Raw genomic sequence first — 72,089 nt, forward strand, 5'->3', positions numbered from 1 at the left:
AGATCCTCTTTGGACAACCCACCATGCATGTAGACCAACTCCTCTTTAGATTAAAAGAACATCCTTAGACTTGTTTCATCAAACACCTTGGCTTGCTTGCGCCAATTCTTTCCCTCCAAGGATGACTCTCCAACCCTAATGATAAGCTCCTCCATTATTTCAAACACCATTCCATTAATTTTTACCTTCTCATTAATCCAAGAGTTGATGAATTGCATGGAGATGTGAACATCATGCTTTTCCATGCCTTCCATGGATGATAACAATCCTCTTTCCCATAGGTAAACCCATGCAACCTTTCTACTCCTGATGTAATCCTCAATCTTCATTGGTTCAATGCAGTCACTAAAACCCATTTCTTCACCAAGCTCAACCACAAACTTCTCAGAGTCTTTTGAAATCCCCTTGATGCTAACTAAATTGTGGTATCCATGACAGATTAAGTAATTCACACTTAAGCTGAACTTGTGAAGGCAACCAAAACCCATTATAAGATCACAAGGTTTCATAGTTTCCCAAATCCCTCTCTGAGTGGCATGTGTGATTGGTACCTTTCCTTCCGAAATCAACCATCACCAGTTATAGTTGGAGTGAGGTTCTCTGAAAGTGCCCTTGCAATCCTTCCCTATAAGTTTTTTTAACTCTATTCAAATCTACACCACTCATCCTTTTCTAGAAACAATTACTGCTCCCAGTGAGAGGATCCCAAAGGAAAATCTTCATGAAATCTTGCCAAAGATTTTTATGATAATAAATTTGATGGTTTTCTTGCCCACGTGGATTCACATTGCCATGCCACCTATTGTAATGATTCATAAGGGATTGTGAGAAGTACTTGATTCCCATCATCACATGGGTTGATGATGGGGTTTGGCTGACACCTTACATTCTATTATTTTGTCATGAGCCTCAAATCGATTGTAATCAAAACATGGCTATTTTATAAATTATCTATCTAATGATAAATACGCCATAACATAATGTAATCTTACTTATGATTAATGTGAAATAATAATGAAATCAATATAAATAAGTAATATTAACATAGTATTTTAAATCAATCTACAAATAAATTATTTTTAAGAAATACATATATTAGTTAATTGAATATTAATATATAAAAATGTAGAAAATGAATAATTAAATAATCCCCACATGGGACCCCTACACGATACATCACGACTCAATGAAGAGGCATGAGACATTCAAAACACGACACATATAAATGTACAGAAGAATATCAAAGAAAGTGGGGAGAAAAAAGGACACATGGGAACATGAAACAATTAGTCTTGGACATAATATGAGACGAGGAGGAAAGGTGTTGAGGAATACCGCTCAATGTGGAAAGAGGACACATCATCGCGGAATCACAACCACGCAAAGAAAGACCAAAGGAGTACACTACATCCAAGTATGAAGATTGGCAAAGCAAGAAGAACGGGTTGTATCACAATCACTGCGGAGTACTAGTAGAAAATACAGATTATAACGCAGGGTTGATGTAGGTAAATAATCTCCATGCACTAAGGACGTGATAGGTAGTTAGAAAGCTCAACAACCAATACAAGACACATACAACATGGCATTAATTAGTTTAGAGCCAATGCATCAAGGCATCAGGGCTCACCGGTAAGTATGTATAATGGAATATTTATTTAGTTGTAGGCAGTAATGTTTTATTTAGGAAATAAATAATATTGTATTAATATATTATATTGTGTACTTTTACTATTACTTAATAATTACTAGTATATTTGGTAGTTAGCTATATTCAAATTATTTTATTAGAACTATTACTAAGATACAGTAATAGTGTAATTATTAATAATTTGTTCTACAATTTTAATAGGAGTCAGAATTAGGATTCATAATATGAGTAAATAGATAAAAATTTAAATCATTTTAAATGTAGGAAGAGTACTAATTTACACTAAATATTTAATATGAATCCATTAAAGAGAAATGTAGTACTAGTGTTAAGATAGTCTCGTGGGTCTTTGAAGGGTGATGGCTAACTAATTGGGGATCATTTTGAGAAACCCAGAAGGTCTTCCCAGAGGATTACAAAGCCTGACTTGAAAGGTAGTTTCAAGGAAGAAGGCCCAATAATTGAAGGTCATTCCTAATGAGCACAGAGGATCCTCCTAGAGGGTTAGGAAGCCAAATTAAGGATCCTCAAAGATGCGTAGAAATGTGGGAATCCCTAGATATCAATCACTAGAATTGAATTGAATAATCTATATTTTTTACATAATTTCTATAGGTAAATTTGTCTTAAGAAGTGGGGACATTACAGTGGTATCAGAGCCTAATCTTGTCATCCTGTGGAACTGGTTAGTCGATGCATCATCACACCTTAAAGAACGATGACAAGGGAACTAGCCCAAGAAGTAAGGAACTTTATAGAAAACACTAATAAGATATTTGAAAGGACTAAAAATTGCAATAAGGTACTACTAGAAGCTATACAAAAGCTAAGTAGAAATAATAACAAAAATGAAAGACTTAACACACATAGGGACCATCATTCCTATCATGAGGAAAATGAACCCTCGTCACAAAGATCACTCCCATGAGAAACATACCCCTAATTCATTTTGAGAGGAGATGTTGTTGTAGATAATGGAAAGACCACTAATAATGTGGAATAAATTGCACAAATGTATGTCATCTTGGATCCAAATCTTTGACAACTTATTCCCTTTTTAAAATACTATGAATCTAAACTCATGGAAAATAGAGAGAAACACAATGTAGATGAAGACCTTCAGAAGAATGTAAATAAGGTAAAATTAAAATGTTTTGATGGGTCAGGAGAAAAAACTTCTCAATCATGGGTCCAAAAGTTAGATACATATCTATCTTATAGTCCTATGATAGTGGAAGGTGCTATCAAGTTTTCCGTACTTCATTTAAGAGGATTAACCCACAAATGGTAGCACTATGGCCAAATTTCCTTGGGGCTCAAAAAAATTACCTCCCGTAGTGAATTTGCTCAAAGATTGATGAGTAGGTTTGATCTAAGGGATCCTGAATGGTACTTCCAATAGCTAACTCGCCTAAAATAATTAGGGTTAGTAGAAGAATATGAAAATTAATTCCAAGATCTTTTCGTAATGGTTCCAAATCTATCTCTGGGTCAACTCATTCATTTATTCATAGAATGACTCAAAAAAGCCATTAAATCACAAGTGAAACCCTTTGAGCCACAAAATCTATAGAAGTCATCAAAAGAGAACAAAAAGTAGAGTCAAATGTGATAAAGGAAAGACCCAATGGTTTCCTAACAACAATATCCCAACAAGATGTAACATCAAGTAATCAAGGAAGACCATGTTACATATGTCATAAACCATGGAGTAGGGGACATCAATGCCAATAGAGGGAGGAAATATTAAAGAAAAAGCTACATTTTAAATGTAAGGGACCTTGGAGTCATGATCATCAATGCAAGAGAAGGGAAATAAATCAAATAGAAGGAATTCATGATGACGAAGTTCCTAATAAGAGGACAAAGATCCATGAATATGGATTTAATATTTGATAAAAGTAATATTTTCCAAGGGATACAACACAATTAAATATGTTAAGACAACTATAAAAATTGCTTGAGGACAAGCAAATTTAGGAAGGGTGGACTATCATGAGCCTCAAATTGATTGTAATCAAAACATGACTATTGTATAAATTATTTATCTAATGATAAATATGCCATAACATAATGTAATCTTACTTATGATTAATGTGAAATAATAATGGAATCAATACTAAATAAGTAATGTTAACATAATAGTTCAAATCAATCTACAAAAAAATTATTTTTAAGAAATAAATATATTAGTTAATTGAATATTAATACATAAGAACTTCCAGTTTTTTGGTGTACGACTCTTCGTCTAAGCTTTCCTCCTATAGGCACCACTTGTCAAACCACAATTACTACAGGAGCTTTTAGGTTAGGATATAATGCCTCCAACCAGCAGTGAACTAATTGTTTCTAGTTCTCTCGCTGCTACTTCGAAATGCCATGGTGCCGCCTCTGAACAAATGCCTACGCAAGTTTCTCCTAAAGGTCTTTCACGAGGTAATCCATTTATTATCCTTCCTTTGCAAGAATTTGATGTTTCTTGTGACTGGTTAGAACACCATACCTTGATAGGTTATTTTGTTGGTAGGACACCTCCTGAAGCTATGCTCTGAGACTAGGTTAAAAAATGCTAGACTCCTAATGGAGTTCACCTTGATGCTATGCAAAACATTACCAAAGGTTTTTTTATTTCACTTTGCTAACCCGTCGCAAGAAGATGCGGTCTTTAATAATGGACCTTGGTCTGTAAGTTCCTCTCTACATGTTTTCCAAAAATGGTCCCAAGACTTCACAGCCTTAGACGATAAAAAGATTAGGTTTCCTATGTCGATCAAGTTTCCAGGTCTTCCCTTGCCATGTTGGCCTTTCATTGAGTCCATTGCTAAAACCCTTGGCAAAGTTTTCACCAAGGAGCCTAAGAAATTTTTTAATGCCCACCCACAATGATGCATTTGCGTCGAAGTTGATCTTTCCAAGGATCTCAAGGATCCTATGGAAATCTAGATTAGAGATCAAACCTTCTCCCAGAAGGTGCTTTACTTGAATTTACCCAACACCTATTATAGGTGCCAGTCCATGGAACACAAGATTAAGGATTGCTCTCTGGCTACGCCTAGGGTTAAGACAACACCTAAAGAAGCACCTACCAAATAGCCCAAAGGAAAGAAGGAAGAATGGGTGACTGTTGGGCACAAGGCCAAGGGTCCCTTGAATCCCTTGTCCCCCAAGTTGTCTTATGCGATGATCATCGCGGTGCCTCCTATTCCCACAGGAGCGTCTGCACCGGCTAGCATGAGGCCACATGTGACTCCCACAATGCCTATTCTAGGGGTTTCACAGGTTCCAAACCTTGCTAGTACATAGGGGATTAAGGCGATCTCCAGGGTTTTTGCCTTGCCTAGGGTATGTGCTCCTATTGTAGTTTCTTCCATTGTGCCATCAGTGACAAGGCATTCTCATAGTCCTCCCGGGCATGTGAAGAAACTAGAGGTGAAACAACAGGTTGTTAGGTCAGACGATTTCCCATCTGACTTCCACCAAGTTTCTACCTTCTTGTAGAATAGCTACTCCTCTCTTGAGGAAGAGAATGATATGGAAGAGTTATCATGAACTTCCTCTCCTAGAATGTTCAAGGTCTTTTTGACCTCTCCATAAAATTCTATGTCCAGGACACCCATCATAGACTTGGTAATTTAGATTTTCTCTGCTTGCAAGAAGTTAAGATTTTTGGTTTCATGCTTTTTGCTGTGTGTTGCATCATTTGGTAGGATGGTGTTCCATTTTCCTCTCAGCATGAACCTACATGAGGTGGTGTAGTTACTCTCCTATCACTTTGCCTTCATTCTACTATTATTTTGCACGATTCTGACCCCACACATAGAATTATCTGATTTTTGTTTTCCATTCACAATCATTCTTTTGGAGTCATTAATGTTTATGCCTCCAATGATGCTATGGAAACGTCCTAGATGTGTGTTTGGCTAGCTGACAACTTGCCTCCTGCTACTTGGGTCATGTGTGGGGACTTCAATATGGTTGAAGTTGCATTTGACAAAGATGGCATTTTGCCCCTTCAATGGACAGCTGGGAAAAGAGAAGCCTAGTACTACATGCAAAATAAATTGGGCCTTTTTTATCACAATACAAACCACCACTAGGGTAGTGGGGTCTGGCACACTTGGTTCAACTTTTGAGCTGGCTCTGACTGCATTTTAAAGCACCTTGATAGTGCTATGATCTCTACGCAATCTTTTCTCTCTTTTTCTAAAGATCAAGATTTGTCTGTCATTCCCCTAAAAAGATGTGACGTTATCCGACCACTATCCCATCTATTTTGTCATTTCATGGAAAACAGTTGTCCCTTATATGCTTAAAATGTGGGCACACTACTATGAGTCATTATATTCAAGATTTTTCAAAAATGAGGTCTTGAATGGCGACTCATAGCTCCCTATTCATGGAGTGCAGGGGTTTGTAATGGAGGCCCACAGGCTGACCTAGTTTGTGCCCATGCAAGTACACCATGAAACAAGAGACTCAATGATCTAATATGCATGCGAATGGAAATGAAAAACTAATCTAAATGATAACAATGCAAAACAATGCAAGAAATGAAATCTAATCTATGAGAAAAAATAACAATGTAGATCTAATCTATGAAAGCAAGATCTAATCTATTAATGCAAGATCTAAGCTAACATGAAAATTAAAGTATGGATCATGATGATGGAAGCCATGCATGCAAGAAAGAATGAGACCAGAAGATAGAAGTTCTCCACAAAAGCTTTAGTATTCAAAACTCTTTCAAAAATCACTCTCCAAACGTGCAACATAACAATAGCATAATAATGGGAGTTTTTAATAATGAGTAGAGGGGTCTCCCTTATAAAGAAGATTGGACGATCTAGATTGAGAGGAAAAATATTTAATCAAGGGTGGAGAAATAATGATCCATGTGAAATAAAGATCCACCAATGAGAAAAGTGGAGTGGTTGAGAAGAAAGTAAAGAGAGGATGAAGATAAGTCCCATATTAAGTGTAGATAAAAGATTTATTTAATTTTTTAGTTTCTTTAACTCCTTCTTCATCAAAAAGTGATTTAATTGGGATATTTTGTTTAATTAAAAGGGGGCAAGTTCTTTTAATTAAATAGGAAATATTTAATTAAATTAAAATAGCGGTTTTTCTCTTAATTAATTAAATGTAGATGAATTATTTAATTAAAAGAGAGGTTTTTTTAAAATTAAATGGAGACTTATTTTATTTAATTAAAAGAGAGAAAGTTCTTTTAATTAAATAAGACTTAGGATAAAATGATCAACCTTAGAAAAATACACAATTGAATTTGATCAAGGAAATTGATTTAAATTGATTTAATAAAATATTGCAAACATCCTATTCAAGAAATTTGATAAATTGATAAATTGAATAATGGGGCCTCATAGTCTAGGTGACCATTTTAGGGTGCATACATTTACCCCTCTTTGAGTAATGTGTGATCGATTTGGGAACACATGTAGTCAAAAAAAGAAATTGAAGTGTGAGGTCGATTTGGGATCACAAAACAACCTAAAATGTGGGCACACTTCTCTGAGTCATTATATTCAAGATTTCTCAAAAATGAGGTCTCAAATGGCGACTCATAGTTCCCTATTCATGGAGTGCAGGTGTTTGTAATGGAGGCCCTCAGTTTGACCTAGTTTGTGCCCATGCAAGTACACCATGAAACAAGAGATTCAATGATCTAATATGCATGCAAATGGAAATGAAAAACTAATCTAAATGATAACAATGCAAAACAATGCAAGAAATAAAATCTAATCTATGAAAAGAAATAGAAATGCAGATCTAATCTATGAAAGCAAGATCTAATCTATCAATGCAAGATCTAAGCTAACATGAAAATCAAAGTATGGATCATGATGATGGAAGCCATGCATGTAAGAGAGAATGAGACAGGAAGATAGAAAGTCTCCACAAAAGCTTTAGTATTGAAAACTCTTTCAAAAATTGCTCTCCAAACCTGCAACATAACAATAGCATAATAATGAGAGTCTTCAATAATGGGTGTTCAAAATGAGGAGAGGGCTCTCCCTTATAAAAGAAATTATGGAGGTGAGAGACTTTTCACAACCAATATGGCATAATAGAGTTTGATCCATGTGAGACAAAAACCCACCAATAAGAAAAGAGGAGTGGTTGAGAAGAAAGTGGAGAGAGGATGAAGATAAGTCCCATATTAAGTGTAGATAAAAAATTTATTTAATTTTTTACTTTGTTTTAACTCTTTTTTCATCAAAAAGAGATTTAAGTGGGATATTTTATTTAATTAAAAGGGAGCAAGTTATTTTAATTAAATAAGAAATATTTAATTAAATTAAAAGAGGGTTTTTTCTCTTAATTAATTAAATGTAGATAAATTATTTAATTAAAAGAGAGGTTTTCTTTTAATTAAATGGAGACTTATTTTATTTAATTAAAAGAGAGGAATTTCTTTTAATTAAATAAGACTTAGGATAAAATGATCAACCTTAGAAAAATACATAATTGAATTTGATCAAAGAAATTGATTTAAATTGATTTAATAAAATATTGCAAACAATCGATTCAGAAAATTTGATAAATTGATAAATTGAATAATGGGGGCCCATAGTCTAGGCGACCATTTTAGGGTGCATAAATTTTCCCCTCTTTGACTAATGTGTGATCAATTTGGGAACACATGTAGTCAAAGAAAGAAATTGAAGTGTGAGGTTGATTTGGGATCACAAAACAATTCAGATGTGTGGTCGAATCGAGAACACATTGGGACAAAGAATACAAATAAATTTTGACTTGAAAAAGTCAAGGATACAATTGAATCAAAGATTGAATTTGATAAGTATTTATCCCTCGTGATTGAAATCGAATTGAGATAGAGGAGAAAAAAAAAATTGGTAAATTTGATCAAATCAAACAAAAGATAAAGTTCTTGATGTAAGATGAAAGATATAAAAATCATAGAACCAAGGTAGATCATCAAGCATGAAATATATTTCCCCAAAGGTGATTTAGACGAAAAGAAGTGGGGGAAAAAATGCAAGATAGAAGTTTGAAAGATATAGAAAGAAATAGAAAGAAGAAGACAAAAAAAATGCCCCAAAATCAATCAACTATTTAAGATAGAAATTTTTATTGAGATCATGAAAGAAGATAAGGAAATGAAGATCAAAACGTGACCACGATTGATTAAAATTCCACAAGAAAGATTAAGGGAGAACCCTCTCAAACTCATAATACAGCCTAAAAATGCAAGCTAACATGAAGTTTAATAGTGCAAGCTACATGAAAATGCAATGGTGTACTTGCAAAAGAGAAATTGTAACATAGGATTTTTGTGTTCATCATTCATTAGAGAATGATAAAGAACTTATTTTCATCATCATGCCATTATTAACGGACATCAAAAAAATTACACAATCATCACTAGTCACAAGAGCAACTATGAAGATATGAATGTAATTTATATCAGATTGTAATGTGGAAAGATTCTTACATAAGCATCAAAGACATGAAGGTCAAGATGACATCATTGTTAGCTGACCCAATTTAATGTAGCAAAACCATGCTCGCATCAAGGCATAGATGTCAAGATGACCATAAGAATGGTTGTGCAAAAACAATCAAGGATGATGCCTCAAATCTCCTAAGTGCTTCAAGGGAACAACAAGAGACACTCTAGAGTTCAGGACCACACCCACAAGCAGAAAAAAATAAAAACATGCCCCATGCCCCAAGTCCTCTAGCTATGCATCACAAAGAGACTTATTAGACAAGGACACTCAACAAAAATCAATAACAGTTAGTACACAAAGAAAAGATCATGACATAAGTCAAGCAGGAAGTGTTGCGTTTAAAATTTAAGTGTGTTAATTGATACTAAGTTCTAAGGATAAGGATCAAATGCTTGCAAGTAGGTAAGATCACATGACAAAATTGGGTAAGACCAAACCAATAAGTGTTGAAAAACACTTGAAGTTAATGGTTGTATTGAAAAACACCATTTGCAAGGTGTCTTAAAGACTAACACATCCAAGAGACCCAAGCTAACATAGTTATGCCCCCTAGACAAAGACCAATTCCAAACCAAGGTAACAAGGACAAGGCATGATGGAGAAAGGCTAAGTGTCGAGGACATGCGCTAAGAAATAGGGGTGCAAAGGCCTCAAGTAGCGCCCATTTCTAGGTTTTCACCACTTGGATTTTTTTCTTTTTTTTCTTTTTTTTCTTTTTTTTTTAAGGACTTTTTATAATTTTTTTGTATTTTTGCTACCAAGGTGCCTATTTCCAGGTTTTCACCAAGGCACTTTTTCTATTTTTTTTTATTTTTTGAATTTTGAATTTTTTTTGTAGTTTTGGAATATATATATATTTTTTGGAGATACATCAAAGTGCCTATTGCTAGGTTGTCATTAAGAAGATCATTTTTTCAGCACATTTTTCAATTTTTATACTTTTTTACAATATATCATTTTTTGGATTTTTGAAATATATCATTTTTTTTTGTATTTTTTAAAATATATCATGTTTTTGTATTTTTTCAAGATCAATAAATATGTGCAAATAATACACAATGCCCCCAAACAAAAACAAGGACCAAACTCTCAAGCATAATCACATCGTGTAGTCCCAATGTTGAGTAAGGTAGAGGACATGATGGAGCAACAAGCTAATAAATATGATGGATAAGAAAGGAATGTATGAAGCAAGTGAAAGTGATCTTCAAGGACTGAATCCTCAAGAGTACCCAAGCTAAGGAAAAATTGTCATGTAAAGCATATTTGGACCAAGAAATGAAAGGCCAGTATAGGATAATTCAAGAAATCATAATGTAAAAGTGGGAAAGGTGCAATCCAAAGGAATAGAAATGTCAAGAGGCTTCATAGCATCATATTTTACTTACTTTAAAAAAAAAAATTAGATCAAGACTAAAGGGGTAAATGGGAAAAGGATAATGAAAGACTAGAATGGATGGAGGAAAATAGATATCAAGGCTAAACATGAAAGGAATGAAAACAAGATCATCATATGATAGCTCACAAGATAGCCAAACATTTGTGTATAGGTCAACATTGTCAAGATCAAAGAGAGAAGATAGAATGGATAAAGATGTAGAAGAACTACACATGATGCCTGATTGCCAGGTTTTCATCATGGTACTTATCCAAGGCGCCACAAGGGAGTGGTTTTCACCATAGGACAAATTTATTTCTCTTTACTTTTGGTACCAAGGCACCCGATTACTAGGTTTTCACCAAGGCACATTTTCAAAAAATTTCAATTTTTTTTAAATTTTTTTTTGAATATTTTGGAAGAAGTCAAGCTTTTGAGATAATGCTCCTTGAATGTTTAAACCATTGTATACAAAGGAATTGAAATGATACGCTCAAAGATGCTAATAGGGAAAGGAAGATGGAAGACAAAAATAGAGGATATGGCTTTATGCAAAGCAAGTGAGAGTGAAAGATGGAAATGAAGGCAAGATCAATGTCAACACAGACCTTGAAGGGTGGCAAGAGGATGGAGAAAGTGTGAATGAAGGAATAAGTGAAGGAATATGGTGAGTGGATGGAAGAGGTATTAGTTTAGGCACATGGAATGGAAGAATGCTTTTGGAAGAAGATGAAGTGGAAGTCTTTGGAAGCTTGAATGTCAACTTCAATTTTTGTTCAACATTAGACTCTCTCAAGAGAGACTTTGGAATCCATATAACCATAAGCCTTTTTTCATTTCTTTTTGATGATGTAGAGATAATATCTTCAATTATGGATTTTGGAACCCATACTTGTCTTATAATTTTTTTCTTAGATATCTCTTTTGACTTTATGCCCCCATGTCGATTAGAGGAGACATGGTGGTTTTCTTTTTTTATATGGATTGTTGAATTTCTTCTTTTTCTTGTATTAAAAATTCAAGTTACTTCCAAAAGACTTGGGACTTGTGAAAGAAGAAAAATGATATTACTGGTTTAGGTAAGTGGGTGGATGAAAAGGATTCAAGGATAAGCATCCACATTGATCTTTAGGAGAGATAGGAGATGGAGGGACATAAGGACACAAGATGGATGAAGAATTATGAGAATTGTGAGGGGAATGTAAAGGGACATAAGGACCCAAGATGGAAGGAAGACGTGAAGCATTTAGTATTGGTGGGGGAGGTCCAAGGATGGATGTGGAAGATGCAAAAGGGTAATCAATAAGTTCATCAACATCTGTATGAAAATCAAGGACATTAGCATCTTTAGAGTGAGCATTAGGATTTTCAATAGGATCATGAACATCTTGAATAAGAGAAACTTATTTCATAGGAGTACTTGAAGCTTGAGAAGATTTAGGAAGAGTAGAAAGTGGAAGGGAACATGGAGTGGTAGAACAAGAAGATGAAAGACTTTGATCTTGACAAGGATCTTTGGATAACATAAGCATAGAATTGTTCTCTTGATTTTCAATAGGCTCAACATTGGAAGTAACAACACTATTTTTAATAACTTTAATGGAAGTATCATCTTTGGAAGGAGCAAGTGTACTAAGGTCATTTTTATTGTCAATAAGCTCAGTGGTGTAAGCAGTATCTTGATCTTGCTTAGGAGAAGACTTAAGACATGGTGGAATGAATGAGAAAGGATATAAGGGATCAAAAGAACCATGAAACGTATCAGAGACATCCTCAAAATAAATGGATGACATTGAGGGTTCTTGATATTGATCTTTCTTTATATTCTTTTCTTTATCATTTTTAGAGTCCTCTTGACATGAAGCCACTCCTAAGGAGAAGGAAGCATTGTTGAATTGTATGGAAGACTTTGGAGGAGATGATGAAGGGCTAGCTAAAGTAGGAATTATAGTGCATGAAGGCTTAGGCTCTTTAGGTTTAGCATTATCAAAAGTATTTGCAGCCAAGTAAAGGTTAGCTTGAGTTTCTTTAAGAGGTAGCCCTTGAGGATAACTATAAGGAACCGCATGAAAATCATAAGAATCTTTGTTGGATGAAGGATTGATAGAAGATTTGAGAGACTCAGAATCTTTAAGGGATGTATGGATAGTGGAGGAAGTAGAAGATGGAAGGGGAGCATCAAAAGACAAAGGTTCAACATTAACATAATCTTGCTCAAGAGTGTAATCTTTATTTTCAGAATGAGGGTTCTTAGAAGAGGAACTCTTATCCCATTGATGTTGTATTTCAACCAAAAAAAATGCTTTCTCTTCATCAAAAAATGCAGATTTATCATTTAGGTATTGTTCACAAAATTTATCAATATTGTTTTCAAGATTTGAGTCATATGGATTCCCATTAGTATCTATATGTGACTCATCCCCTTTAAGCACAAGCATAGGACTAGGAGGACTTTTAGGATGCATAACAATATGATAGTCATCATCATCATAATCATTGTCACTATAGGCATTATAGATAGGCATATCACAAGACTTTTCATGTTGTTCATTATGGTCTATCTCAATAAGAGGAATAAGACTCTTGGTAGAAGTAGAAGAAGAATGATATTGTGAAGAAGAGGTAGGTGAAGACCTACATGAATGATATTTAGAAGAATCATGATAAGACTTGGAATATGAAGAATGAGAATGATATTTAGAAGAATCATGATAAGAATTAGAAGATGAAGAATGTGAATGATATTTAGAAGAATCATGATAAGACTTAGAAGATGAAGAATGTGAAGGATATTTAGAAGAATCATGATAAGAATTAGAAAATGAAGAATGTGAAAGATATTTATAAGAATCATGATAAGACTTAGAAGATGAAGAATTTGAATGATATTTAGAAGAATCATGATAAGTCTTAGAAGATGAAGAATGCGAAGGATATTTAGAAGAATCATGATAAGACTTAGAAGATGAAGAATTTGAATGATATTTAGAAGAATCATAGTGAGACTTGGAAGATAAGGAATATTTGGAAGAAGGATATTGTGATTTGATCTTGCACATGATCCTAGCAAATGTGTCTGATTTATCCATTTTTTTTAACATTATTGTCGCAATGTTAGCGTCCATGTACCTATTGGAGCGACAACAATTTTCAAATTCAGCAAGAAGGTCAAGATCATCTTCTCTCAAGTGAGGGTCCCTAACAAGATAATCAACATCCATGGGTCTAGAAGAAGAAGAAGAATAAAGAGTAAAATAAGAGAAAGGATGAATAGAAGGAGGTAGAATATATGATAATAGGAAGAAAAGAATCAAGGAGAATTGAAGAAGAGGAATAATGGAAATGATAGATTAGAAATATATGGAAGATGAAGAAGAAAGAAGACCAAGAGTCATTTTGAGAAATTTGATACTATTTGAGTTCATTTGAATGTTGAGCAACATGTAATAGCACTTGTAACGAATATGAAAGAAAAGATACTAGTTGATAGGATAACCCTAAGAAACATTGGTAACAAACTAGGATAGAAAAAGCACTAACTTGTCCAAAAGAGATGTGATAAGATAGAATTTTGCAATAGGCGTAAACCAACACTGCCACAAAGGTGCTCTCAAATTTGGGTGAATACCTTAGCACATATGGACAGGAGGATGATTTACCCAAATTATAAATAATTAAAATTAAATTTTTATGAAAGTAGATGCACAAGAGATTACTAAGACTCTCCAAACGTAATATCAAAGGATCCAAAGGTATATCTTTCTCAACAAGGACGGTCTCTAACTCACCAACTCCAAACAAAGTCTCTTGTGAAATCAATGACTACTAATTCAAGAGGTAAAAGAACAATAAACTAAGGTGCAAAAAGGCTTCTAACAATGGGGTAAGTAACCTAATCCAAATACGACCAACCTCAAGAGACTAGAAATAATGGGACAACAAAGTTATTTGATCATAAAGTCTCAACTCAAGAACTCAGATTTTATTCATTTTAAATATCCAACTAGATGTAACAATAGATTCTTTATCACGAACCAAGCACACAAGATTGCAAATAGGGATTTCAAGCAAACAGTCTTCTAACAATGAGCAAGGGGCAAATCAACCTTGCACATGAACAAGTATAGTGACTTAGTATTTCTACTCCTTAAAGGTTCTACTTACGTATGTTCTTGACAATGTTTTAGCAGGCACGTAGAACACAACAACACCTTATCAAGTTGTCTACAAGGATATATGTGGCTTTCTAAACGGAGTCCTCAATATACGCAAGGTACGTGAGGCCCAAATCCATAGATGAGAAGAATCCAAAATCACATAGCCGGGGGGAGACGGTAACTCAAATCTCCTCCTTCACTTCTCAAAGGTATAAAGTTCTTTGAGGCTTAGCCAAAAGTGATATCAAACTCAATTCCCAAGAGAGGTGTCTTTGGATTCACCTCTCGATATTTATACTCTGTCAAAACACAGGAGTTGAGGTCATCCCAAGGGGTGATGAAATCCCCAAGAAGGCCTCCTAGAAATAAAAACTAAGTAATTCACTATCAAAAGTATTTAAAGCACTAAAGGTGGAACACTTAACTCTTCAAGTAAATGTGAAGTGAGTCCAAAAGTGGAACATTTAACCCTTCAAGAGAATGTGAAGCGAGTCCAAAAGTGGAACATTTAACCCTTCACAAAAACTCAAAGTGTGTCCAAAAGTGGAACATTTAATTCTTCACACCAACTCAAAGTGAGTCCACACCTTAGAAAACAAGTGAGTTCCAAAAAGCACAAAAGAGTTGCCTAGTGGAGCAATTAATGCTTCTTTCCTATAGACCCCTCCCCCTTAATGTGGCACTGATCTTGCAACCACGGGGTGGAAATGAGGGGCCAACGGATTAGCAAGTCCAATGATCCAAGATAGCAATCTAGATCAATCACAAGTGATCTAAGAATTCTAATCAATACTACTCACAAATGAAAAAGGGTTGAACAATGGAATATTTAACTTTTCAAGTAAACATAGAGCGAGTCCACAAAGTGGTGCATTCAACTCCCTATGTAAACAAGGAATGAATCCATGCCCTAAATCACTAAATGAGATATTTGATATTAGAACCAAGAATTACTTAAGGTTTAAACACAAGCATTCACTTACACAAAATTGTATGAAAGCAAATCTATGTTCATTCATTTTCCATTAAGAGCATCAATTTAAATGTGTTTTATGAAAGCATGTAAAACACTCAAGCCAAACACATGAGAGGTTTAATTTTAGTCCCAAATCTAAATGTTTTAGAGATCAAAAAAAATACTTGGTAATCCTTGCAATGCATCTTTTCTTTGTTGTACCTTTCGTTTACGCTTGAATGCTCGCTCGCAACAAACAAAGCCACAAACAAAATAAGCAAACACAAGATATGCAATATATGTCCAACTCATGAAAAACTAGGATTAGCTCTAAAAATATGAATTTTAAGACTGATAATAATCAGTAAGTAACCCAAATTAAAGTCCACATTATGCATTGATTCATTGTAAAAATGAAATGCAAACTATTCATTAAAAGCCTTTTTTTCTTCAATTGATTTTTGACTTAATCATAAAGATTGGATCTACATGATATGAATTCAGATCCAAAACTCAAAATCCAGAAAAGTAACCCCTATCAAAAATTAGAGAGCTTTCCAAAAATGATTTTTTTTTGAAAAGATCTTTTAATTTGTGCCCTAGGGAGTCATTTTGTCAAAATAGATCAGTTTTTACAAATCAAATTATTGACCCCTAATATGACCTCTAAAATCAAAACACAAAGAACCAACTCTATTTAAAATTTATAGAGCTTTTTGAAACTGTACATATTTCTAAAAAAGTGTTGATTTATGCTTGAAAATGATTTTTTTATGAAAAATTAGGAAAATATCATAAAAGATTGAAAATGTTTTAGAAAAATTTGAAAATTGGACGAAAGATTTTTGGATATATCACCAGCTTGAAAAAAAATTAAATCAAAATACCTATCTGTTTGAAAGATATGATCAAATCTTTTAAATCTAGGGTTTCTTTGAGCCTACAAACAGATCTGCACAAAAACCAACAAGCAAAGGTGGGTTGCCCCACGGTCAGTGCCAAAAATGTGGGCACACTTCTATGAGTCATTATATTCAAGATTTCTCAAAAATGAGGTCTCGAATGGCGACTCATAGCTCCTTATTCATGGAGTGCAGGGGTTTGTAATGGAGGCCCTTAGTCTGACCTAGTTTGTGCCCATGCAAATAAACCATGAAACAAGAGATTCAATGATCTAAAATGCATGCAAATGGAAATGAAAAACTAATCTAAATGATAAAAATGCAAAACAATGCAAGAAATAAAATCTAATCTATGAAAAGAAATAATAATGCAGATCTAATCTGTGAAAGCAAGATCTAATCTATTAATGCAAGATCTAAGCTAACATGAAAATCAAAGTATGGATCATGATGATGGAAGCCATGCATGCAAGAAAGAATGAGACAAGAAGATAGAAGTTCTCCACAAAAGCTTTAGTATTCAAAACTCCTTCAAAAATTGCTCTCCAAACCTGCAACATAACAATAGCATAATAATGGGAGTCTTCAATAATGGGTAGAGGGGTCTCCCTTATAAAGAAGATTAGATGATCTAGATTGAGAGAAAAAAGATTTAATCAAGGATGGAGAAATAATGATCCATGTGAAATAAAGATCCACCAATGAGAAAAGTGGAGTGGTTGAGAAGAAAGTGGAGAGAGGATGAAGATAAGTCCCATATTAAGTGTAGATAAAAGATTTATTTAATTTTTTATTTGTTTTAACTCCTTTTTCATCAAAAAGAGATTTAAGTGGGATATTTTATTTAATTAAAAGGGAGAAAGTTCTTTTAATTAAATAGGAAATATGTAATTAAATTAAAAGAGGGGTTTTTCTCTTAATTAAATAAATGTAGATGAATTATTTAATTAAGAGAGAGGTTTTCTTTTAATTAAATGGAGACTTATTTTATTTAATTAAAAAAGAGCAAGTTCTTTTAATTAAATAAGAGTTAGGATAAAATGATCAACCTTAGAAAAATACATAATTGAATTTGATCAAGGAAATTGATTTAAATTGATTTAATAAAATATTGCAAACCATCGATTCAGAAAATTTGATAAATTGATAAATCGAATAATGGGGGCCCATAGTCTAGGTGACCATTTTAGGGTACATACATCCCTAAGGTGGCCAAGTCTCAGTTCTACCTCAACACATCTGTACTACTGCATGCTTCCACCATCACGCAAATCCAACATGTCTGGAATTTGGAGCCATGTCCGCCATCCCAGCGAGGATGGATTCAATGGTGGAATGATGCCATTACCAAACTATGTAGTTTTTGCTCATCTATGGGTGCCTGCTGGCAATTTTTAGGAAACACTCTTATGAAGAAAAAACACCCTTGCCCTCAAAAAAGCCTTTGAGGCTCTTATCTTCAACCCCTTTGGTGTGGATTTGCAAATTAATCTTGCCAAGCTTCACCATGACATTCAAATTGGTGACAACTCTGCTACCCATGGAGCTCAAATCAAGGCCTGTCTCCACTAGTTGGAGGTTGGCGATAAAGCCTCAAAGGAGTTCTTTCAAGCTCTCTAGGCCCGTCATACCAATGTTGGGATTAAAAAGATGAAATAGGGAACGGTTGTTCAGTCCAGTCTCTTCGACATCCTGCAAGCCTTCGCTCATCATTATGAGAACATTTTTGATTCACAAGGAAATTTGGTTGCTCAGGAGGAGGCTCTCAAAAAGTGTATCTTTGTTACTCCAAACCGCCTTACGATTGAGCAACATGCTTTTTGTGAGCAACTTCTTTCCCTAAGAGAGCTTAAAGAGGCAGTTGACTCCATGGCAGATGACAATTCTCCTAGATGTGATGGCTTTCCTTGTGAATTTTACAAACACCTCTGGGAACAAATAGGTCTTGACCTACACAAAGTCTATCTCAGAGCATACCATACTAAAAGCTTAGGAATGATAATAAATAAAGGGAATATCAAGTTTATACCTAAAGTTGGTGATCCTGAGGTATTGCAATTGGAGGCCCATTACCCTTCTAAATGTGTCTTATAAGATCATTGCCAAGGTGCTCTCCCTCAAAATCAGACACATGTTGCCTTTAATTGTGCAGCCTGAGAAAACTAGTTTCATCAAGTCCAGATATATTCTTGACAACATCATTGTTGTCTAGGAGGGTATGCAATGGGCTCACAAGTCCAAATAGCAGGCTATCTTTTTAAAGATTGATTTTGCTAAAGCTTATGATCACATTGAATGGCCCTTCATCTTGGCTATGCTTCAGGCTCTGGGTTTTGGCCACAATTTTCTTTAGTCCATGAAGATGCTCTTTGGTGATGCTAACGCTTGCATTACCATCAATAATTCACAATGTAAGGCTTTTGGACTTTTTTGTTCAATTAGGTAAGGTTGCCTTCTAGCTCTAGCACTTTATGTCCTAGCTGCTGAAGGTTTTGGCTATTTTTTAGCTCATTCTATGTCTTCAAGATTGGTTCATGGTATTTCCTTGCCTAATTCTTCCTCCTAGTTAGTCAATGGTCATTTTGCTGATGATTCTTTTCTTACACTTCTTGAGGATGAAGAAAATATCAAAATTGCTTTAAATTGTCTAGACACCTTTTGTCAAGCCTCTGGCTCTACCATCCAATGGCATAAAATGCTCTCTTACCGCCAGTCTTTTTTGTTAGCTCCACCTTGGCTTAGCCAGTTCTAGTGGAAATGGGTTACTCATGGGGAAATCTTCCACTTTCTTGGCATTCCCTTTGGCTTCCAGGCCTCTTCTGTGGAGCTTTGGAATGTTGTGCTTGCCAAGATTAGCAAAAACCTTGACCATTGGATCACCGTGCTACTTTCTCTTGCTGGTAAATTCTAGATTTGTTCTAAGATTCTGGCTGCCACCCATCTCTACTATTCTTCTTGTTGGGTGCCATCGAAAGCTTCCTATCTCAAACTGGAATGTTTTCTCAGAGATTTTCTTTTGGCTTTTGGTTCGGACCATCATGGTTTTCACAGAGTTGCTTGGGATTTTTGTTGTCTCCCAAGGGATTTTGGTGGTCTTGGCCTACTTTCCACTTGGAAACAAGGCCTTGCTCTCTATGCCAAATGGATTATCTGAGCTATCTCTAGGGATGAAGCCTGGAAGATTCTAGTAAGGCACTGCATTTCTTTCAGCTTCCCTGTTAATAGGCCTACATGGAAGGGGATTGGTTTTCAAAATCTTCTCATCATGTGTGAAATAGTGGCCATTCAGGGCTCATTTATTATTAAGAGTATCTGGAAAGTCTAGGAAGCTCTTAAACCATGGCTTCATTGGGATAAAGATGAGTTTTGCAATGGGCTTTCCTTGAATCAACAGAACATTTGGTGGTCTCCCCTGTTTGCTATACAAGGTACTCCTCTCACAAAGATTCAAGGTGATAGTGCTCTGTATATTTTCAAACATGGCATCTGCACTCCTAAGGATCTCTTTTCAAAAGTCACCATGAGTTTCAGGTCATGGGAAGATATGCAAGTTCAGTACCACCTTGTTAGTAGGGATCAACAAACTTTTCACCTTCTACTATCTTCCATCCCTGTTCACCTAGTTCATAAGGTGGGGATTCAGTCTGGTCGGCCTTGATGGCATGATTGGAAGTGGTATCCTGCCACTCCATTTGCCAATTATAAGCCCTGTATGGGGTTCTGATGGATCTCGCCTCATCTTTCGATGGTTGACATGCTTAACTAGCGGTGGCATTTGCAATCTTCGCTCTCTCAATGTAGAAAACATTTTGACACCATTTAGAGTGCTATTACAAAACCCAAATTGCCCACTTTGCTTGGTGCATTGCCTTCCAAGGTCTTCCCCTAGGGCCTCGACTCAAACACATTGGGGTTCCTGATCCTAGATGCCCCTTTTATGGTCAACCTGAGTCCTTTTTGCATATTTTTTGGTTTATTAAGCACGCTCAAAATTATTGGCACTGAATTCATGATTTTTTGAAGCCTTTCAAGCTTGAACCATTTTCATGGCACATGATCGTATTGGGTGATTCCCCCAGAATTTCTCAAAAATTCACTCAGATTTCACATACCTTCAGGAAGGAAATTTTGGTTTCTCTATGGAAAGATAGGAATGTTGTTCTATTCACTCATAGCTTTTTGGATGTTAACATTGCTATGTACACTAAAGCATGCATTTGTAACAATGTGATAATGCAGATCTAGGTGCAAGCTAATAAAGTTGCCCTAGAAGTTTTTCACTTATAGGAATTGTTAAATCATTGGGGCAATGCTCCTTGTACCATTGCTAGAGTTCCTCTAGATGCCTCAGCTAATGCCTCTGCCTTGTGGCCACCATTCTTGCAGCCACTCCTTAGGCTACCACTCACACATACCGTGCTCCCAAGCTTCTCGCCACCACTCTCCTAGTGGTGGTGATGGCAGATAGAGGCACCGCTCTACCTCTCCACCCCACAGTGGTTCTGGTTGGTCCTCGGCTCTGCCTCCTGGGCCTCGACGAGTGCATTTTGGGAAATTTCCTTGCCTATCTTTGGCAAATTCTCCTCCGTGGTTTGAGGTTAAGGAAGCGGAGGCTACCCATGATCTTGCTATTGCTGATGACCACTGGACTATTCCTAGTCAACCCCACAATCCCACTAATATGTGGGGATTTCTTGATAGAGATGATCCTCCTCCTTCAGTTGGCATTACCTTGCCAGCCTAATGTTGTTTTTTTTATTTTTTATTTTATGAATAGTTGTTGTTTTCAGTAGAGGCCATGTTGTTAAGTCTGGCTTCGGCCATGTTAACTCTTTTGCGGGGTGATCTTGTATCTCCAAGCCCCTTTTTTGTGAATTTTATTCTTAGTATATTTTATTAATAGAAAAGGACTATTCATCAAAAAAATATTAATATATAAAAATGTACGAAATGAATAATTAAATAATCCCCAAGCAGGACCCCTACACCATACATCATGACTCAATGAAGAAGCATGAGATGTTCAAACACGACACATAAATGTACAAAAGAATATTGAAGAAAGGGGGGAGAAAAAAGGACACATCGAACCATGAAACCATAAGTCTTGCACATCATACGAGACAAGGAGGAAAGGTGTTGAGGAATGCTACTCAACATGGAAAGAGGACACATCATCATAGAATCACAACTATGTAAACAAAGACCAAAGGAGTACACTGCATCCAAGTACAAAGATTGGCAAAGCAACAAGGATGGGTTTTATCACAATCACCATAGAGTATGAGTAGTAGGAAAGACCAATTATAATGCAAGGTTGACATAGGTAATTAATCTCCATCCACCAAGGACAAGATAGGTAGTTAGAAAGGTAAATGACCTATACAAGACAAATACAACATAGTATTAATTAGTTCAGAGCCAACACATCAAGGCATCAGGGCTCACCAACAAGTAGGTATAATGGAATATATATTTAGTTGCAGGTAGTAATGTTTTATTTAGGAAATAAAGAATATTGTATGTATATATTATATTGTGTCATGGTACTTTTACTATTACTTAATAATTACTAGTATATTTGGTAGTTAGTTATATTCAAATTATTTTGTTAGAACTATTACTAATATATAGTAATAGTGTAATTATTAATAAATTGTTATAAAATTTCAATAGAAGTCAGAATTAGGATTCATAATATGAATAAATAGATAAAAATTTAAATCATTTTAAATGTAGGAAGAGTACTAATTTACATTAACATTTAACATGAATCTATTGAAGAGAAATGTAGTACCATTGTTAAGATAGTCTCATAGGTCTTTGAAGGATGATGGCTAACAAAGTGAGGATCATTCTGAGAAACCTAGAGGGTCTTCCCAGAGGATTACGAAGCTCAACTTGAAAGGTATTTTTAGGGAAGAAGGCCCAATAATTGAAGGTCCTTCCTCACGAACACATGGATCCTCCCAAAGTGTTAGGAAGCCAAATGAAGGATCCTCAAATATGCGTAGAAATATGGGAATCCCTAGATATCAATCACTAGAATTGAATTGCATAATCTATATTTTTTACATAATTTCTATAGGTAAATTTGTCCTAAGAAGTGGGGACATGAATATTTTTATGATGTTCTATCCAAATTTGTCCAAATCATATGCCAATCCATTTCCTTTATAGTAGATGTGGTCCACATGGACCTCTTGAAACTCCTACATCAACATGCAGATTTCTTCTATTATTGATTTGAACTTCTAGCTACATTGACCCTGTCTTCTACACTAGCCCTCACCTTTCACTACTTTAGTAATCAACATTGAATCCCCCTTGATTACCAATCTATTAATTCATCTAACTCTTGCAATTCTAATTCCTGATAGTAGGGCTAGAACTTCAAATTTGTTGTTTGATCCCCCTCCATAGTTCCTAGTATAGGCAACCACTAGCTTCCCAATGCTATTCTAGAAGATACCACTGACCATTGTGCTCCCAATCATAGTCAACCTATAAAAATTAAGTTTTATCCATGCTTTAGGAGGGGGGTGCCAAGTTGTTCTTCACCTGGCTGTAGCTTTGGAGTTATCAAACTTTGGCACCATTAGGCTTAAGTCCCAAGAGGATGCCCACTTCATATCCTGTCTACTTGGGTGATTGGCGTGATTGTTTCCATGAAGATTTTTTTGGCATGAATGCTAATGATACTACTTTGGGGGAATATCCTAAGCATTGGAGAGTACTAACATTTTGCATTCATGACTGTATTTTTCATTGATGTCAACATAGTAATAATTCTACGAAGATTGCAAGAATAGTGGAAAGAGATCCTATCTATATGGACAATGGTTTGATTATCTGGTGATGCATAGTCAAGGAAACATTCTTCACTATGTCCTGATGACATGGTTAAGCACACATGATGTAAGTTAATAATGTACATAAGTTGTACCTAGTTTACTAAAAGCAATACAAAGACAAGAGTGGTTGGAAACTAGCTTGTGATTTTTATTTGATATATTTGATCTGTGATGTAATGAAAAGATGCATAGTCAGTCAGTGACTCATTATCATTGGATGATGACATTAGTAGATTCGTAAGTCCTACTATCACACATGTGAGAAATTGTGTAGACTGTGAGATGATAGTGCTATTGTAATTGTAATTAAGTAATTATCTTATTATAATTAATTGGGAAAGCCCTGAAGCTAACTCAAGGAATTATTTTCAAGATATGGTATAAAGTCCAAAGATATTTTCCTTGTTTTTAATATGACTATATGATTCAAGAAGAATTTTTACTAAATGCGTGTAAGTGATCAAAGGCATTATTTGATGTAAATTATGTGATCTAGTTACAAGATTTGAAGGAGTGCAGAAGTTTGGTTGATAGGACAAAGGAAGAGGAAGGAAGGGAATTTCATTTCTATTATTCTGTAAGGAATAATATGGAGATCATTTGGATAGTGGGTTCATTGATCTTAACCTTCAAGCTATTTGGGTGTTGGGTGCAACTGTCTTCCACAACTCCTAATAGGGTTGGCACAACTCCTAACATGGTTGGAATCTCCTAACAAGAACTAACATGTACTAAATGTTGTTATAGACTCCTAACAAGGTCTATCCTCTAGCAAGGAGTATTTATATTAGTACATCATCTTGTAGATATCATCCCCATTGAGGTTTTCCCTTTGATTAAGGGTTTCCCTCGTTAACATATCTAGTGTTAATTGTGTATGAGTATCATGTTGTGGTTTCTAATTATATTTCTCATATGGTTAAAGGATAATAAGGTTGATAATTGTGATATTAGTTGGATAATTGATCCCCCCCACCCTCTTTTATATTGGTGGAGTATATATTCTAACAATTGGTATCACAGCCTCAAGTCCATGAAGGATAAGCTTAATAGATTTGGAAGATCAATGATAAAACTTTACAAAAAGGATAGTCTTGGATTTGATGGAGCCAACTATGATAGTTTGAAAGAAAAAAATGAAGAATTGTTTGTTATGCATGGGTCTGGGTTATTGACTCTTGACGAAGTGTAAGAAGGAGATTATGAAAGAGGAAAAGCTTGAAGAATGCAGTGAGGCAAAAAGAGAACTATTCATGTGTAACATGAGAGCTAGAGAAGCTTTACTATAAGCTCTTCCTAAGATTTAGTATAGTTTTGTAAAGTGACTTCAAACATCTCATGAAATTTGGAAAGCATTATAATCTATTTTTGAAGGTGATACACATACAAAGAGAGTAATTTGCAGAATTGGATATGAACAATTAAAGATTCTAAAATGATAGAAGTTGAATCTAAAAGAAACTATATATTGGTATGATATTAGAGATTTTTGCAGGAATCAAGTCATGTAGTGGAACTAAGGAAGCAGATGAGGTTGTATGGAAGATCTTGAAGAATCTAACACCACCATTCAAGCAAGTAGCTCAGATGATTTAGTTACTAATACACTACATTAAGGAATTTACTGGAAAAACATTTCTTGGAATATTGGAAGCAATAGAAGTGGTTCTAAGATAAACTGGAGAATTAACAAGAGTGGAGACAACCTTTAGTGCCCTTAATATTTTGCCAAACTTTTTAGAAGTGCAAGTACACATGGAGATTTTCCTAGTAGCAAGAGAACTAGATTTGATGAAGACAAGAAGATTGAACAAGGTATAACACTTCTTGTGAGAAGAGAAAAAGATGGTAAGAATATCTTTAAATGTTGGAAATGTAATGAGTTTAGTTATTATGTATCTAAATGTCCTAAAAGAGAGATAAATTACAAGGGAAATGTTAGGCCTAGGAGAGATTTAAATTTTTTGTATGCTAATGAATGCGAGGAATCTAATGAAACAACTCCAAGTGAAAGTGATGATGAATTAGGATTTGTGGCTATTAAGGAAGATGATCTTGATAGAGAAATTAGAGAAGAAAAGGCTCTAGTTTCCCAAGTTGAAATGAAATCAGATTGGATAGTTGATAGTGGTCATTCACATTACATGATTGGTGATATAAATAAGTTTGTTAAATTCAAGAACTATGATGGAGGTATTGTTAGAGTTGGTAACAATGCAGCCTATAATATTCCAAGGATTGGATCCATTACTTTAGATGGAAGAACTAACACTGATGATGTTTATTTTTTTGATGGATTGAATCATAATTTGTAGAGTGTTGGATAGTTGGTGGACATAGGTTATCAATTTCAATTCACATAGAAGAGTTGCACTATCAAGGATAAGGATGGTAAGATGATTAGAATTGGAATTAGGTCTAGAGATAATATGTTTTAGTTGAATCCTCCTAAAATAACATGTTTGATTTCTAAAGTGGACAACAAGTGGTTATGGCATAGGAGATTTTGTCATATAATCTTTGATAATATTGTAAAAGTTAGTAGCACATTTGTAGTTAGAGACTTGTCTAAGAAAATAAAGCCTATTAATATTTTTGCAAAGAGTGCATTTTAGCTTAGCAAAAGAAAGTATATTATCCTACCAAGAAGTTCACTATGATAGAGAATTTGGAAATTGTTGACACATATTTGAGTGGTCCTACTAGAACAAGAGGATTCTATGGTGAAAGGTATTACATGATTTTTGCTAATGATTTTAGTAGAATAATGTGGGTAGCATTTCTTAAAGAGAAATATGAAGCTTTTGAGAAGTTTAAGATATTTAAGAATAGAGTTGAGAATGAATATGGTGTTAAGATTAAGTGTTTAAGATTAGATAGAGGAGTTGAATTCACCTCTAAAGAGTTTAACGTGTTTTGTGAAGAAAATGGAATTAAAAGACAGTTATCTTCACCCAAGACTCTTGAGAAAAATGAGATTTCAAAATGAAAAACATACTAGTTTTAGTGGCAACAAGAGCAATATTGTTTGAGAATGATGTATCCAAGACATTTTGGAGAGAAGCATCCAATTCAATAGTGTACACTATGAATATAGTCCAGAACAGAAAAAGTATGAGCAAGACCCCTTCTGAATTATGTTTTGGACATTAACCATCTATTAAATATTTTAGAATATTTAGAAGCAAGTGTTACATTAAAAGAGATGAAGACATTGGTAAGTTTTATCCAAGAAGTGGTGAAGGTATGTTTCTTGGCTATTCATTGAATAGTAAGGCATATAGATGTTTTCATCACATAATCAAGATGATAGTTGAATGTGTAAATGTAAAGATTGATGAAAAGTTTGGAACTAAGGAAAGGATGGTAGATTATAATTCTCATGAAGAAGAAGAGAATTCTAGAATTGTTAGGAAAAATGTTGAATTTTTCTTTGAGACTAACAATGATCTATGGAATGATGTGCTAACTAAGAAAAGAGGAAAACATAGGTCTAAATCAAGAGATGAGATAAGAGTTGAGATAGAAACTCCTACCTATAATAGGACAATGAAAAAGAATCACCCTCCAAAATAGATAATTAGAAGTAAAGACAAAGGTGTGATGACTAGAAACATAGTTAATAAGAAATTATGTTTGATTCCTAGTTGAACCTAAGAGTGCAAATGAAGCATGTAAAGATGATCATTGGATTCAAGCAATGAAGAAATAACTAGATCATATTGTGAAGAAAGAGACATGGCATATAAGAAATTCAAAGTACACTTGATGGATGTTAAATTAGCTTTCCTAAATGGAGAAATTGAAGAAGGGGTATATATAGAGTAGCCTGAAATTTTCCCTCTAACAAAAGACAAAGAGATGGTATGTAGACTAAAGAAAACTCTATATGGTCTAAAGCACCTAGAACCTAGTATGCAAGGTTGGATAAGTATTTGAAAAATCTTGGATTTGTCAAAGGTATGACAAATGGCAGGTTTTATTTGAGAGAAATATATAATAGTTTGTTTATGTCTGAAATATTTTTTGATGACATAATATTTGGAGGTAATGATGGAGAAAGTGATAAATTTCCTGAGAAAATGAAGAATGAATTTGAAATGAGTATGATAGGAGAATTGAAGTTTGTCCTAGGATTGTAGATTGTGCAGAACGGTGATGGTATTTTCATTTCATAAGCTAAGTACTTAAAATATTTATTAAAGAGATTTGGATAGGAAAGTTGTAAGCTTGTTGGTACATTTATGATAACTGGTCACAAGTATCTAGCAAGCATGAGACACTTACAGTTGAGTAGAATAAATAGAGATCCATGATTGGAGGTTTGCAATATCTGTCTCACACCAAAATATGTATAGAAAATGCAGTTGAGATTGTAGCTCGATTTCAAGATAATCCTAAAGAGTATCATTATGTAGCAATAAAAAGGATATTTAGATATTTAAAAGGAACATCTAACTATGGGATTTGGTATGATAGATCAAATGATTTCACTTTATGTGTGTATACTAATACAAATTAGGCAAGTAGTGTGGATGATACAAAGAGCACTAGTGGTGGAGCATTTTTCCTTGGAGAAAGATTGGTTTCTTTGTTGAGCAAGAAAAAAGATTGTATTTCACAAAGTAAAGATGAGGCAAAGTATGTAGTAGCAACAAATAATTGTAATCAATGGATGTGGATGAAGAAGATGCTAAAAGATATTGGGATTGGGTTTACAAAACATGTTATCATATATTATGATAACACAAGTACAGTGAGTATGTCTAAGAATCCTATATTATATTCTAAAATGAAGTATATATCTATTAAGTATCTTATCTTGAGAGAGAAGGCAACACAAAAAGAAATTAGGCTAGACTATGTGAGCACTAAAGATTAGATTGCAAATATCTTTACAAAGCCATTACCTAAAGATACATTTGAGTACTTGAGAGGTATGTTTCGGATTATGCCCTTGCCTACTGCATAGTAGATGATAGAATAACTGCATTACTCCACTGATACAAAGAATTATTGTTAGACTAGAGTGAATGTTGATGCTTCCAGTATGGGGAAGTATCTGTTGAGAGTTGAGTCATTAAGGACTCTTGTTATTTTATCTTGAGAAGTGTCCTTAATCACTTGAGTTCATTGAAAATATCGAGTAGTTAATTAACATAATGAGGCCTTCATCATTGATATTAATGGTGGAGAATATGCATGAAAAACATCTCCGAGGTGTGTATGGGGAGAGTGCATAATTTAGAAAGATTCATGTAAACAAGGAGGAATATCGAGCTATGGAGGAGATATGCAGCATGAGGAATTTTGACGTATGGTGAGTTGTTTAGTGTAAACAATTGTTGCCAATCCCAAGAAGATGATGAACAGAGCAGTTATATTGTTGGACTATATATTCTAATGTATTTTGTTATTTCTCTCCTTCCAAATTTTCCATGAAATATACGGGGAATAGTTTTGTATAATTTTTTCGCATATGGGTGATTAGAGGACCCATCCTAGGGGAAAAATTGATGTAGTTTCTCATTAACACACCAGTGGACCCCCCTCTAGACTTTTGACACAAAATGGTAGTGAATGAGGAGGTGCAAGATAGATTCCACTTCTCTGTAGCATAACACACAACAGTTAGCTAACTAACACCCTCTCTTTTGAAGATTATCAATGCTAACAACTTTCTCTTGTAGGGCCATCCACTAGAAGAAATTTATCTTTGGTAGGATCCGTGGGTGCCAAACCTTCCTTCAATCCTCTAAGGCCACATCCACCCTGAGACAACAAAGATAAGAAAATTTCAATATGAAGTATCCTAATGGGGAAACTCTCCAGACCAAAAAGTCACTAATAGGAGTGGAATGGATTTGATAACTCTAGAGTAGTATCTAGATCTCCAGAGTGAGCCCCATCCTAACATTCTCCTAATTAAAAACTCTTTTCCATTGTCTATCAGAGGTGATATAGGTTTGAATTAGAGTACCATTATGTCTAGTATAAGCCTCTCTCAAGGGTTAGAACCTAGTGTGCATGAGGGGGTCATCTTTTATCCATTGGTCTTCCTAGAAGTTGATGTTGTTTTGATCCCCAACCACTAGTGAGTACCCATCTTCAAAATTTTATTAATGTGTACCACATTGTTCCAAATTTTATAACTCTAGCGAGATCGTGGGTCCAAATGTAATATGAGAATGAGCCCCTCCAAGATACTTAGCTTTCACAATATTGCACCAATTACCCAAGGAGTTCATCAATCTCCAACTGACCTTATTCAAGAGGATATTATTTAGATGCCATATTCTTATGATATTCAGTCCCCTAAGGGCCTTGGGTCAACAAACCTTTTCCTAGCTCACCAAACTCATTATGGTCTTCTCTTCTAATCCAGACCATAAGAAATTCATTTGGATTTTTTTAAGACTATCCTTATATCTTCTTGGGAGTTTAAACATAGAGAGGAAATAGACAAGAATTCCCTACAAAAGAGGCTAAGAGAAGCTAGAGTTTTCCTGAACTGCTCAAGATCTTTTCATTCCATCCCACAAAGTTTTCTCTAAAAGTGTTCAACTAGCTCATTCCAGTACGGTGTGGATACTTCCTTAATAGTGAGTGGGAGGCCAAGATAGGTATCCAAAAGACTTGCCTCTTGGCATTTCAGGATTCTTGTCACTTTTTTTCTCAAGCTAGTGACATGTTGAAAAAATCATATTATTTGTTATGTTTGCATACTATAATGTATATATTAGTTACTTCTATATTTGCACTTAGGAATCCCAGTTCAAATGTCCAACAAAAGAGTATCTTCAACAAATTTTTTTGTTAAATAATATTGTACCTACATAATATTGCCTATCTTTTTCAATCGCTAATGTCCTTGTGTCATTATATTTCAAAGTGAATATCTAAGGTAGAAAATCCTCACTACCATAATGAAATTTATTCAATAGATACTAAACTACTTCTATATAAGCCAAAAGAATCCAGCAGAGAGTAAAAATTCTAGCTCATTTTATATGTCAAAGGGTTCATAGAAGATCTATTAAACACAAGTCCAATCAATTTTACTATATGTGCCAATTTGAGTAGTTCCAAAAGACAATATGAGAGGTTTGAGATTTGTTTCAATTGTCAATTTAGGGATTATGTATTGTTGACTATCCTTTTTTAATAAGTTATAAATGTCAATTTAGGCATTATGCATCGTTGACTACTTTTTTTAATAATTTCTAAGTGAGAAAGTAATTATTTCTATTTGAATTTATATCATTATAATTTACTTAATAATTTCATGGATTACTATTCAAAGAATAAGCTATGTTTATTCAAAAGAAGGTCGTAGAAGAAGTCATTTTAAAGGTCAGTAAAGGATTGAATTTAAAATAAAAATAATAAGTAGTTATTATTTGGTAAGGGCTAATATATAAGGAGGAAATGATAGTATTTTTCATTTATGAATGAGGTCTATAATGTTTTTGAGAGGGTACCAAAGATCATTGTCATCATTTTCTTTTTTATTATCTTCATTAGGGGGCAAAATATCGCGAGCATGTATAATATATGAACCACAATGTGGGAAAATTTCTCAATCTTGGGAGAACCACCAAAACCATAGTAAGGATCCTATAAAATAGAAAATAAGTGGCAAATAGGAAGGGATAATCTTCTCCAAGAGTTTTGTTTTAATCTTTGCACTAAAGACTACGAAGCATGAGAGAAGGCGTCTTATTCACGAGGTTAAGAATGATCTTGAAAAGAGGAAAGTAATAGAGGCACTTTGGTCATAATTCATGGATCATTTCACCAATGGTTTAGGAAGTACCTAAAATATATATTAGTGCTTCAAGTTCAACCTTATTTATTTTCATGTAGATTTTCTTAAAAATATTAGAACAAATCATTATCTTTGTATAAAGTGAGAAATTATATCAACTAGATATCTATAAATTACAATAGAATTTATATTCATCCATATGAGAGATAAAATGAATTTTTACGTTTTAAATATAACAAATACCATGTAGAAGGAGTTCTCGGTTATTTTCTTAACAAAATCATAATGCATTAGAAAGTTCTATCTCTCAAAAAAATCATTGAACTAATCCCATGTAGTCTAAGCTCTAAAGAAAAAATAAAATAGAATGCAAAGTTTTTTAATGACCACAAAATAAGCATTAAGGGCCATTTTTCGTAATAAATTTAATCTAGCAACAACTAGAAGGCAATGAAACAAATTCATCAAGAAAGTTAAAAATTTTGTAGAAAATTTTACCAAATAGTTTAAAATGAGTGCTACCAAATTTTTAAAGAAGATTGCAACATTCATATCTAGTTTAAAATACTTGAACCATAGAAAAATGGAAAGAGACCTAATTGTAACTCTTGCACAACTTATAATGATGAAATGGCGAGTCAACACTATTTCCAAATTTCCATTAGAACTTGAAACAATAGAGATGAATTTTGCAAATTTTACACTAAGCCATATAGTAAATAAAATCATGAAAGTTAAGTTCTTGAATATTGGACAACCAAATATTTTATTCTTAGTGTCATGCTAACTAAGAAAATCCTTGAAATCCTTGTAGAAAATATATAATGCAAATTAATATTTAACTAGAAAATAAGCTAGTATTTGTTATGTAATTTATCAATATGCATGTGAATATCTACTCACATGATGCCAATATGATATCTTGTGTTGCATTTATTACAAGCACATTATCCAAAAGGTCATGATGAGTGTCAAAAATCCCAATTTCCTTATTTATGATGAAGGTAATTCCATTTGGAATACACATATATGGCATGAGTAAAATAAACTATTAAGGGAAGTTACTTTGAGTGTTATTTATTGTATGTCTCATCATGTGAACTTATGGTCATTAAGTATACGTGACATGACCTATGCATAATATATTAATTCTAAAAGAATCCATTTAATGCACAATTCTTCCTAATCAAAATTAGTTATATTCCTAAAAAAATGTTTTTTTAATGGAAAAAGTTAATTACATCCTTGTCAATTTCTATTAATATAAATACACAAGCCTATGAGCATCTCATCCTCTGAATAATCATTATATCAAGGATTAATACTAACATTAAGGATGCAATTTGAGATTTTCTTATAGACATACCTATCAAAATAAGAAGATATACTATTAAATTAAGGATGCAATTTGAGATTCTCTAATAGACTACCTCACACTTCTTGTGAGAGGAAATTTATTATGATACAATCAGATTGCACATACACTACCCCCTGGTTGGATTTGTGACCTCTCTTTTAAGAGTACAAATTCCTCAACCTTAGGAAAAATTAGGCTATATAGATCAAATCATAGTATTAATGAGAATATATTTTAGTTCATGCCTTTTGGAGATTCAAGTAAAAACTTCGAGCTATGATATCTCATTATAAATTGCTTATCCCCCAATTCCACATGAGTGGATTTTTTGATCTTTAAATGATGCATTTTATTAAATTTGTGAGATTAGTTTGTAAGAGGCCTTGTCATTTCTCTTCTTTCTCCATTTGAATTTTGAAATTTTATATATGTACATTGATTTAATTTGGCTATTTGTAGATGTCCTTCACACCTTGAGAGAGTCTATCCACCATTGTTTCTATCTCCCACTTTCTTTAAATACTTGTCATATTTTTTGTTTATAATATATCATGCGATAAATTTCAATGATAGTATTTTGACATAAAGTTCTTTCATCAAGACTATCCTTATATCAAGAGATTTATCAAGGTTGAAATTCAGTAAGTCTCATCTTATTAGTCCAATCAATTTGCTCATTTTCCAAAAAAAATATTTAATTGGCTTGACTTCTAGTATCCCATAGTTTTCTATTTCTACTAACTATTTCTTTGATGTATATAAGTATTTGAATTGCTTCTCTTGAGATTTTATGTAGTTTCTTTTTAGATCTTCTTTTGTAAACTCTTTTTCTCCTTTACCTTTAAGAAGAGTTAATTAAGTGCCCTAGTTTACATATACTTTTCATTCTTTTAAAAATAAATAGAGATAAGTCATGCAACATGAAAAGGTAAGTTTAAACTAGATTCATCTTATAATAAAGATGTTGTATGTATCTTCAATTATTTGTCATACTTACATTGTAGGAATATAACATAAAACAAAGAGCTATTTGATATGGTGATCTAATCATGTTTCAAAGTTACAGAATGTTTGAGATGGTTAGTAATAGATAAATCATTAATTTCATTAGTGATTAATGTCGTTTTACCGAAACTAATACATTTCTTAACCATTACACTATCATGCTTAATATCACTTCTATTTTGGAAACAATTCTCTCTAGCTACCTCAAAAGGGAAAATTTTAAATGAAAAATTATATTGAAACCAACACTTGTTATAATTCTGAAGAGTCTATATAATAAATTCAAGCCTCTTGTAAAAGGAATACATAGTTGTCTTGCGATAAGAACTCCCTTTAACTCATCGATTCTTTGTAAGGTCAATAAATCTAAATCTATACCACATAAATTAGATCATGATAAAATATTTGTTTTAGAGTAATAAAATTAAATAGGATAATTTTCTTGGTAAGTGGTTAGATATCTTCCAACCTATAATTCGACAAAGTAAGTCTATCTATCATTAATCATAGAATAATAATGTACTTAATATATTGTATAAAGAGTAAGCTCTACATATTAAACTGGTCTATTAAAGGTACCATATATTGAAGCTACTTCCACTAAATTAAGAAATAATCTATTCACTATGAATAAAATTAAAGGTTGTAGATAATTGATGCCTCCTTTTTCTCTCACTTATACTATCTATTCCATTAAAATACCCTCCTAATATAATGTTAGAGAAGATATTAGAGATTGCATAAATCTGGGATGCGCCCAAAGTGAAACCTTACCTATTACATTTTAAGGTGTATACATATTTGTGACTACAATAGCTTCACTTGAATAAAAGTAGGATATTAGATCAATGAAATTGAGAATATGTTGAGCAATAAGAACTAGGATGTAGAAATGTTTTTAAGATTGTAAAATAAAGTCACTTCACCAAGAGTCTAAGACATATACAATGACCATATTTCCAAATTATAAATGATATAATAATCATATCTTGAATAGAAAAATTTGTTTCTTGAATGTAACCTACATCTAATCTACATTTTTATAGAGGGTCTTGAGAAACCCTTCACCAAAACAAGCTACTAAAACCCCTACATTCCAAGATAAAATTTGCAATTCATAGGATATATACATTAGTGTTAGTCATTAAATGACACCTAATTGCTTCAATGAATCATTAATAAAGATTAGTTTTTATTCATTCCTTTTTTATTGATTAGTTCTTAACCAATGATCAAGATTAAATTCTTAAGTAGGTGTAATGTTTCTACCACTATAAGATTGATTTTACCTGTTAACTAATGTTTAAGCTTAACCTCTTAACCAGCAACATTGTAGTAAGCTTAATTTCTTAACAGCTAGCAAAACTGTGATCACTATAGCTGTTTGTATGGCTTTGGTTTGTTGACCTATCCATATGTGCTGAGCTCAGAATCTGCGGTGTTTGAGGCTCCATCTTCCCTTCCAGAATTTGCACCACTTGCCTCATACTTGGCCTCACTTCCTCGTCCTCCTGAATACATGACAATGCCGCGATGCATGCTCTTCTTGCTTCCTCCCTGTTTGCTTCCACTAGTACAACACCCTCCTCCACAATATTCATAATATTTCCCTGCTGTACTTTAGTTGCAGCCCATGTAGGAAAATAGAGCTTACTTGAATCTGACAAGGATAAGTCCAGATTTCTCCGCCCAGAAATGATTTCCAAAAGAGTCATACCAAAACTGTAGACGTCTACCTTGGGAGTGATGGGAGTACCAGCGATCCACTGTGGGGCCAAGTATCCTCTCGTTCCTCTCGTAGTCGTCAGCACGCGGCTTAGATCTCTACCCATCAACTTCGCCAACCCAAAATCGGCTAATTTGGGTGACATATTACTGTCCAGCAGGATGTTCTCGGGCTTCACATCACTGTGAATGATGCAACCTCTGCATTCTTCGTGGAGATAGAGCAACCCTCTTGCAGTGCCTAGCGCGATCTCAAATCGGGTCTTCCAGTCGAGCACCTTCCTTTCACCGATCTTGGAATTACTTGTGAACAGCAGGGAATTCAGAGAGCGGTTAGGCATGTAATCATAGATCAGTAACCGTTTCGATCCTTGCGCACAAAACCCCCGAAGCCTGACCAAATTGACATGTTGTATGTTTCCGAGGGAACTGATTTCTGCTCGGAATTGCTTCTCATCTTGTCTCGAATCCGTCATTTTTTTCACGGCTACAAGCGTACCGTCTAGCAGAGATCCTTGGAACACGGATCCAGATCCTCCGCTCCCCAGCTCAAACCTGAAATTCCTTGTCGCAATTTTCAGCTCCTTGTAAGTAAACATTCTTAGAAAAGAGTCCGAGGAATCCGCACGCCTGTCCATTGATTTTTGTATGTACCTCCGCCAAATGAAAACTGAAAAGATACCCAGGACAACGGCGAGTGCACCGACGATCCAAAGCACTGGGCCCGTAATACTTCTGCTTTTGCTTTTCTTGGAAAGTTGAGAGGGACCTATTCTAATGAAGACATTTGTATTCCTTCTCGATGAAGTAGAGTTGCGCAGGTTGAGCAAATCTCCAGACCAGATTTGGCAGGGGCCTGAAGGCGTACTGAAAGAAAATGCGGTGCACGAGCAGTTGCTTAGGCAGGCTTTCTGGCAATCTTTTTTTGTTGATATTGCAGGGTATGAGAAGGCATAATCATCGGACAATGTTACGCCAAGATGGATGAATTGGTCGGTGCTGCAGTTTAATGGGCTCTTCCGAACACAGCCAGTGGACGCCCAATCTTGGGAAACCCAGGCGTGATTGTCTGTGGGTTTGAAGCCTTCCGCGCAGCTGCAGGACCAAACATTTCTGGAGTCGCAGGTTGCGTAGGCACCGCAGATACCATAAACATCGCATCGATCTCTGGGGACAGACCAGAATATGTACCAATCATCCCATACTGGAAATGTAGAGTGTTGCCCTTGTCCGAGCATGGTCACGACGAAACGTGCCAGGAGTTTGAAATTAGGGACCAACATGTAAGTGAGATACACACCAGAGCCATTGCTCTCAACGCTGATATTGAACATATGTTTGTCTGCAATTTCTGGGATTCCGCTGAAAATTGTGCCGTCCCAAATTCCGGTCGTCCAATACTGTTCGGAATTGTTCCACTTGAGCACAAATTGTTTGGCCCCTGACGGATCCCTCTGTAGGGAAAACAATCCGGGAGCAGGATCCGTTGAGCTCTTCCAGGAGATTAGCTTTTGATGTCCACCGAACCTCATTCCGGGCAACAAGGTATCCGTGGGATTGTCGAAACTCTGTCAAACAATATTAGACTCATTGTCATAACTCAGGATTAAGAAATTACCAGAATTGAATAACACAGCCCGAGATGCCTTGTTTGTTGTGTTGGCTGACCAAATAGATGCGTCCTCTGCATCGAACAGCACCAGATTACCATATTTTGACAGCTTCAAAACGCCTGGCTGTTTCCTGGCGGGAGTGTCCCTGTTGGCCACCCAAACATATGTCTTCTTTGGAATTTGGGTGTACCAGATGCCAATATACCAGTTGGCTCCGTTTGGGCTGAAGAATCCTAACTCAAATATTCCATTCTTTGAAATAATTGTCTGGTTTCCAGTGAGAGAGGCACCCACCGAAATAGTATCTCCCACACCACTAGTACTCTTGAGCTGAATAAGCAGGACAACTGCAAAACGCAAGCATAAGCATATATTTTCCATCGATGAAGCCCCTCCACCATTAGGATTTTTCAAAGAAAGTTCCCAGGATGGACATTCACCGGAAAGAGAAGAGGCCGATATAGTATATCTAATGGTTCCCTAACAGTATTTAAGCCCCAAAAATATTACATCGCGGTTGAAATTTTCGTCGTGTTGCGTGTCAAAGGGTTCACAGAGACGATTAAATTATGTTGCCGGTGCTATTTTCTTCTCGTGCTGCGTGTCAAGGGGTTCACAGACTCGGTGCGCAGTGGACTCTTCTAGTTAATTCTTAAAGTACTTTCAATGTTGAAAAAAGGTTAATGTCGACTTCATTATATCGATATTTCTATCTATCCCAAGACATTATTACAACAGTAAGTTGTTTTTTCCCCCATCAATTTGAAAATTGTTTAACAAAGAGCTGGCCAAATCTTACAAAGCAGCACAGCAAATGCCGCCAACACTAAATCGATCACCATCCTCACTACCCATTGTGGAAAAACTAGTCAATAAGAACTTTTAATTCATATAAACTTTAACGATTCTCCCATTTGACAAAAACCCCAATACTTCACAGAACTTTAAAACAAGAACCACATATAACCAACCAAAGCTAATCAAGCAAAGCCTTGAAATTAACAAAAGCCAAGCAACGCTCTTCGTTAAGGTGTGATGTCCCCTTCTAGCTATAGACATCACTTTAGCTGGTGATTAGCCTATCAGAGACCCTCGTAGGCTAATAAGATTGGATAGAAGGTCACCTTGGTGTGGAGATCCTCCAAGGACCAGAGCAGAGTACTCTTCTGGGTTGCCAGAGTTTGTTTATGGTGAGTTTTCCTTTGAGTTTGGCTTGGTTAGGCTATTTTTAGCAGTTTTGGAGTTATAAAGATAGACCCCTGCTATTTTTAGAAAAGGGGTATGGTCATATGCAGTTCTATCATGTTAGCTCCCGGTCCAAACAACATTCAAAAATGTTGAGTAATAATGGAGATATTAATGTTTATTTAGTTAAAATAAACATTATTGGTTTTGAGCCTATATTGTTAAGTTATAATATATAACTTAAGTGAGGGTCATGATATCATAAAAGGGGCCATCGTTTCAATTAATTGTGGGTCCAAGCTTATGGAAAAATTAAAAGGGGTTTTCTAAGTTTTAATGTAATAACATTTTTTATGTTATTATTATATTTTTTATCCCACATTGAACGTGGAGACTCATTCTAGAGTTGAGGAGTCCTTATAAACAAACCTTGTCTTCCTTCAAGAGCAAGTTATGAGAATTGCTTAAAAACTTTGCCTTGTGAAATTTCTTGAAGTTGTGGCAACAAGGGTTTCTACAAGTTTAAGAAGAATTCAGACTGTGGAGAACGTAGTATCTTCAGAGTTGATGCAATTTGAGGGTGTGAAATATCACTTGAATTTTGCCTGTGAGTTGACTTCATTCTGGAGTCAATATTGTGTTTCAGTAGGAAAAAAGTGGATGAATCTGTTTATAGGTTGGAAGGGGTTATAACAGCAGCTATAGTACTGTGAACAATACAGCGCTACAGTGAATTAAAAATCAGAGATTTAATATTGCGGTTTTTGATAGGCGCTGCCCAAGGAGGAAGCAACCAGCAGCGTGGTTGCATATTGGAGACAAAAATCAAGTTTTTTTTCAACTATTAATGATGATGTTTTTAATGTATTCTTCCAGCAATAAGTATTGTACATACATTAGGAGCCATCCGAATAAATGAATTTGAGTAGCATTATAACCAGATTTGAGTTATAATTTTAGGTAAGATTAGTTTTCAATATTTGTATTTTCTTTTCATCAACTCCAAAACCCAAAAACAGCTTAAAACATTCAAAAACAAACCAAAAACAATCATTACATCGAGGGAAACAAATAGTAATCAGTGTAGAGCCTATTTGGGGTTCCTACATTGGTATCAGAGCCTCATTCCTGCCATCTTGAGGGTTTGGGGAGTCATATGCAGCCATTGGAAATTGGACCGCACAGGTACCATACTCGTAGGAGAGCTCTGATTGAAAGAGAACAGTTACAGGAAATAGGAAATATGGAAGAGAGGCATGATGGTAGTCCACCTAGAAACAGGAGGAATAATGATGATCAGGATACCAGAGAATTCTACCGTGCTATGGTTATAGGGCAGCAGCAGATGGCACAGGCATTACAGGCACTCACTACTATGGTAGAAAGGATGAACCCACCTGTTAGACAAAATGGGGAGCCAGGAGAACAGGGAGACAACAGGAGTGCTACAGGTAATCAGAGACCACAACGGACCCATTCTAGAACAGCTAATAGGCCTACACGCCCTACATTTGTTCCGGAGGAGCCCGGAGAAGCTCCGGTAGAGGAGGCGACAGGAGACCCCATATTCGCAGATGCACTTATGGCTGCAAATGATGAATGGGAATTATTAGCTCCGCAGTATCGGGAGAGGATGACCTTTGAATGCTTTGTAAATCAGAGGAGAGAGCATTACAGGTCACTCAGACAAGATAGGAGGCCTAGAGGTCAAAATAGTGAGCTGAAGAGGGCTACAGGCAAGCTTACTATGCCTACATTTGATGGGAGTGGTAAGATGACAGCTCAACCTTGGATTCATAAGCTTGACACATTTTTGGCACTGAGGCCAATGACAGAGATTGAAGCTATCAAATATGCCACCTTGCATTTTGAGGGAATAGCACATGATTGGTGGTACCATGGTATGGTAACACTTCAGCATAACCAAGTGACAGAATACCAGGACTTCGTGGATAGGTTGGTTGAAATATTTGACAAGAAAGATCCAGAGATTTACTTCCGGGACTTAGCACAGCTGAAACAAATAGGCAACTTGGAGTATTTCATTGGTGAATTTCAGCGGTTGGCAGTAATGGTGCCAAACATTTCAGAGCATAGATTGATAGTTCTTTTCATTGAGGGCCTATCTGAACCACTAAGAGGTTGGATAAAGGCATTTGATCCTATTTCTTTATAGGAAGCGATGAGAAAGGCAAGAAGTATGGAACATGCAGTCCCAACAAACAAATTTCAGTCCAAAGGAGCATCTTCTAGTAATGATAATAAACCATTTTATAAAAAACCATAGAGGACTGATTTTAAAATTGATTCTAAAGATAAAACTCCAGCACCTTTTGACAGGGAAACATTAAACGATTTGAGGAAGAAAAAATTATGTTTCTACTGTAAGGGACCCTATGATGCAAACCATGATTGTCCTCTTAGGCCAAAGGGAAAAGTTAACAGAGTTATGTGGGCATACTATGAGGAATCAGAATCAGATAATTCAGATCAGCAGTCTGATATAGAGGAAATAGATGGTGAAAAAGAGGAAGACAAGGCTGAAAACTTGTCTAAAATGGAGTCCAAGGATGGGGAAGGAGATGGGCAACTTAGGGAAGCTCGTCTCACTAGTATTAAGCAAGAAGGGTCATTCCGGATGAGAGGAGTACTTGCTGGACAGCGAGTCATAACCTTGGTTTATACAGGTGCCACTCATAATTTCATTGATGCTAGGATGGTGGAGAAGCGTGGCATACAAATAGAGGAGTTTGGGGGAATTAGAGTGAGGGTAGCGGATGGCTATGTCCTCAAATGTGATCGTAGGATCACTGGACTCCCATTGAAAGTTAATAATTATGACTTTAAGGCATATTTTTATGTTGTACCTATGGGAGATACAGATATAGTTCTTGGGATGAGTTGGTTGCACGATATTGGTGAGTTCACTCTTAACCTCAAGGAGATGGAGATGAGGTTTAAAGTGAATGGGAAGACACATATTCTTAAGGTAATCAGGGACAGTGATCTTAGGATGGTCTCTTTTTGTAGAATGGCTAGATTGATTCGACATGATTAGGTAGAGTGGGCAGCAGAGTGCATGTTGATGCCATCACAGGAGGGACAGCATAAGGTTGAATATCCTCCTGATATTTAGGAGCTTAGAGTTAAACACTCTAAGGTGTTCAGTGACATTCCACTAGGTAGACCACTAGACAGAGGTATTGAGCACATCATTGAGTTAGAGGAGGGGGCTAAGCCCATCATGATTACACCTTATAGGCATCCAAAGAGGTTGAAGGATGAAATTGAGAAAACCATAAAGGAGTTACTTGCTATGGGCCACATTAGACCAAGTAAGTCTCCTTTTGCTTCTTCAGTGGTGTTAGTAGAGAAGAAGGATGGGACATTGAGGATGTGCATTGATTACAGAGTGCTTAATAGGAAGATGATTAAAAACAGATACCCCATTCCCAGGATCGATGAGTTGATAGATGAGCTTCATGGAGCTTGCTTCTTCTCAAAGATAGATTTGAGATCAGGTTATCACCAGATCAGAGTTAGAGAGAAGGATATTGAGAAGACAACCTTTAGATGTCATTTTGGCCATTTTGATCTTGTAGTTATGCCATTTCGGCTAACTAATGCACCTGCTACTTTTCAGGCAACAATGAATAGGGTTTTCCATCCTTAGTTGAGGAGATTTGTACTTGTCTTCTTCGATGATATCTTGGTATATAGTAGATCTTGGGAGGAGCACTTGGTTCACCTGGACATGGTGTTGGGTATATTGGACAGAGAATCCTTGTATGCAAAGGAGTCGAAGTGTGATTTGGGCATGACAGAGTTGTTGTACTTGGGTCACATCATCAGTGCAGAGGGCATGTGCATGGATCCTGAAAAGATTCGTGCCATTGTGGAGTGGCTTTCACCGGTGAACCTTACATAGTTGAGGGGCTTTCTAGGACTATGTGGTTTCTATAGAAGGTTTGTGGATGGATATTCCAGGCATGCGACACCCTTGACAGATTTGATGAGAAAGGGAGCTTTCTTGTGGACTCTTGAAGCACAAGAGTGTTTTGAGAAATTTAAGGGGTTGATGACTTCTTGTCCAGTGTTAGCATTACCAGATTTCAGCAAACCTTTTGAGCTACATTGTGATGCTTCCGGAGAGGGCATTGGAGCGGTGCTTATGCAGGAGAAGCACCCTATTGCTTATGAGAGCAGGAAATTGTGAGGGCCAGAGTGGAGCTTCAGCATATATGATAAGGATATGTTAGCCATTATGCATGCTTTGGCCAAATATAGGCAATATTTGGTAGGTAGCAAATTTTGTATCAAAACCGACCATAATAGCCTAAGACACTTTTTGGGGCACCGAGATCTCAATGATAGGTAGCAAAGGTGGGTGAGCAAGTTACAGTCCTATGACTTTGACATTACATATTTTAAGGGGACACAGAATGTAGTTACTGATGCCTTATCACGTAGGCCCCATTTGAGCTCACTGATAGACATATCGGAAGATTGGAGACACTTGATCCTTGCAGAGTATGCAAAGGACACTTGGGCAGCTGGATTCATAGATAGGACTATTCAGGACAGCAGATACACCCTTGTGAATGAGCTCATCATTTACAAAGGATGAATATTTTTGGTCCCAGGATCAGTAGTGAGGAGGGTGGTTTTGAAATCTTTTCATGATTCACCTATGGCAGGACATCCTAGTTTCTACAAGACATACCAACAGATTAGAGAGCGATTCACATGGAAAGGGCTCAAAGCAGAGGTACTTCAATATGTTAGGGAGTGTCCCACTTGCCAGCAGAATAAGCAAGAACACTCCTATCCAGCCGGTTTACTTCAGACACTTCCAATTCCTAATAGAAAGTGGGAGTGTTTGTCTATGGACTTCATCACAGGACTGCCTAGAGCCCAAGGTAGAGACTGCATATATGTGGTTGTGGATCGCCTTATGAAGTTTGCACACTTCTTTTCGATCACTGCTACATACACTGCTACACAGGTGGCAGAGTTGTTCTTCAAAGAGATATTCAGATTACATGGCTTACCTCGGAGCATTGTAAGTGACAGAGACAGTAGGTTTATGAGTCACTTTTGGTAGGAGCTATTCAAGTTGTGTGCGACGGAGCTCACTCCGAGTACTAGCTACCACCCTCAGACAGATGGTCAAACAGAGATAGTAAACAAATGGGTGGAGGGATATCTCATAAATTATATAGCAGGGAAACAGAGGGCATGGGTAAAGTGGATTTATCTTTGTGAGTATTGCTACAATACCACTTATCACATGTCTATTCAGATGTCACCCTTTATGGCCCTGTATGGGTATGAGGCACCCAATTTTATGGATCTGCTTTTGAGTGACAGTAGAGTGCCCAGTGCAGGTGATTTGTTATAGGAGAGTCAAGACCTTGTTAAGACTCTCAAGGATAATCTAACTAAGGCACAAAATCACCAAAAGCAGTATGCAGATTAGAAGAGGACTGAGCGGACTTTTGAGGTTGGAGACATGGTGTATCTTATGTTGCAGCCTTACCGTCAATCCACTCTCAAGAAGAGTGGTGTTGAGAAACTCAAGCCACAATACTATGGTCCATTTAGGATTATCAGGAAAGTGGGAGAGGTGGCTTATGAGTTAGACTTGCCGACGGAGAGCAAGGTGCACAATGTTTTTCATGTGTCACGCCTCAAAAAGGTGCTAGGGCATCATATTGTGCCTTCTATAGTACTACCACCCCTGGATGATGAGGGAAAACTTGTTTTGATACCGAAGGCTATCATTGAGCGTGGAGACTCATTTTGGAGTTGAGGAGTCCTTATAAACAAACCTTGTCTTCTTTCAAGAGCAGGTTATGAGAATTGCTTAAAAACTTTGCCTTGTGAAATTTCTTGAAGTTGGGGCAACAAGAGTTTCTACAAGTTTAAGAAGAATTCAGACTGTGGAGAATGTAGTATCTTCAGAGTTGATGCAATTTGAGGGTGTGAAATATCACTTGAATTTTTCCTGTGAGTTGACTTCATTCTGGAGTCAATATTGTGTTTCAGTAGGAAAAAAGTGGATGAATCTATTTATAGGTTGGAAGGGGTTATAACAGTAGCTACAGTGCTATGAACAGTACAGCGCTACACTGAATTAAAAATTAGAGATTTAATATTGTGGTTTTTGATAGGTGCTGCCCAAGGAGGAAGCAACCAGCAGCGTGGTTGCATATTGGAGACAAAAATCAAGTTTTTTTTCAACTATTAATGATGATGTTTTTAATGTATTCTTCCAGCAATAAGTATTGTACATACATTAGGAGCCATCCGAGTAAATGAATTTGATTAGCATTATAACCAGATTTGAGTTATAATTTTAGGTAAGATTAGTTTTCAATATTTTTATTTTCTTTTCATCAACTCAAAAACCCAAAAACAGCTTAAAACATTAAAAAACAAACAAAAAACAATCATTACACTGAGGGAAACAAATAGTAATCAGCGTAGAGCCTATTTGGGGTCCTTACATAAGGGTCCGTTTGGTTCCTGGAAGATGACAGGAAATAGCTTTTTCAAAATCTATATTTAAATTTTTTTAGGTTTTTTTCAAAATTGGCAAAATGGAATTAGAATACCAGACTTCTAATTTTTCCTCAAACTAAGGTTTTCCAACCTCCTACTAGCAAGTAGGAATTGAAAATCAAAACTTATTTATGTTTTATAGGGAGTGTAAAAAAAATAGTTTAGACTACTTTTTGAAATTTGCCTTCAACTCCAAGCTTACGCATAAAAATGTGTCTTCACATGCATATTCCGAGTGAAACAAATGGTTCAAGTAAAATCCCAAAAATCAAAATGAAGATTTGCAAAACCTTGATTTGGCTAAACCAAGGTTTGTATAAATCCTAGCTTTTTAAATTCCATGAACCAAATGGACCCTAACTGCAAAGAAAAAACCTTGAATTGACATAAATATTCAAACCCATTCCCAGATCTGACTATCTTCCACCACCGCCTCTAGGGCAGTTGTGAGCAAAATGGCTAGAATCATCGCAATTGTAATAGCTTATGTTGCTGCCACTCTTCCACCACCATAGTCATTGCCACCATGTCCATCACCACTGCCACTATATCATTCACCAACATATCCACCACTACTACTGTCATAACCCCCACCACCATAACCCTCGCCACTACCGCGACCTCCTCTTCCACTGCTACCACCGCTAAAGCCGCCCCCCCCACCCCGCCTCCTCCACTACTTCACCCTTGAACAAAAGCTACATTCAACCCAGTCACCTTAAGAGCCTTAGTTCTTTGCCTTGCTCATGCTCAACAAAAAACTCCACCGATTCCCCTTCTGCGAGAGATTTGAATGCATTAGAATGAATTGATGTCTAATGAATGAACAGATCTTCAGTGCCATCATCTAGGGTAATGAATCCATAACCCTTATGTGAATTGAACCACTTGACCTATCTAGTCCTTTTCCCACTCTACACCATGATTTCAAAACCCTAAAATAAAGAAATTTACAGACAGAGCGCCCCTCAGTGTAGTGCCCAAAACTGCCCAAAGCAAAACCTAAACCTCATTATTACAATAGTTAATATCGACTTGATATTTTTATCTTAGGCATTTGTGTAATGTATACCTTATCTGCTGAATTGGTCAGAGAGAAGATATTGTGAATTAGATAATATTATAAAATTTTATGGTAGCATCTTAATGTCAATTGATTTCTTTATAGGAGATGCACAATACGTAGTGGCTAAATCCTAAACTAAAATATAATAAAAGGGAAGCTTAAAAAACTAAAAATACTATGTTTTTCTTGATAAGAAACATGTTCTTTATAATTTTAATTTCCTTCATTAAGTAATGAGAAATTTTAAGTTTTTTCACTTTTTTTAAAATCATTTTGTCTAAGTGACATATACTAGTGAAAGGTGCAAATTTTAGAAAGATTATCATAAGGGTTCATCATTTCTTAAAGTTGGTAGTTATAGAATTCTTTAATTTAATTCTTTTACATATAGTGTTTTAATAATATATTAAAAATTATATGTTTATCAAGTATGAATACATTAGGTTGGAATTTTGGACTTATGGTAAAAATACTAAGGATCAATTTGGTTACAAGATTTCACATCTTTTACATTTGAATCTTTCCCAAGATATAATACATATCATAGAGTTTGATGTATAATTACATCTTAGACAAACAAATACATAGTATGGAAAATCATTAAGAGAAAAAGGAAATCCCCTAAGTACTATGACATCTTGAATCAAGAAGCCCATGGCATGGGGCCAAATGCTTATATGAGTATCAATCCGTCACGAATGATCTAGTTTTATGGGTTGGACATCCAAATCTCTTATGGTAGAGTTGATGGGGGATGGAGCAATGCTTATATAACAATATTGGAGGTGATGCCAGAAGAAAAATTTGCAATATGAGTTACTTGAGGTGAGATCATGTTGGGAGAAGCAACATCAAGAGTTAAATCTTAAATTTCTTTATTTGTTCAATAAAACTATTCGAGGTGTAGTCAAAACCAAACTTGGTCATGTCTTTGACTAAAAACATATTATACTCCTTTCTTGAAAGTGGAGGCACATTCATTGAGACTTTTAGGAGCTTGTACTCCATCACCAATAAAATCACATGGTAACTTGCAGGTTATGTGTAGGATCATGGTGTGCTAAAAAGTGGCAATTTGAAAAAAGTCAAGTTTGAAAATGTCTAAAAGTGTTTCAAAATCTGCTCAAATTTTTTTTCACCCATCCTGATACCAATGCTAAAATAGTAGGACCAAGCCTTTTCAAGTATCAGATTAGTAATTGGGTATCCAATATGAAATCAGATACCCAAAAACCTATAACATATATTTTTTCTTTTTAAAAAGAAGAAAAAACATGAGAGCTCTTTTTACATTGCATTTTTTTGGTTTGTGTTGACATCCAGTCAAGTATCAGATTTCAGAATGGGTATTAGATAAGGATAATTTATTTATTTTTGAATGAATATTATTATAAATTAGTTATTCTAAATTGAATTTGTTAAAATATAGGTCTTTTTAATAGAAATTGTTGAAATTTAGGTTATTTTTAATAGAAATTATGTTTTGTAAATTAATAAGTATGGGTGACCCAAATGATGATACTGAGGTAGCAAACAATGTTCCTTGTAACCCTCCACCAAATAATCTAGTACCCCCTCAAAACTGTCCACCAAACGATCCCCTACCCCCTCAAAACCCTCTTCGAATTGAAGATTTGATATTTGAAAATCTCACTGAACTAAGGGTTTTGCGAACCACATATAACACTATACCCACATTGGCTCCCATGTTATCCACATTAAACACCATAGTGGATAATATTGAAACCCTTACCAATGAACAAAATGCTACTCCTCACTGGCGTGACCAAATGCATGTCTTGTTTGGTGATGGGTTGGACTATGATGAGGTTGTGGCCCTAAATATAACTAAAGATGGTATAGTTAGCATTTTTGTGGACCCAAAAATGGGTAAACAAGTAGAATGCACAAAGCCCAAACTATCAACTAAATGGTGCACAAATGAGGCTATGCATGCAAACTTTTGGGATCGTTGGTGGATATTATTTGACATCCTTCCACACAAGTAATTTAGAGGTGCTATTTTATTTCATTAGAAAAATGTATGCTGCATTTGTGTTGAACATCAAGGTGAACTATTGGAGCATGAGGCCCAACATGGGTGTAGGAGGAGGAGCTCCTTAGGATAGACCCTTTGCCCAGTGGAAAAAAGCTGGCACTTTTGTCCCCCCTACTAACATTTCCCCCCCTCCTCTAGTGAAGCATCCTAATATCATTGTAGAGGCTAGCTCTCAAACTATTAGAGCCATCCATAGATTCAGTATCATATTGTTATCCTAGACTAGCTCAATGTTGCCTCGCCATGTTGATGATGCTGGTGCAAGTTCATCATCGATGAGCTCATCACATGTTTGTGTGCCCCATACTTGCATACTATACAAGAATATTTTTCTAGGTCCCACAGGTGATCTTTCTGAGTATTAGTTTGTATTTGAGGAGGATACACTAGATGCTCGTATAGAGGCTACACACACTGACACGAGAGAGGAGGAGCATGTAGAGGCATGTAATCCTTCTATGACAGTATGTGTATACAATTTTTTATGATGACATATGAAATTTAAAGTTAATCTATATGATAGAGGTATTATAATTTTTAACTCATACTGACTTATACATGTATGTGATCTTTATTCATGTTTAGTTAATGACTGAGGAGGAGTTTAGATATGTTGATAATGTCATGCTGTCAGCTATTTCATTTGGCCTTGAGACATCTATAGTATATTATGTTGTGTTCTAATTGTTTTATCTATTTCATATTGGAGCATATATGGTTTCTATTCTTTCTTTTCTCTTGCAGGTATCACCTATTAGGTGGGGGCAGAGTGTTGGGGATGAGACACAACCCATTGGCAAGGGAAAAGTAATTAGGTGTTTTTAATGTCGTTAAATATTGATGCATTCTTGTAAAATATTTGTGGTAATGAAATTTAATTACATTCTTTATGTATAAAGATTCAATTTATTGTGGATTATATGTATTGTTCATTATTATGGAATATCATTCATTTTGATCATGTTTGCTATATTTGATTCAAATGCAATAATTTTTGACTAACAGTTTAACAACCTTTATTATCAAATTTTGATGCAGTGTTTAATTTGAAATAATCTTTGCAATCCCTTAAGATGTCACTATGGTTCACTTGCCCAAATGCACTTAGAGCACCTTGGAAATGAGATAGGTTATTGTAGGCCTTGACATGACAATCTTGTAGCATTTTATGTTTCATCATTAGCCCCCAGAAGATTTGAGTTACAACCCTTGGAAGATCGACCTCAACATGCACTTAGAGCACCTTTGAGACTCTTCGGTATGGGGTGGGCGCAAATGATGGAGACTCTCCATGGCCAAAAAAAAGGTGTCACTAGGGTTCATCCACCCATGTAAAGGTAATGGTGTTGATGATTTGATGCCAAGATCAACGGTTTTAAGGCTAAGGTTATGTTGTGATATACCTATGAACTAAGGCACATTGTGACTTTTGGCATCAAGTGAGATCATTGTGCCAAATCCAAATGGAATTTGATCTCTCAAAAATGAGATAAGTATTTGAGGCCTTAACATGACCACCTTATAGCATTCAATGTTTTCTCAATAGCCCTCACGAGCTCCAAGTTATGACCCTTAGAAGATTGACCTCAAAGCGTAGTTAGAGAACCTTGGAAACTCTTTGGTATGGGGTGGTTGTGACTTATGGAGGGTCTTTGTGGCCAAAAAAAGGGTGTTACTAGAGTCCTCCCACCCATCCAGAGCTAATGGTAGTGGCAATTCAATGCCAAGATTAGTAGTTTTAAAGTTCTGTTGTGATGCACCTATGAACTAAGGCACACTGCAAGTTTTGGCATCAAGAAAGATTGATGTGCCAAATCCAAATTGAATGTGATCTCTTGAAAATGAGATTAGTTATTTTAGGCCTTGGCATGACCATTATATAGCATTCAACATTTCATCGATAGCCCTCACTAGCTTTGAGTTATGATCCTCACAAGATCAACCTCGAAACACACTTAGAGCACCTTGGAGACTCTTCAGTATGGGGTGGCCGCAAATGATGGAAGCTCTCTATAGCTAGAAAAATGCTATCACTAGGGTTCATTCACCTATCCAAAGCTAATGGCACTAACAGTTTGATGCCAAGATCAATAGTTTCAAAGTTACACTGTGATGCACCTATGGACTGAGGCACACTGTGAGTTTTGGCATCAAGGGAGATCGATGTGTTGAATCCAAATGTAATATGATCTCTCAAAAATGAGATAGGTTATTTTAGGCCTCAACATGACCATCCTATAGAATTTGACATTTCATTGATAGCCTTCACAAGCTCTGACTTATGAACCTTGGAAGATCAACTTCAAAACACATTTAGAGCACCTTAGAGACTCTTCAGTATGGGGCATCGTGAATGATCAAGGCTCTCTGCATTAGGAACAAGGGCATAATTAGAGTTCACCCACCCATCTAGAGCTAATGAAATTGATGATTTGATGCCAAGATTAGGAGTTTCAAAGTTACACTGTGATGCACCTATTAATTGAGGCACACTACAAGTTTTGGCTTCAAACAAGAAATTGTTGTGTCAAATCCAAACGGAATGTGATCTCTCAAAAATGAGATTTTTTATTTTTCACTTTAGCATGACCATCCTTTAGCATTCAACATTTCATCGATAACCCTCATGAGCTTTGAGTCATAACCCTTGGAAGATCGACCTTGAAACACACTTAGAACAACTTGGAGACTCTTCGATACGAGGTGGCCCCGAAAGATGGAGGCTTTCTATGATTGAAACAAGGGTGTCACTAGGGTTCACCCACCCATCTAGAGTTAATGTCACTAACAATTCGATGCCAAGATCAATAGTTTCAAAGTTACACTATGATGCACCTATGAACTGAGGTGCACTACGATTTCTAGCATCGAGCGAGATTGTTGTGCCTAATCCAAAATAAATGTGATCTCTCAAAAATGAGATAGCTTATTATAGGCCTTTGCATGACCATCCTATAGCATTCAACATTTTATTGACACCCCTTATGAGCTCTGAGTTATGACCCTCAGAAGATTGACCTTGAAACGCTCTTAGAGCACCTTTGAGACTCTTCAGTATGGGGTGGCCATGAATGATGGAGGCTCTCCACAACTAGAACAAGGGTGTCACTAGAGTTCACCCATGCATGCAAAGCTAATGGTGCTAATTATTCAATGCCAAGATCAGCAATTTCAAAGTTATGTTATGATGCACCTATGAACTGAAGGACACTGAGTTTTGGCATCAAGCGTGATCGCTGTGCCAAATCCAAACAGAGTGTGATCCCTCAAAAATGAGATAATTTATTTTAGGCCTTGGAATGATATTCCTATAAAATTTGACATTTTATTCATAATAGAGTTATGACCCTCAGAAGATCAACCTCGAAATACATTTATAGTACCTTGGAGACTCCTTGATACATGGTGGCCATGACTGATGGAGGCTCTTCATGGTTGGAACAAGGGTGTCACTAGGGTTCACCCACCCATCCAGAGCTAATGGAACTGATGATATGATGCTAGGATCAACAGTTTCAAAGTTAGACTATGATGTACCTATGAATTGAGGCACACTACGATTTTTGGCATTGAGTGAGATCGCTCTACCAAAACCAAATAGAATGTGATCTCTAGAAAATGACATAAGTTATTTTAGGCCTTGGCATGACTGTCATGTAGCATTTAACATCTCATTGATAACTCACATGAGCTTTGAGTTACGATGCTCATAAGATCAACCTCAAAACGCATTTAGAGCACCTCAGAGACTCTTTGGTATGGGGTGGCCACAAATGATGGAGGCTCTCCATGGCTAGAATTAGGGTTTCAATAGGGTTCACCCACTCATTTCGAGCTAATGATGTTGACAAGTTGCAAAGATCAGTGGTTTCAAAGTTAAGTTGTGATGCACCTATGAACTGAGGCACACTATGAGTTTTGGCATCGAGTGAGATTGTTGTGCATAATCCAAATGGTATGTGATCTCTCAAAAATGAGATAGGTTATTTTAGGGCATGGCATGACTGTTATGTAGCAGTCAATGTTTTATTGATAGCCCTCACAAGCTTTGAGTTATGACCCATAGACAATCAACCTTGAAAGGCACTTAGAGCACCTTGGAGACTCTTTGGTGCGGGATGACCACAAATGATGGAGGCTCTCCATGTCTAGAGAAAGGGTGTCACTAGGGTTTACCCACCCTTCTAGAGCTAATAGCACTAATGATTCAATGCCAAGATTAGTGATTTCAAAGCTATGCTATGATGCACCTATGAACTGAGGCACACTGCAAGTTTTGGCATTGATCGAGACTGCTATGCCAAATCTAAATGGAATGTCATCTCTCAAAAATGAGATGAGTGATTTTAGGCATCGTCATGACCATCCTTTGACATTTGATGTTTCATCGTTAGCCCTCACGAGCTCCAATTTACAACCCTTGGAACATCAACCTCAAAACGTAGTTAGAGCACTTGGAGACTCTTTGGTATGAGGTGGCCATGAATAATGGAGGCTCTCTAGGGCTAGAAAAAAGGTTTCACTAGGGTTACTATTAAGTAAAAACATTACTTTTTACCTCTCTTAAGTTTTTGTCAATGGGAACAGTGCAAGTTTGGTGTTAGTATGTATTAAAATCATCATTTTTAAGTCTCACCACATAAATTGCATTAAGTAAAATCATCTTGGTTTCTTAAATTAAATCAACAAGTTTATGTTTACAATATCTCAAGTGTTTCATCATTATTAAATTAATACACAACTATTCAAAATTGTACTATAAAAAATAATAGTGTCAAAACTCATAGTGTCAAAAAAAGTAATGTCAAAAATAGAATAGATTTTTCTTCATTTTTCTCCTTATTTAGTTGTTTATCTTCATGTATAGCTACTCTTCATGGTGTACCTACATTCCAATATCATAAAAAATATTAGTAACTTATTGTATTAAATGAGATACTCATTGGTTCATCGAATCATTATGAACAAAATAACATAAGAAGTAAATATACCTTGTCAAGTGTCCCAGCAAGCTCCTCTCTTTGTTTTAGGGTCTACAATAGGGCTTCATGATAAACATTAGTAATAGTAAATAGTGTTAAAATTTGAAAAGATCAATAACCTAAAAAACTAGTGAAAACAATAGATATCTAAACTATGAATGCAAATGATACAAAATAAAAATTGCAACATAGAGTTAGTCTCCAAGAGAGAAATGAAAATGATAGAAGAAAAATAGCATTAAGAGGACCCAAAAGAAATCAATCAAAAATACAAGCCAGGTAGCATGCTTATATAGACTTGGAAGAGGGAGGAGGTGGCAACACTGACAAATGAGGAACAACTATCTATTAGACTAAAGATAGCAAAGTATCTTCCTAAGATAGCTAATGGATGCTCACATGTAGGAAGGTTTTGCAACCACTTTCTAAATAAGACATGCTTTATACCTAAGAAATATTATTGAAAGTGTAAGAAAAATCTAGCAATATAGGGAAAAATAAATAACCCACTAGGAAATTAAAAAAACTACATTAACACCCACCTCCCCATAAGCAAAGCTTAGGTGGATGGAGAAATGGGTCCCAACAAGTAAGGCCTAATGAGGTACCCATGTACATAAAATTCCTCCAAAAGAGAGAGAAGAGACCCCCAAAAATAATCAAGACTCTAAGTGAAGAGGAATAAGATCCCAAATGTGGTTCCTCATCAAGGAACTATACTCTTCTTGCATAGCTATATCCCACTCAAGAGTACTAGAAGACTCATGAAAGGACTATGGATCTAAGGAAGTAGCAATGAAGACATGTGGAGCATCCTACAATTGTGAACGAGTCTGCCTAGTGTCTGATACATCTAAGGAAACATGGGATGCCCTTAAAAATATATATGGGAAGGTGACTAAGGAGGATGTCTACAAGATTTAAGATGAACTTATCTCTCTTGATGCTAAGAACTTTAATTCCATCTAGGATTTTATCATTAAGGTGAATGAGTTGAGAACAAAACATAATGATTTTGGTAGTCACATTAATGATGAAAGGTTGATTTATCTAATTTAGAATATGTTTCCATCAGACTACTACACATTTATCTCTTCTTTCAACACCTCAAAGGCTACCTTAGGGGCTTGTTATAAGAAACTCACTTTTGGTGACTATGTCTAGTTGTTAGAGGATGAACAAGCTAAGTTGATAAAAATGGGGATTCTCAAGTCTTCAAAGTCTAAGGCATTGATGGCTAACAATGAGAGCTCCAATAATCCAACTAGTGAAAGTTCAAAGGCGAGGGCAGAAAGAAGAAGTGGAAAGATAACAAACAAGGGGACACAGAAAAGTCACCACCTAAATCAAATCAACAACAAGGAAACTATTCTCCTAATACCAAAAAAAAGGTGGACAATAATTAGGAAAAGAAGAAGTCTTCCTATTGCAAAAGAATGGGTCATGATGAACATCAGTGTTATCACAAGTAGATTGATGAATTGAAAAACATCATGAAGAAGCACAATGTTCCATTGCCTAATGCTTATAAAGAAAAGGGGTCTTCATCTTCAAATTCTATGAGCAAAGGGCAAGCTTTAGTCACACACACTATCAGTCAGGAGGAATGGATTATTGACTTAGGTGCCACACATCACATGGGTGCTTCAAAGAGAGATTTTTCTTCATTGACTCTTTCAAAGCTACCTCACATCTTTGAAGGAGATGATACTAAAGTGGAAGTTGAAGGAAATGGTGAAGTTGAGATGGAAAGTGGAGCATTTAAAGATGTTCTCTATGTTTCTAATCTTACCTCCAACCTTCTTTTAGTTTACCAAATCACTCACTATGGAGATGGAAACAAAGTTAAATTTCTTCAAGATTTAGTTATTGTAAAAAGCATTAAAGATGATTCTCTGATTGCAATAGGTGAAGATAAACATAATTCAAGGATTTACACTTTCTCTTCCTTTGTGCCTAAATCTAATGCAAAAGCCTTGTTAATGCATTCAAATATAAAAAGAAAACTATAGCGTGAAAGATTTGGACATGTCAACTACAAGTATCTTCAATATCTTAGCAATAAGAATATGGTTCATGATCTACTCAAGTCTAGTTTTTAGATGGTGTTTGTTCAGGTTGCACACTTGGGAAGCATCCAGGAAAAATGTTTGACAAGGGAAAGTCTTGGAGAGCACAAAGTGTTCTTGATCTAGTTCATCGTGATGTGTTGGGCCCATTTCCAGTGCCATCATTTGGAAAGTCTCACTATGCACTCACCTTCATTGATGACTATTCTTTCTATACTTGGGTATTCTTCATTGCTCATAAGAGTGAAGTGTTTGAATAATTTCTCACCTTCAAGGCTCTCAAATAGAAAAGTAGTTAGAGAAAGCCATCAAGGTTCTTCAAATAGATAATGGAAGGGAGTATGTGAACTCAAGACTTATAGACTTTTATAATAAAGAGGGAAATGACCTTAAGCATTCAGTACCATACAGTCCACAGTAGAATGGTGTTGCCAAAAGGATGAATAGAACCCTCAAGGAGATGACCACTTGCATGCTACTATATTAAGTCTCTTGATTAATTTTTTTGGGCCAAAGTAATGAATTGTTTAAATTACATCCAAAATAGGAGTCCTCATAAAGCTTTGGATGGTGTAACTCCTTTTAAAGCTTGGACTAGAAGGAAACCTTCTGTAAAACACTTTAGAGTCTTTGGTTGTCCGACATGGGCATGAATTCCTCCATAGAAACACAGGTCATTACAACCTCAAAGTAAACCTTGCACCTTTATTTGTTATGTGGACTCTCATAAAGCCTACAAATTGATGGATCTATATACACATAAAATTTTCTATGGGAGGAGTCTACACTTTGAAGAAAGTTGTCCAAGCTTTACTTCTTCAACTCCTCCTTCTTCCTCCATTGAAGATAGTGACAGTGATGACAGCGAATTGGAAGATATTTGTCCATGACCTAAGTAGAAGCAACACATAGATGAGGTTAATGAAATTCCATCTACTTCTACATCTTCTTTCACTAGACCTAAATCGGCTCAGTAGACATTGGATGCAACAGGACCATTGGCAGGGAATCCTTTAGATACTAGGAGGACAAGATGACAACACAATTCACTCCCTCATGCTTATATTGCAGTTGCTTCCAATCCTCAATCATTCAAAGAAGCTTCAGGAATTCCAGAATGGGATAATGCAATGGTGGAAGAATATAATTCTCTTATGAGAAGCAAAATGTGGCACTTAGTCTCTCTTCCTAAGGGAAGAAAATTGGTTTGGTGTAAGTGGATTTATCGGACCAAGTTTGTAGTGAATGGAAGTGTGGATAAGTCTAAGGAAAGACTTGTTGCAAAAGGTTTCTCTCAGGTGCCTGGTATTGACTACACCAAGACCTTTACCCCAGTTGCAAAAATGAACTCCATTCATTTGACACTAGCTATACTTGTAGCTCAGAGATGGGTTGTTCATTAAATGGATGTGAAGAGTGCATTCTTGAATGGTGATCTTCATGAAGAGATTTATATGGAGCATCCACAAGGGTTCATTCAAGATTCTTTTGGTTTGCAAGTTGAAAAAGTTTATCTATGGACTAGAACCAGCTCTAAGAGCTTGGTATGCCAAGATGGATTCTTTCCTTCTCTCAGCAAGGTTCACTAGATGTCACTCAGATTAAAATGTCTGGATTTTTTAGCATGATGATTCTCACTTGCTACTTGTGCTTTATGTTGATGACTTAATCATTATATGGAGTACAACACCCATCATTGATAGTGTCAAGTCTACTTTGCAGGATAGATTTTCTATGAACAACTTGGGTCTACTTCATTACTTCTTCATCACACACACACACACACACACACACACACACACACACACACATGCATGCACACACAAACACACACACACATAGATGCATGCACACACGTGCACGCGTGCGCGAGTGCACACACACACACACACACACCTATTTCTTAATACTTTCTTCTATTACTATCTTCTTGACCTCTCTCTCCTCTCCAAGTTTTTCCACAGTTAAGCTTTCACATATTTTTCACATACCCATTCTACACTTAAGTGTAATTGCTAATAAATGTACCTATCTTAAATATGTCATGAGTTCATTCTCAGGAACACTCAAAGATCAATATCTTTATTTCCAGACCACACCATTGTATACATCTATTTTATTTTTTAATGTATACAATAAATTTACTATTTTCACTCACTCTTATCATCTTAATTATGAATAATGTAGTGCTATCAAAATTATTAACTACAATAGTTATTAAATAGTATAATTCCTAAGTTACTTCACATTGATAAATATATGAATGATGTTCACAATTTGTACAAATGAAATATGAGGTCCACTAAATAATTTTATTTTTTTTCAAATTTCACATGCATTTTACTTTGGCTTTATTTCATTTACATTTGATTCACAAAGGAAAAGTGGAATTAAAGTAAACTTGCACAAGAATTATGAAAATAAGTTATCAATAATTTAGATAAATTAGCTTTAAAGATGAAGTGTAAGATTTAAATGTAAAGATTTTACCACATTATCAATTTTATGAGCATTTTTTTCTTTATAGATGTGATATTTCTAATTTTATTATGGATAGAATAATAATATTATCCATATGAGATATAAATTATTATTTAAGTAAGATTTTTTAAAGTTATTCCTTAGTATTTTTTTTATGGCTTTAAGAGTGTTCTAAGACTCATTTATCTTGTATACATTTAGACTCCTACCTAAACATCAAGCCCGTTTTCCAATAATATATGAGTAATTTCATATAACTCTAATTTTTTCAATCTATAATTACATTATTTTACAAATTACACAATGTCTAGATTCACCACATATAAACTCATCTTATTTTACAAATTACATAATGTGTAGCATATTCACAACCTATAAACTAAAATAATGAGTAACGTGAGATTTTCCTTCATTGATCTATTTTAGATTGAATTGATTGTGAATAATTATTTTGAATTAGATATTATTGTATTAGTTTGAAAATTCAAAAATAAAATGGTTTAGGGTCATTAAATTAATTATAGGAATTTATAAATTTCTTTGGTTAAAATAATAAAGATGGAAAAAAAAGAAATGGATAAATGAGCATACCTTGAAGATGCTTTCTATGGAGGGGGAAGGGAGATGAAAATAAATATTGTATGATTTTTCTTTAAAAACAAACATTTGTTACAAATGGGTACCTATTTTACTTGTTTATAATGGGTTTTTTTTCTTTTTCTTCTAAATTGACCTACAAATATTTTTTTTTTGAGTATGTGCACTTAAGATAAACATGTTCTTGTTAGAAAATAAGTGGTTCCTATTTATAGTAAGAATTACAAGGATGGAAAGACTTCCCTCAAATTGGGACAGTGGGTCTTGCTTAAGTTGAGATAGTAATTTTGACCTTTCATATTCTATTCTTTGGGCAATATTTCAATGGCCATTAAACTAATACCATCTAGGAAGTTTTCATTGAATTAATACCATTATCTATTCCATCCTTATCACATCCTATGTGTGCAAAAAAATATAGAAAACTTGGCAGCCTGATCATAAACTATTTTAACTTCATCTTCCCAATTACATAATCTACAAGTTTGTAATATTGATCACCTTCACAAAGTATAATTTTCTTTTGAAATTATTTATCATTGGCTATATTTTCTATTGTTCTTCTTATTCTTGTCGCAACGCTTAATGCAACTAGACAAATTAAAAATTTCAACATCTCCCTATAATGTAGCATGACAAAATCATTATTAAAAAATAGGTGTATTGACTTGTCAAATTCTTCTTCTTATTTTGATGCCATTCATTTGTGCATGTAATTTAGTGTTCCCAATCTTCCAACCTTAGTTCAACTTCTCAAACATTCGTTAATGGTTCCTAATTGGAATTATTTTCTTTTGGTTTATGTTGTATTATGGGATTTGAGGTAGCTTTTGGTTTCGTGTTTGCATCAACACTAAAATGAATGTCAGTGGGCAACATGTGCTTTTTCTTTTACAAAGTCATGTCTATGAGATCTAATTGGTCCATCTGAGTTGTGCACATAATTATTTTCTATCAGGGGTTATTACTTACCATACACACTTCATTACATTATAGCCTTATTCAGGAATGATATTTTCTATTTCTTTTATATTTTTTCCGTCTAACATGTGTCTATAGCTAAAAATATTTTGTTATTTTTGCACTCAGTCGACACTATGAAAATTCCTATCAAAAAATGCTTCACGAGTGAGACATCATGTTTTGCCGTGCACACTTCAATACATAATAGCCTTATGAGATAACTAGTTGAAAATATAAGAACTATAATTTATGAGTGCATGAAATACATTGTAATTTGAATTATAATTATTTAAATGAAATCTACAAATTTTTATAATTTTTGCATTAGTTAGAACTAGATCTTTTAAATGAAACATTTTGTTTTATTGTTATTTATAGCCATCTCTTTGTTATTTCTTAAAGATCCCATCAATTTTTTCAATAACTCTATCTAAAAGAAATTGAATGTATCTCATATTTGATTTACATTTTATAGTAAAAAATAAATATTTTATGATTAGAATAAACAAGATTTATTTGCTTTTGAGCAAATTGTGTTTGTTTTTATCCTTTTTTCCACAATATACTTTATTTTATAAAATAAATATTTTATCATTTGAATAAACAAGATCTATTTGCTTTTGAACAAATTATGTTTGTTTTTATCTTTTCTTCCACCATAGACTTTATTTTATAAAATAAATATTTTATCATTTGAATAAACAAGATTTATTTGCTAATAAACAAGACTGTCTTTTGAGGAAATTGTGTTTGTTTTTCACCATGGGCTTTTTCTTTTTGACGTACAACAGAAGAGACGGAGAGTTTGACCCTCCTCCTTCAATCCTTTGGTCAAAAATACAAATTGATCAGTTCACATTGAATTAATACCACATTGGCAGTGACATTTCGGTTTCTAGCGACTTGGAATTTGGAATCTTTGTTGTAGGCTCCCTTTCGTTGGCGGGCCGCCTACACGAAATTAGTATGTCATACAATCAGACTTGACAATCTTGTTCAGAGTAACTTGTCTTTCGCGGACCGTGTCTCTAACTCCTCAATTTCCATGTCGGTTAACTATACCCATTAGCGATAGAGGCACTCCACCAATGGGAAAATTATTCCCAACCCTTGGTTTTGTAGTTACTATCTTGAGTTGAATGATACTAGCAACTACCATGGTATTCGTTGGGGTCTAAGAGATCCCAAATTATATCATTGAAAAATAATCTTAATGGGGATTTATCATTTGGTCATTTCAATGTAGTTGAATATTTATGTATTTAACAATAAATTTTTATTATTGGTGTAGTATGGAGTCTTTAAATGAGCATCAAGAAGTATTTAGAAAAGAATTATAGATGGCATTATCATAACAATTTTAATTGAAAGACAATGGCAAAAGATGTCTTGCCTCTAGAAAATCAAGCTTTTATTTGAAAATTCCTTTATAACCCTGCTTCATTGGAATCGTAGGCCATAAGGATTTCAAATACGAAGGAAAATATGTTTTTAATATTGCAATTAGTTACTCATGGATGTTTCCACAACATAAAAGTTTCAATTCAATTTTAAGTTTTCGGCCCTATTTTCAAAATGAAGTGGGATTACTTATCAAACCCTAAAATGTAGGACTTATTTTTCTTAATGAACTACCATCAAAGGACTTACTTTGAGTGATCACTTCAATGAAATTTTGGAGACAAGATATTTTGTAATCCATAGAAATTATTATTGAAAAGTTTCTTGATCGTTTTGGCAATGTTTGGCTAATCAAATAGTATATTTTCTTCCTCATGTGTATAGATTAACATGAACAATCCCCTTCCCATTTTTTTGTAAATTAAGAAAGGAATACAAATTCAATTGAGTAAGATAAATATAAAGCCAACATTTTATTTGTGGGTAAATCACAAGTATGGGCACTCACAAATAAATCATTCAACGTGTAGTGCAAGGAGTCACCAAATCACGAGCAAAAAGAAGTATTTAGAAAAGAACTATAGATGGCATTATCTTAATATTTTTTAATTGTAAAACTATGGCAAAAGATGTCTTGTATTTGGATAGTCACACTTTGATATGAAAATTCATTTTTATCTCCATTTTATTGGAATCGTAGGCCATAGGATTTTTAATCCAAAGGAACATATGATTTTTTATTATTGCAAGTAGTTACTCTTCATGGATTTTTCCACAACAATAAGTTCTCAATTCAATTTTAACTTTTGGGCCCTATCTTCAAAATGAAGTTGGATTATTTATCAAACCCTAACATGTACAACTTGTTCTTCTGAATGAACTACCATCTAAGAACCTAGTTTGAGTGATCACTTCAATGAAATTTTTGAGACAAGATATTTTGTAATCCATTGAAACTATCACTAGAATGTATTTTGGTCCTTTTGACAAAGTTTGGCTTGAAGAATGGTAAATTTTCTTACTCATGTTTATAGATTAACATTATCATTAACAAATTCAATTAAGTAAGCTAATTATACGCTACAACATTTGGGGTCAAATTACGATGATAATTTGTGATAGTGGTATAGTTTGTGGTGATTTTCATGTTTTTCTTTGCAATTTTCCCCAACGTCATCACAATACCAATATCTACATCATAATTGTGACATCCGCATGAGTTTAAATACAAAAAATAAAACCCAACATAAATAATTCTCCATTTGTTTTTATTGAGGAGAACAGTACGTGAAAGAGGGTGGAGAGCTCTGAATGTTGTTATGCCCTTATTATTGGTGCACTTTGTTGTTGTGATCTATGCATTTTATTTTTGTACCCTTGCTCTACAATTTTGTTGCTATCTATCTCTGCATTCTATTGGCGTATCCTTGTTCTTCAATTTGGTTGTTGTGCCCTCGTGATCTCCACATTTTGTTGTCATGCCCTTGCTTTGTGATTTCATTATCGTGTCCTTGCTCTGTGATTTTGTTGCCATGTCATGCCCATGTGATCTCCATGCCCTTTCTCTATGATTTCATTTTCATTCTCTAGCTCTATATTTTTCTTCAAGGGAGCTATGTGAATTTTGGTTTACTTTCCTTCTAAATAGGTATCTCTTTGTATTTCCTTCCAAACTTATATATTTAAATATCTCTTTTAAGGTGCTTATTACATCTTAGCACAAAAGAAAATTTCATCCAACTACATGCATATTCCACAATCCAAATAGTAAAATAATAAAACTCACTCAACCCATACTATGTAACTTACCTCAAGATCCTCTACAAAAATAATGTAGACTAGGGAGAATAGCTAGAGTTTGCAAGAAATTTTACAAAAACGTATCATAGTAGATATTTTTAGAAAGAACCTATCCATAACCTAGTTAAATGGGTCTATTTGTTGATTAGCTAGGTTAATTAGAAATTCCTATAAATCTATCATCAGACTAGGTCAACACCCTCACTTGCAGACCTCTCATGTCAAGCACTTTTCGTATTGTTTCAACACCAGGTTCTTGCTTCTAAGCTAACAATTTTTTAGGTTCATTTTCTTGTAGAACATTTATTTTGTTGAACAATTGTAAACTCTTAGAAACAACATTCTTGTTTTCATGTATGTATGCATATATAATAATGAATAATAATAATATTTTGATGTATGTCAAAATAACAACTAACATTACCATTAGATCATATACTAATGAAGTAATCAGCCTAGCTAATCAACAACTAAATCAATTTAACTAGTATTTCCAATGTCATAGCACGAACTGCAACACTTTCCTGGATTCTATCCAGTGGTTCCCATAATATTCTCCATGTTGTCTAGTTGTTGTTTCTATTGTGCAGTCTCTTTCTAAAGCTACTCCTTCTCCTTCACTCTCCTGCCTTAATTTTCATTATTGAATTTCTAAACATCTGCCTCTCGTTAAGTCAAGTACTTTTATGTTGTTTTATTTTGTTGAAAAATTGTAAACTCTTAGAAAGTGCATTGTTGTTTTCATGTATGTATGTATATATGTATGTATGTATGTATAGAGAGATCTTGTGGATTGTGGATAATGGATTATAAATAGAAAAGAAAAGAAAACGTGACAATAATTATTCCCCATTTGTTTTGATTTGTTATGGAGAGTTGCATGCAAAAGAGAGTGGAGAGCTCTAGACGAGGGTGGAGAGACCTAAATGTTGGTGGAGATCAATGGAGATATAGGATTTTTGTGTTGTTCCCTTGTGATCGTAGCATTTTGTTGTTGTGTTGCTCCCTTTTGATCTCTGTACCCTTTCTCTATGATTTTATTCAAGAGGAGAAGAGCTACTATGTGAATGGTCTTTTGTTTTCCTTGTAACCATGTATCTCTTATTCATATATAATAGTTTTGATTAGATTCAAGGATAATTCATTATGATGATTGTATGCATATGTGCATGTATATTAGTTCACTATGTGAACTTCTTTACATGCATAAATACACACTTACATAGTACTTTTGCTAAATTAAATTAATCATTCATGTCTTGAATTCACACAAGTAATTATCCTTGCATTCAATCAAAATTATATATACCAAACTAAGTATGTAGAAATCTATACTTAGAGATTATATGATCTCTTGGTGATTGAGTAAAGATCTCACACATAATATCATCTAGGTAATGACCATATGCATTCACATTACGTCATAATAGGATCGAGAAAATGATCCATTTATGTTCCTTCATAATTGTTTTATCGAACATTTTGTCTAGCATTATCAGTAAAACTAGAATTATGCAGCTACAACTAGTACTCTTGTTTTTCTTTTTATCATATACATTTAAGACTATTATTTTCCTTAAAATTAGATTGTATATTTTTTATCGCTAAAACAAAAATATAGATCTATGATAGTTATCTTTTTTAATTTAGAGATCTTATTTAACGTGAAGAGTTTCCATTGTTGGGTAGTGGAATAACTACAATGTAGAGCCACATAGCTCATGGTTTTTTCAACCAAATTCTATTTCTATTATATTTTTGTCCTTCAAAAATATTATAGGTGAATGTTCTTCTAATTTTGCATACATTTAATAATTTTTTGCTTGTCATTTGATGTAATTTTCTATTCAGAGATAGAGACATTTATCATAAGGATGGACATGCCAATTTTGATCATTCTAGCATACATGTTTGATCCTCAATAGCTTTCATTTTAGAATTTCAACATTCAAGTTTTCAAGTTTCCTCTTCATTATATAGTCCTTTTCACCCTAAAAACCACTTTGTTATTTCATTAAAATTAGGACTTGAAGAAAACCAATGATACAAAACCTATTGTCACTTTGAAAAAAATTTTGCCTCCAACATTGCAACCAAATGATAAATGGAAATAGCACATGCTCGAGCCATAACCTAGTTAAATTGGTCTAGTTGCTAACTAGTGTTGAAGAAGGAGACTTTTGAGAAAAAATTAATACAAGTATGATCAATATGTTTCAATCATTATTTTGTCACTGGCATCAAAATTTATATTTTCAATTAAGACAACTACTTACAAGATTTAAGTACTATCACTTATTTGATTAATGAAGAGGTTTTGGTCAAAAGATATAACAATAAAACCTAGAGGAAAGGTTGAGTTATATTATGTAAAGGAGTACAAGAAGTAGCTAAGATAGTAATAACATGATGTATTGATAATCTATTTAAGTTTACATAGGTTAGTTACACTAAGAAAGTTTAGAAGAACAAGTTAAATAAAGTTTATCTGCCAAGCTTGATTGAGTGGATAGTAGACACTGAACAAAGTTAGTGCAAGCTTAGCAAAAAATTAGTTTGAGATGAGTAAAATTCTATTATAGTGTATGCCAAGTAAAATAGTGGATGCCGAGTAAATTTTAGGTGATGTAAAGCACCAATAAACTTTAGTTCATGCTAAGTGATTCTATACAGAATGCGAAGCAACAAAGTATGTGTTGAGTATCAGAAGGAAGTGAATACCGAGTGGCTGCATTATTTGAAAGATCATAAATTTGATGAATCTAAGCTGACAAGTTTATTTTCTTGGATTGTGTGAACTAGGTAGATGATAAGATTGATGAGCTGGTTGCTCAAAATTCAAGGCAAACCATTTTGAGGAAAATTCAAAGAGGATTGAAGGAGAAGTCCCTAGAAGAGATATGAAATATGGGGTAGATTCGTCGAATCCTACCTAATTTTTCCTATCCATAAATTAGACAATGGAGAAACAAAGTATGCACTGAGTATTAGAAGGAAGTTAATACCAAGTGGTTGCATTATTTGATAGATCATAAATTTAATGAATCTAAGCTGACAAGTTTATTTTCTTGGATTGTGTGAACTAGGTAGATGATAAAATTGATGAGCTAGTTGCTCAAAATTCAAGGAAAACCATATTGAGGAAAATTCAAAGAGGATTGAAGGAGAAGTCCCTAGAAGAGATATCAAATATGGGGTAGATTCATTGAATCCTAACTAATTTTTCCTATTGCTAAATTGGACAATGGAGAATGAATGACAAAAGATTTTAATTTCCAATTTATAAGAATGGTTGGTCAAAAGAAAGGCTTTTCATGTGGGAGAACCTAAGGAAGACAAGAAGTCAAGGGCATTGCTTTATCAAGTGATCTAAGAGAAGAGTCTACATTGGCATGTTAAGAAAGAAGGCTTAAGAGTATGAATTCTTGAAGGGTGAACAAGATATCAGAGCTAAAACGTGTAAAATCCAAGTAGAGAGGAGGATAAAAAAAAAGATATATAATCTACAAATGAAGTTGTAAGTTGTTATTAGATCAAGCCTTACTATTACTCTCAATAATTGCATCAGTCTAGGGTCAATCCTTTGGATTAAGGTTGACCTAACTATTATTTGTAAATCCTTTAACTGGGTGACATCCCAAGTGAATGGTCTAAAGTCCTCCAACAAGACTCACTCCTAATAGGGTGATTAAAATCATTTAATAGTGTGTATTATAACCTTTAATAGGGTTGGCCTTTCATTGAGCATCACTTTAGAAGAGTGAAAAATACTAACATGTTACTTGTGGTTTTTCCAAAATTGGGTTTCCATATAAATCATTGTGTCAAAAGTTTTGTTCAATCTATTATGTTTCATGATTACATTTCTACTAATTGATTTGATAGTAACCTACAAATTTTTAAGTGATTGCATAATCTTATGGATGCATGCATGTAATAAATGTTTTATGAGTTCATTAAGCTGTGAAATTTTTTATTTATACATCTAGACCTTGGATAAGTTCTTCACCCCCCCACCCCCCAACTTATTCTAAGGTATTCCAACAATTGGTATTATTGCCATCTACTTAAGAGGACTAGGTCGAAGCTACACCTTGGAATAGATGCACAATCTAACATTACTATTGAGCATGTTGATTCTACTAGAGCCTCAACAACCAAGGATATAAAAATGAAGAAAGAACATAACTAGGCAATGTTGGAGATTGCCTCTGCCTGAGCTATACCGAATTTGATGATATCAAAGGTCTTGATAGTGCAAAAAAAAATGTGGGATGCCTTAACCACCATCTATGGAGGAGACATTAATGTTCTAAGAGCCAAAGCTAAAAATCTCAAAGGTAATTTGATGATATGAAAATGGAAGAATGTAAAAATATTGCTCAATATGTCACAAAAATAAAAGAAGTTGTTAATGCAATAATAGGAGCTACTTGCACAATAGATGATGATACTATACTAAGAAAAGTTTTAAGAACACTACTGGTCACATATGCTATTAGATTTTTTGTAATTCAAGAACTTAGATATATACTAGGGAATAATCTATAACTTGAAGGTCTAGTAGGTAGGATCACTACTTTTGAGCTATCTAACTCTTATAACTACCAACTTGAAAATATTGAATTTGTTTTCCAAGATAAGCAGTCATTCAAGGAACCTAACGAGAAGAAGATTAAGAAAAAGATAAAGTATGTGTCTAGTGACAATGATATAGAGGATGATGTAGAAAAACTTAAAGCACTATTGGCAAGAAGATTCTACAGAGGTAAAGGAAAGTTCAAAGGTAAATTACCTATCATTTGTTTCATTTAAAATTATTTTGGTCATATTGCTACTAGATGTCCAAAGAAGAAGAACTATAGAGGTGGTGAAAAGTACAAAAGTAGAAGAGATGAAGACAACAAGGGCTACAAAGATAAAGGGAAAAAGTCATGCCACATTGTTGAAGAGGTAAAGATGAATTTGATGAAAATGATGATGAAGTGGTGTATGTTGTAATGAAGGATAAATCTAATAAAGATGAGGCAAACTACACTTGTGACTTGTGTGAACAAGAATGGCATATGGATCATTGAAAATGGGTGTTCACTTCACATGAGTGGAGACCAAAGTAAGTTCATTACATTGAATTGTTACGATGGAAATAGTGTAAGATTTGGTAATGGTGCAACATGTTCGATAAAAGGAAAAAGGTTCTATAAAACTCACAAAAAAGATTTTATGCAACAATTCTTACTATGTTAAAGGACTTAACTATAACCGATTGAGTGTATCACAATTCAATAGTTCATGATGTAAGGTTGAATTTGAAAACAAGATTGCTAAATATATATGGCACAAATAGAAAACTGATTGGAAAGGGTGATCATACTAGGAGCAATCTATTCTACCTTGACATAGAGGATATTACTTGTCTAGCTATAAAATTTGATTATGTGTGGCTATGGTGCAAAAGGTTATTTAATGTTAATTTTGATAACTTGGTTAGTATTAGTAACATTAGAAAAGTTAGAGGTTTTCCTAAGTTGAAGAAACCTGATAATATAATGCACAAACAATGTCAGTTAGGAAAAATGACAAAGTCAAGTTTGAAGAGTAAAACTCATACCTCTAAAGAAATACTAGAGATTGTTCATACTGACTTGTGTGGAGAAATTGAAGTGTAAAGCTACAAAGGAGATAAGTACATTACGTTGTTTCATGATGATTATTCTAGAAAGATGACAGCTATGTTTCTAAAATAGAAATTTGATGCTTTCCAAATGTTTAAGTGGTACTTGGCAAGAGTTGAAAAGGAAACAAGTAAAAGTCTAAAATATTTGAGATCTAATAGAGGAGGAGAATTCAAATCAAATGAGTTCAAGATGTTTTGCATTGATAGAAGAATCAAAAGACAAACATCTGCACCTAGAACTCCTCCACAAAATGGAATTGCTGAAAGGAGGAACAAATCTATAATGGACTATGCTAGAAAACTCATGATGGAGAAAAATGGTGCTTTGAAATAGTGGAAAGAATATGTAAGTATAGTTTTCTATACCTTGAACCATGTACAAGTCAAGAAAGGTACTCATTCAACACCTTTTGAGCTATGGTATGGATACTCACCTAATGTAAAATATTTTGAGGTATTTGGAAGTAAATGCTATATTCTCAAAGACTTTATGAATGGTGAACTAGAGGCAAAAAGTGAAGAAGGTATGGTCCTAGGATATTCAACAAGAAGTAAATCTTATAGGTGTTTAAATACTAACACTAACAAAGTTGTGGAAAGTGAAAATGTAAATTTTGATGAATATATAGAAGTATATGAGGCTGAACCTATGAAAGAACTAGAGGAATACAAATCATTTATATAATTTCATGAAGCTATTCTTGCTGAAGAAGATGTTGCAAATCAAGCTACAAACCAACAGCAAGTTGTAGTGACTTTCAAGTCACATACTATGAATGTCTAGTTGCATTCAAGAATTGAGCTACACTCAGATGCCAAGCTACAGAATGAAGTTGAAGTACATTCTAATTCTAAGATTGGTGCACATGAAAGAGATGTTGAGCTACTTGACATAGATGTACATAGTGATTCTAAATTTGAAAGACCAAATGAAGAAACTAGAGCTAAACCACGATTGTCCAAATATCTCAAGAGACATCATCCTACTACACAAATCACTGGAGATAAAGATACTATACCAATGACAAGGAATAGATTGATAAATAATACATGTTTACTGAGAATGAGAGAACATAAATTAGTGAGAGCCACCTTAGAAGATGTGGACTGGAGTAAAGTTGTGGAAGAAGATATTGAAAAAATTGAGAAAAACAAGAGATGGACTCTAGTTCCAAGACCAGAAGACAAAGATGTGATTGACACCAAGTCCATATTTAGAAGCAAGCTAGATAAAAATGGTGAAGTGATAAGGAACAAGGAAAGATTAGTTTTTAAATGGTGAAGTGATAAGGAACAAGGAAAGATTAGTTTTTAAAGAATATGCATAAGAAGAAGGAATTGACTATGGAAAGACTTTTTCTCCTATTTCTAGATTGGAAGGAATAAGAACTCTACTTGCTTATTCTACATACAAAGCTTTCAAAGTTTATCAAATGGATGTTAAATATGCATTTCTTAATGGCATGTTAGAGGAAGAAGTTTACATAGAACAACCAGAAGGATTTTTTGATGTTAACAATAAGAACATGGTATGTAGATTACACAAAGCTCTATATGGTTTGAAGCAAGCACCAAGAGCATGGTATGAGAGACTTCATAAGTATCTTGTGAAGATTGAATTTTGAAGGACTGATGATAACAAGAACCTATACATAAAGATAGAAAAAGGCAGAGGTATTTTGTTATCTAATTTTTTTTTTTGATGATATTATATTTAGGTAAGTGCACCAAGTTGTGGTGCCAAAAAGATGACACCAATTTTTTTTTCTAACTTTCAATAGTGCATACATGCTATATGCACTATAGTGCACATGTGCGATGGCTTGGGAATTCCAAGCCATATCGCATACACACTATAGTGTGTACGCACTTCTAAAAACCCCAAATTAATATAAATGGGCTGCAAACCTACCCATTCATTTTTTCCTCATTTTCCAACTTTCTCTACTTACAATGCATATGCAAATTTAGCAAATTGAAGAATTTTGCCACCCACCGTATCAATATGCCTCGTTGTCATTGAAGTTTGAGATCACGATCATGTTGTAAGTTGTCTAACCTTCTTTTTGCATTATTTTATATGTTTTTTATATTGTTTTGTAGATTTTTTTCAAATTTTCTTTAAATTTGTTTATTTATTTAGATTACAATTGATTTCTTATTAGGAAAAGTGAATAATGAACCAAAAAATCCCCAACAAGATTATAACCAAAACCCTCAACAAGATCCAAACCAAAACCCTCAACAAAATGAGAATCAAAACCCTCCACAACAAGAAATTTTGCAACCTGCACCAATTGGAAGACATCCTCCTAGCACACAAGAAAACATAATGGATGAAATAGAAAGAGGAAAAAACAAATTAGCAGCACTCATTGGTAGGTTGAAATCTTGTGGACAAACCAATCCAATGAGAGCTCAATTGGCATCCTCCCTCGAGTCCATTATGACCTATGTAGGTTCTATTAGTGGTAAGTTAGATATTTTGTGGGTTAAGAGGGATGAACAAAAAATATATTATGCAAAAAAATTATCATATCAAAATGTTAAAAACAAAACATATACCAAAAGGTAGAATTTGTGCATTATTTAGAAAGCTTGGTGAACAAAATACTGTTAGAGAGACACCTAAATGGTTCCCCATCCATTGATGCATACACAATCGTATTAGAAATAATTTTTTGGATAGATGGTGGATGGTTTTTGATACCCCTCCCTGCAATAATCACAAGGTCCTAATGTATTTGTTAAAGAAATTATATTGTGAGTTTGTCCTTGGGAGATCCCCAATTATTTTGATATATTAAAATTTTAGGGTAGAGGTGGGGGGTCATCATTTGAGAGGCTGGGGGCATGTTGTGACCCTTATGTAGTTAGGGCACCTATGGTCAAGCCACAAGGTGAGCATGTGACTATTCATTCACTTGTGAAGGAACATGTAGAGGCTAGCAGTCTAGGGACTATTAATGATTTGACATAGACCCTCATTCATTGCATAATTCCATTAGTTGAGGAGGAGCCTTTTGCGTGTCATGGTCACATGTGCATATCATGCAGATCCTTATGCACATTTGGTAGTCGTGATGGAGATGGTGTGGATGATGGGCTAGTCACTAATCAGTTCCTGAATGAGACAATTGGCATTGGCACACATGTAAATTACAATTATAATAAACTAACTTGATAACATTTCATATGTATAGTGAATGACTAATTAATTATAATGTATTGACATTGTTCAAAATTCAGGGTCAGAGTATTGGCAGCCCTAGTAGTGATCCCTCGGCCCCTTTTTTCATCCCGTCGATGGGTCCAAAGGTATGTATCAATTTAATCATTTAAATTAATACATATAATTATTAATTAATCATATAAAGGATTGACAAAAAAATTTATGCATGTGCATCAGTTCTCTACAAGACTGTTGATATTCACTATGGACTTTGAGCCTAGATGTGATGCGAGCTTCATAGAGGTACATTTGTTTCATGTTAATTTAATTCATTTGATTATATTTTTTTCATGTTTCATGTTAGATGTAACGTTTATTCTATGACATGCATCTCTTGAAATTTGAGACTCCTCCTTATGTTCGGCAGTTTGTCAATCATGGAGTGGCTATAGCTATGGCTAGTTCATAGCTATTGATTGAGGTATGAAAGAATTTTCTTGGTTTTAGTTGTAGTTTATAATAGTTAGTATCAAAATTTATAATGCTTTAGATTACAGTAAAAGAAGGTTTTGAAGGGACCCTGAAACCCTTTAACAACTAGAGAAAAGATGAAATTTATAATCTTATTTATAAGTGATTATATTGATTGAATTGTTGTAGGATCTTGTTACACCCGATCATCCACAAGCCTTCAAGGTGGACTTGCGGAGTGACTATATGATGGTGGTAAGAAAATAATTAATTATGTGTGTACATATATTTGATTTCAATATATAATAATTATTGATTCATATCTACTTTATTTGTATCAACTCAAGTTAGAGAAGAGCCTCAACAAGAGGACAAACAAGCATGTGAGGAAGATCCCATCATCCCCATCATCTCCCTCCACACGATGACCAAAGACCTCTAGAGATTTGTTTCCTTCCCCTCATGGAAGGAGAAGATATAGTTCATAGACATACATGTATAGGCATCAACAGATATATATGTTGGATTTTATGTCAGTGTACATATTTGATATACATTTGATGTATATATGGAATTTAATATTTGATGTATGACATTATTAGACTTATGAGATTATTGGTTAATATATGATATGTTTGTTCATGTACGACATTATTGGTTACCATAATATATTATATGTTCGTTCATGTATGACATTATTGGTTATCATAATATATTATATTTTTGTTAATGTATGACATAATT

General features: G+C 34.8%; 1 pseudogene; it reads right to left on the reverse strand.

The window, feature by feature from the left end:
* Positions 1–34,869: 34,869 nt before the first annotated feature.
* On the reverse strand, positions 34,870–37,239 carry LOC149566836 (G-type lectin S-receptor-like serine/threonine-protein kinase At2g19130 pseudogene; annotated as a pseudogene).
* Between the last annotated feature and the right edge of the window lie 34,850 nt (positions 37,240–72,089).

The sequence above is a fragment of the Cupressus sempervirens genome, chromosome 3 (assembly GCF_028749045.1).
Source record: "Cupressus sempervirens isolate cs-2001-9-10 chromosome 3, ASM2874904v1, whole genome shotgun sequence".
Classification (NCBI taxonomy): Eukaryota; Viridiplantae; Streptophyta; class Pinopsida; order Cupressales; family Cupressaceae; genus Cupressus; species Cupressus sempervirens.